The sequence below is a fragment of the Hypanus sabinus genome, chromosome 18, assembly GCF_030144855.1.
Source record: "Hypanus sabinus isolate sHypSab1 chromosome 18, sHypSab1.hap1, whole genome shotgun sequence".
NCBI classification, from domain to species: domain Eukaryota; kingdom Metazoa; phylum Chordata; class Chondrichthyes; order Myliobatiformes; family Dasyatidae; genus Hypanus; species Hypanus sabinus.
Genome location: NC_082723.1, coordinates 40,011,417 through 40,083,505, shown reverse-complemented (window position 1 = coordinate 40,083,505; position 72,089 = coordinate 40,011,417). Strand labels below are relative to the sequence as shown.

Below are 72,089 nucleotides of genomic sequence, written 5' to 3'. Positions count from 1 at the left end.
ATTCACAGAGCTTCTCTCGCTCTGGCAGCAAAGGAGCAGCACCTTTGTAATCCTGTGTCCGAGGCAACAGGTAGCCCATTATGCTTCAGATGTTTCAGTAATGCAATTTAATTCCAGAATAAAAACATCTTGTTGCCGTGTGACAGTTAACTTACATTTTCATCTGGTCTACAATGAGAGCTTTCCTTAAAGTAGAACGATCTGGCAATGTTAAACTGTCAACAGTAGTCTTGATTAAGGATGGGGAAAACTGAAGCAAAGCAAAATTGATCGGCGCATTCATTAACTGCCGAGAACAGCTAGTGTTCTGCACAATACAAAGAGCATTACTCTCAATCACCGGCACATTGTAACAGCACTCCGCTTGAAGAAAAGACCGAGCCCTCGCACTCCCTTCTTGCAGCTGCTTCCCAATTCCCAGGCGCTCACTCTGACTTCTTGTCAAGAAAGAAGAAATGAATTTGCTGAAAGAAGTCTAATGAAGGCTTCAGAAGGAAGCACAGCTAGCTCCCCGTTCATCTTAATAGTATTTCTGTTGAGCTGTCCAAAAGCTGGTCTCCTAATCAAGGCTTTATCTCCCCGTTGGATTTGTCGCTTACATTGACTTGTATATTATAACCAGTGAAGAGTTGTGATCACCTTCACTAGATTAAGTGGGGGGAGGGTGAAGGGGCAAGGGCTGCTACATGTGCCAGAGGGGAGGGCAGGGGTGCTTTGGGGTTCTTACGTTTTTTTCTGTCTTTCACTCTCTGGGGTTTTCTCCTGTTTCGAGGATGTCTGCAGAGTGTAAGAATTCCAGGTTGTATACTGTACACGTTCTCCGACATTAAATGGAACCACTGAAACTTTATTTTGTGCCCAGGTTCAGCTGCGCTGTTGAATTGCCGAGGGAGTGACACTCGCCCCAGCTGGCCTAGAGGTGAGGTGAAGCATGTCTTTGATTTTGCAAGTGGGGAAGGATTGATGTTTTATACCTTCTACCCATTTGTATTCAAGCTGCACTCAGCAAGGCAGATGATCCAAGTATGAACCTTGGCTGTGTTAAAGAGCACTGGGTTCAATTCCCAATTGAACAATGAAGTGGACTTGTGTTCCTTCTATTCATACGTGGGATGTGGAAGTTACTGGCAAGGTCAACACCTCATTCTTACTTTTATTTATTTATGATGTGCTTTATAGTAATTTTATGTCTTAGCGTTATTCCTGACACAAAACAACAAATTTCACACCATATACGAGAGGGAAGACAGCTCAGCCCTCATCGAGGGATCAGAAGTGGAGAGAGTGAGCAATTTCGAGTTCCTGGATGTCAATGTCTCTGAGGATTTATCCTGGGCCCAATGTATTGATGTAGTCACAAAGAAGGGACAGCAGCAGCTTTATTTCATTAGGAGTTTGAGGAGATTTGGTGTGTCAGCAAAGACACTCCCAAATTTCTACAGATGTACCGTGGAGAACATTCTAACTGGCTGCATCACCTTGTGGTATGGGGGGGAGAGGGGCACTACACAGGATACCGTGTATATAAGCTTGAGAAGGTTGTGAATTTAGTCAGCTCCATCATGGGCACTCACCTCCCTAGTATCCAGGACATTTGAGCGACGCCTCAAAATAGCAGCATCCATCATTAAGGGCTCCCATTACCCAGGACATGCCCTCTTCTCATCGCTACCATCAGAGGGGAGGTGCAGGAGCCTGAAGGCACTCACTCAAAGATTGTGGAAGAGCTTTTTACCCTCCATCATGAGATTTCTGAATGGATGTTGACCCCATGAATACTACCTCACTACATTTTTTTGCAATATTTATTTAGTTTGACTAATAATAATAATAATAGGCATCTGTTAGTCTCGTGAGACCGTGGATTTGTGCCTTGGAAGGTTTCCAGGGTGCAGGCCTGGGCAGGGTTGTACAGGAGACCGACAACATCACGCCACCAATGTTGTCCAAGGGAAGGGCACTAGGACCCAAGCAGCTTGGCACTGGTGTCGTCGCAGAGCAATGTATGGTTAAGTGCCTTGCTCAAGGTCACAACACACCGCCTCAGCTGAGGCTCGAACCAGTGACCTTCAGATCACTGGACCAATGCCTTATCCACCAGGCCACGCGCCAACATAATTTGACTTATATAAGTATATATATATACACACACACATACATATATATGATCAATGATAATAAACATATTAATATTTATACCGTATATAACAACAAAAACCATGAATTACGGTAAGAAGTATATATAAACTTACTGTAATTCAGTTTTTATTATTATGTGTTGCTTTATACCGCTGCCAGATAACAACAAGTGCTGGCGATATTAAACCTGATTCTGATGATAAATCTAAATCTAGTTCTGATACTTATCTTGTAATGGGGGTGCTGACTCTCTTCTTAATCTGTGTGTGGTAAAGGTACTCTTCAGTGCTGTCAGATAGAGGTTTCATGATTTTGACCCAGAGCTGATGAAGGACTGGTGTACGATTCTCTGCTCTTGACCATGACGGGAGAGGCTACGTGTCTGGCGTGCGCAGGTAAAGAGGCATCAACAGGCCGCTGTTGGCGGCACGCATTGCACTGGTGGTCGGGGATCGCGGTGTGGCGGATAAAGAACCAATGAAGCGGGCTGCTTTGCTCTGGGCGATGCTGATGGCATTGTGTGTATCCAAGTAGGTTGTGCTAAGGTTGTAACTAACACAACACTGTCTGCTTGATCAAAGAGCCTTGATGAATCGAGGCGAGTCTTTCACTGCACATGTAACCATGGTATTTATGTGGCTGGTCCACCTCAGTTTCTGGTCAATAGCAAAGACACAGGATTCAATAACAGTGACAGACTTACACCTCTTTCAGTTGGGCATTATTGTTATCTGACATTCGTGTGGCATCCACTGAGTATAATTGCCACTGACCAGTGCAGAGGTGAATGATTAACACAAGGGATTCTGCAGATGCTGGAAATCCAGAGCAACACACACAAAATGCTGGAGGAACTCAGCAGCTATTGAGGGAATAAACAGTCGATGTTTCAGGCCTGGACTCTTCGTCAGAACTGAATGATGTTCGGTTCATTCTTCATGGAGAAGGAACTGGCCCGTTGTTGAGCACTGCCATCAATAATGCGTGTGAAACTCTTCCAAGCATTTGATGCAGGGAGGCTCATAGACCAGGCAGCTGAAGACGGCTGGGCCCATAACAACGTTCTGCGGCAACGTCTTAGGGCTGAGGTCACCCAACAAACAGAGCTGTCCCCTTTGACTCGGGTACAGCGAGGTGCCCACCAGGTTCCCTCTGAATATTACCTGGCACACTGGATGCCACCCTCACCCCAACACTGCCAACCTCACACCCCTCCTTCCTTTACATTTGTCGACTGTGTTTCTGCCGGAAACTAAACTGGGCACCACTCTGCAGGTACTGATGAGTAAGTGCTGCTTCGACACTGTCCGTCACCTTGTTGAAGGATGAGACTACACTGATGCATTTGCCCTTTGTACCTGGGCTGTTCTACACACTATTAAGGTGCCACCAGTGATGTAGCTTTATTGGAACAGCTTGGCTAAATGGGCCGGGTACTTCAGCCTTACAACAGTAATGTTGTCAGTTCTCATTTCCTTGCTCGTAGACAGTACATTCAGCAGTTAGTTAATAGAATTGGCTGGAGGCCAGCTTCTGTGATGGTATGAATCTTGGGGGGGGGGGAAGGGTGGTAGAAGCCAAGGTGGATCATCCACTCAGCAGTCCTGGCTGAAGATGCTTTGAATGTTTCAGCCTTATCTGCTGTATTAAGGACGGATAAAGTCAAGGTCCTTGGCTGTTTAATAGTCCAGCACTGCCTACAATGGGATTTGGCAGGCTTCAGCTCTGACTGTTTAGTGAGGCAGCAGTCCTGCATTGCCACTTCTTCAGGCTGGACGTGCCTGGTGCCGGCCCACCAACGCCCTCTGGACTCCACGAGTCCATGGACTGACGGAGGTGTAAGAGTGAGGAAAATACAGAGCCGGGAATACTACAATCTCAGTTTTGGCCTGCGAAACCTCATAGATGCCCTACGTTCAGTGGACGTCTCTGTTCTAACGCACCACATCCAGTACGGTCGCCGAGCAACAGAGTTCCTAGTACTTCTGCCCAGTGTGCAGCCGGAACCTGCAAGGAATGAGCCTGAGATGTGTTCACGGTGCCTGCAGAGAAATTCCTGCCACTGTGTAAAAAGCCTTGTCTCCTTGGTGTGTCGGGGATTGGGAGGAAGAGCGATGGGGCCAGGAATACCAGAAGGGTGACTGCTGAGAATCATTGGTAGGCTTCTGATGATTGGCTGAGGAAGTGGTTGCTCAACTCAAAGCCTGCAATGATTGGCTGGGAACGGGCAGGTGAGGCAGAAGGTGGGACCATTGGCTGGAAGGTGGGCTATCTGAGATGGGGACGGTGATCGTTGGTGGGATGTGGGGATTAGGAGCTGCAAGCTGTGGTTGGGAATGTGGTTACTCAAGTAAGGTGGCCGGGGATTGGATTACTCACTTCTAAGTTGCAACCATTGCCTGAGATTGGGTTTTGCAGATTTGGAGCTGTTTTATTTATTACCAGGGACGTGGGTCAGTTGAACGTTGAAAGAAGGTCAGGTTGCGTTAGGACATTGGTGTTGGGGGGGGGGGGGGAGCCGGCATTTGGAGACAGGAGAGCAGTGGGTGGGAGGAGATCAGAGAAGGGTTGCAGATGCGGAGAGGTGCAGGGGTGGGAGAGGGGAGTGGAGTCCCAGAAGGAGGGTGGGGTAGATAGGTTGGTGTAAGGAAACCTGCCTCGGTGAGTCACCAACACCGTACTGAGAAATGCCCAGTAGCAAGCCTCAGAGGGATGTTATAGGTCTGTGATTCACGCGAGGGTGCTGCAGGTTAGAACTCACAGGCCTGCTGTGGTCTTTTGGATGTCCAGAGTTGTGGCCCAGACTCGTGACTCTCCAATTTCCTCTAATGTTTTACTTCTCGTGGTGTGAAACGTGTGGCTTTAGATGATCCAGTTTCTAGGTGAGGGCTGCCTATTATTCACTCCCTAAGGTCCCATCACAGTCAGGTATTCCCTTGCGTCGGATTACTTCGCTATCTCAGGACATCGTAAAGAACTTCAGTGACAAAGATGCATGATGCTTGAAGGAATAAAGGAAATGTTTAGATAATTTGCTTAAACAGTAAACACTATTGACCATATAATGTGTAATTTAGTTTGAAGCATGAATATTGATGGAAGATAGCAACAGGAATTCACCTGCTCTTCTCTGAGTGGGCTGTGAATAAGTGGTGTGGTGACTATGTCGGAACTGCCTTCTCTAACAGAGACTGAACACCCTGCATAGGTTGAGTGTGCTGAATAATCTGTGCTTCTGTTCTTACTGCTGGGTGCCTATGTTGCACTGGGTTTCATAATTCAAGATTTTACACAGTTTTAAATTTAGAACAGACCAGTTGTAATGAAATGTTATTGTTGCCTAATTAAATGCATTTTCTCCCAGCTAACAGCAATAACCTATTTATTTGTGAGAAGATCACAAGGTTTCTTCTCAAAACCACAGAAGTGGACTGAGTGCTGCTTCAGGAAGATAATTTGTTTTTTAATTGTGTCAGTTCAGGTCGAACTCTGGGTAATAATAAATATTCAACATATACCGCAGACTCGGGCCTTTCAAACTTGCCTTTAAATATTGATGATTCTGCTGTTTCGCTGGGGAAAAAAGTCTTGAAATAATCTTGAGGCCATCCTAAAAAGTGTTGCTCGAACACTGTACCTGGGGGTTCTCTGGGCAGCCTGAGACTGGAAATTCAGTAATTCAGTTCAAACAATCCTAGCGCAGTGTTTCCCAAAACAGTTCCAGAGCATAGACTGAAGTGTTCCTGAAGAATTGCTTTGACCAGAAGTATTTTTTAATTCTTATTCTTAATTCCATCTGCAGGTCCTGGATTTGGGCTTGGAAGGGCAGGGGAGTTGCCCTGTAGCCCAGGCCTCTCATTTCAGGATTCATGATGGGGAATTACTCCCCTCCATGGTCCAGGTCGAGGGAGCTCCCTCCATTGCAGAGTAAGCTGGGACTCAATGTCGAGAGGGAAGCAGGAATTGGATGCATTGGACCACCCACTACCAGAGGCAGTAGAGAAGGGAGGGATTCCAGAATTAAAATCTCACCATTCTCTGCTCTGTTGACCTTCTTCAGAGTGGGCGGCTACCTTCTAAAGGTCCTCGCTCTTGCAATCAATCACAGGCCTCTCAATTCACTAAAGCAGAGCAAACATTCAGTAATGCTAATTGGATAGCCCTTGCAAAGAGTCAGCATGGACAGTTTGGGCTGAATGGCCTCCTACGATCCTTTTTGTCAGTCTTCACAGCTCCACATTCCACGACTCTAACACACTACTGACAAGATGCTGCAGTGCTCTTTGCTCATCATCTGGTTACTAGAACACCATAAGACACTGGAGCAGGATTGAGCCATTCAACCCATCGAGTCTGCTCCACCATTCCTTCATGGCTGATTTACTATCCCTCTCAGTTGCCTTCTCCTGGCTTCTCCCCATAACCTTTGATGCCCTGACTAATCAAGAACCTATCAACCTCCATTTTAAATACACCCAATGACTTGGCCTCCACAGCTGCCTGTGACAATGAATTCCACAGATTCACCATCCCCGGCTAAAGAACTTTATCCTCTTTTCTGTTCTAAAGAGATGTCCTAATCTGAAGCTGCACTCCATGCTTCTAGACTCCCCAGTGAGAGGAAACATCCACTCTATCCAGGTCTTTCAATATTCCCTGGGTTTCAATGAGATCCCCACCATTCTTCTAAACTCCAGCAAGAACAGGCCCAGAGCCATCAAAAGCTCTGTTAACCCTTTCATTCCTGTGATCATTCTCGTGAACCTCCTCTATACCCCCTCCAATGCCAGCACGTCCTTCCTTCGATAAGAGGCCCAAAACTGCACATAATACTCCAAGTGCAGTGTGACCAACGTCTTACAAAACCTCAGCATTACATCCTTTCATTTGTATTCTCTTCCACTTGTAATGAATGCTGATTCAAGCAACAATTCAATTCAGACCCGCCCCCAAAGGCCAGACCTGGAGGGGACCATCTCTCGTCTGTGAAACACTCTGATGGATGACAACTCAATCACACAGAAAGAGGGGGAGGCAAAATGAGAGGGACAGAGGCGCAGCGAGCGAGGGGGAATGAAAGAGGCATCCTGAAAGAGAAAGAAAGAACAGAGACAGCATAAGATCCAGAGAGGGGGTAGAGAAGGGTAGAAGCAGGAAGCAAGAAAGAAAGTGAGGGAGGGAGTTCGAGGAAGAGAGACTTTCTGGCAGGTGGAGAGCAACCACAAAAGAGAAGAGGTTAGAGACAGCACGAAACTGTGAGGGAGACAGAGACAGGGCCACTACGGGAGATACAAGAGTCAGTCAGAAAGACAAAGTGAGGACATGAAATAAACAGACAGCCGGGAGAAATGTAGATGAGAGGAGAGAGTGAGGTGGTCTGAGAGAGAGGAATGGAGACAAACCTGAGGGGAGGGAGAGTAAATGGTCCAAAAAGTAACCAAGCAGTGTTCTCACATTCCTTCTTCCAGTTTACCCCTGGAGTCTCGCCTCACTTAACAGTTTTTGCCATCTGCGAAAGGAAGGAATGACTCCTGGCCAGGCCACAAATGGAGAACTCACCCCCAGAATCCCAGTGCCAGGCCGATCGTCGATATTCAGCTAAGCTCAGCGACACCAGTGACATCTATTTCCAATTGTGCTGAGTCAATACAACAGCCAAATCCAAGCAGTCAATCTCTGTCGAATCCAGCCTGCCAAACCCTGTCCGTCGAGTCCTCCCTGCCAAACTCTGTCTGTTAAATCCTGCCTGTCAAACACTCCCTGTCAAAGCCTGCCTTTTATACTCCGTCTATTAGAGCCCAGAGAACTCTACTCTAAAGTCACTGCAAGTCAAAGGCTGCAGCTCACCAGCACCTTCACCAGAGAATGGCGAATCTGTGGAATTCGTAGCCACAGGCAGCTGTGGAGGCCAAGTCTATATGTATATTTAAGGCAGAGGTTGACAGATTCTTGATTAGTCGGGGCACGAAGAGATACAGGGACAAGGCAGGAGATTGGGGCCGAGAGGGAAAATGAATCAGCCATGTTGAAATGGTGGAGCAGACTTGATGGGCCAAATGGCCTAATTCTGCTCCTATGTCTTATGGCCTTCTCAAGCATGACAGACACGCGTAACAAGTGTTGGCCACACCAGTGATACCCATTTTCTAAGGATGACTCAAGTGCTGTCACTCTAACACAGTATGATCAATACTCTCTGCCTGGCCATTGATTTATCAGATGCCACCTCCAAAGCTATCCCAGCCCTATAAGCATCTGTACCTTTCCTAAGTCATGGATTTGTTTCAGCTGGACTGGATCGACAGGGAGGATGTTCACGTAATTGGAACGGTATTGATTCAAAGCAATCGATTCATCCAAAACTGTGGCACCTATCTACATGTAACTCACTCACAGAAAACTGCTAATGTTGTTTTTATGTCCTGTCCAGTGACATAAAATTTTTCTTTTCAAAATATTGATTAACTGAGGGAGGGGTTAACGTACCAAAGATAAAGGTGCGGGGGTAACTATTTGAAAATGGCCTTTCACCACTGGAACGAAAGTTACAATCTGAGCCCAGAACTCATGGTGAACTTCAGACCCTGTAAATGTCCAATGTAGAACGTGTTGGGTAATCTCTAAACCAAGAAAGTTTAGCATTTGTGTCCTGTTTTTCATATACTTTTCATGACATCCCAAAACACTTGGGGAGACTGGTTACTCTTTCTCTGGACAGTGGCGCATTTTAAATGTTAAATGTTTAAGAACGCTGTAGAGTCGGTAGCAAACATCCTTGCGTCTGATCTCATACATTGATGAACAGCTGAAAACTTTATCCTCCGATGCCCTACGGCGAAGTCCTGGGGCCGAGATTGTGTGAGCAATGACTTTAGTCACTGGAGAGTTGTCTGTGGTCTCCTTTGGCATCAATTCTATGAAGATAAAAATCAAGATTAGCATCGTCACATGCACAGTACTGTGCAAAAATCTTAGGCGTCCTTTTTTTTTTATATGGTTTCCTATGGTGTGGCCTCCACTGAGCCCTGATCACAACATCATTGAGGCTGTCTGCGATTCTTGAAGACACAGAAATAAGCAGGACAGCCAGAGTCTGCCGAAGAACTGTGGCAATTTCTCTAAGACGCTTGGAACATCCTACCAGCTGATTTTCTTATCAAACTGCTTAACAGAGTACCTAAGAGAATTGATGAAGTTTTAAAGGCAAAGGATGATCACACCAAGTATTGATTTGATTTACTTTTTTGCTGTTTACTGCTCTTTTATAGTGAATGTTTTGATATTTAGAAACTTTCTATTTCTTTATTTTTGAAAGCATCTTCGCTTTACAGAATTTTTTTAAATGGGCCTAAGACTTTTGCACAGTTTTCATGTCAGAACACAGAGTGAAATGCGCCATTTACTTTCAATCTAAGCAGTTCGCAAGTGTCGTCATGCTTCAGGCGCCAACGTAGCAATGCCCGCAGCTTACTAACCCTGTGTCCTTGGAATGCGGGAGGAAACTGGAACACCCAGAATAAACCCACGCGATCAAGGGGAGAATGTACAAACTCCTTACAGACAGCAGTGGGGGGGGGATTGTACCCCGATCAGGGTTCGCTGGTGCCGTAAAGCGATCGCGCAAAGCTCTACGCCACCGTGTCGTCCTTGTTTGAAGTCGCACTGTTGATTGTTACCTTGACATCAAGGGCACAAAACCTATAGAGTTGGCTTTGTGTGTCCATGTTTGAATATAAGCCATACCATAGTCCAAGTGCTCCTGACTGAACTCCAACTGAACAGCAATAGTGAGTCGCTGTTTATGAGTAAGTGGTCCTCCATTAGCTGAAGGAGTGAAATCTGTAGCTAAATAGGAAATAAGTGGATTTAGTACAGCCTAAAGCAAAAGATTAACTGGTACATTTACCTGGAGTGGCATTATCTGATCTCATCAGTAACTTTTCACTTAACACATGCATCAATACAACATCACTAGCAACCCAGTAATAACAGTGCAGGCCCCAGCTATCAATTATTTACTGAAGAATAAATGGAATTAGCAGACAATGATATCAAGAAGTACACCTCAGAAATAATGGATCGCATTTGATGGGCTTTGTGAAAGCCATGCTGGGAGACAGAAGAGAAATAAATTCAATCTCTCTGCAGGACGCCTGCCTGAGTGACAGCAGGCTCGGTGGAGGAACTGTGCTTTGTGGGATGATGCACTCATTCCAGTTAAAGTTGACCGGTGCTAATCGACCATGAGTGTAAACACGCAACAAATCTACATTTTTTTTTGCTTCTAAAAGAATTTAACGTGCCGAATCTGAAAGGGGCTTGTCAGACTTTAAAAATTTCAGGGTAGGTGCTGACGTTTAATATTCCACGCTATCCTCCTCTCGATTCCTGCCCCCTTCCTGAACAATCAACATTTCTTCTACCCCCTTCCCCCATGTACTTTCCTATCATCTCTTTAAATGTTTTACCTCAGCTTGTCTTTGTGGTATCCAGTTCCATTTTGTCTCCTTCTGACTCCTTGTTAGATTTATTATCTTTCCTAGGTCTAGCCTCCCTTTTGTTGAATGCACCAGCTGCTTTAACATTGGCTGTACTAAATCCACTCATTTACACTCTCCACACGTAAGTCATCAAACCTCTCCTTGAGAAAGACGGTCCTCGGATTTCTGATTAATAAAGTAATCTTTTCCACGGGCCATATTTCTCGGTTCTGGCAACACCAGCAGCTGTTGTGTTTGATATTGAGGGAGAGACCCACCGACAGCAGAACACAGGCTATTCAACTCAAATTTATTGACAATGCTGCTTGGACAATACCTGAACTCCTCTGGTATGAGAGTGGCTAACGCAGCGATGTAGGAATAACCTCTACAGCAGATGCAAGAATCTGGAGCGAAGAACAAGCTGCTGGAGAAACTTAGTGGTTCAGGCGGCATCTGCAAAGGGGAGCTGGCAGTCGATATTACAGTCCAGATAAAGAGTCTCACCCAAAACATGAACTGCAAAATTCCCTCTGCTCATGCTGCCTAACCTGCTGAGTTCCTCCACAGCTTGTTTTTTTTTGGCTGTCAGTCCTGGCATCTTTCTGGTGAATTCTGTTTTTTGCACTTGCTCCAGCTTTTTGCTATCATTTTTCTATAAAATATGTTCAAAGGCAATCAGATTGCTCCAAGTTCGGTCCAACAAAAGTTCTGTTCAACTTTAACAGTTCAATCCTCTAGGAATACACACCAGTATTATCCACATTTTGTGGTGAATTCTGTGAAGTCCGAGTGTCACTACCAGAACAAGCAGAGCAAGTCACCTGTAAAGGAGTAATCCAGTAGACTACATTGCAATGGAAGACACGTTATCAGTTTCCACATGTCCCAGTTGGGGATGCAGTCCTGAAAGAGATGACTTCTCTTTGAACTATTGTCTTGGGAACTTCAGCGTCCAAGCCAATGAGAGACTCTCACTTTAACAGGGGCCTTCCACATCTTCCAGTCACTGAGATGAACACCAGTGTTTCCAGGAGACTGGCTGAAAAGGCAAAGATTTCTCAGCCAAATAACTGAAGACTTGCCCCCCACCCCGACATCTGAGGTTCAACGTCAGCAAGATGCTCAATTTCAGCAGGTCATTGGCCAAAGAAAGAGACTGGGGAATAGAAGAGAGAGAGAGAGCCCACAGGGCCAGAAATTTACTGTGAGACTTGGGGGTTGTTTCTGGGATCTGGAGGAGGAAAGGCCATGAAGGGGTGTAAACATAATACAACTTTTAAGTATATGACAGAAAAGCGACAAGAACAGGGCAAACGCTTGAGCAATGGACAACAGGACATAGTCAAGTCAAGACAAGTTTATTGTTAGTTAATTATACACATGTATATAACGTATATAACCATATAATGTATAGAAATGGGACAAACTTTCTCCGAACCAGGCTGTAAAGCACGGTAGTACACGTAACACACATATCGCACAATAACTTATGAAGGTAAGGATATAATCCGGGAATGAAGGGGTTAACATATGAGGAGCGTATGGCAACTTTAGGCCTGTACTCACTGGAATTTAGAAGAATGCAGCGGGGGGATCTCATTGAAACCCACCGAATGTTGAAAGGACTAGGTAGGGTGGATGTGGAGGGGATGTTTCCTATGGAATGCTCTGCCACAGACAGCAGTGGAGGTCAGGTCCACGAGTATACTTAAGGCGGAAGTTGATTGCTTCCAGCTCGGTCAGGACATCAAAGGATATGATGAGAAGCCAGTTGTATGGGGTTGAGTGAATTCAGGATCAGCTATGATGGGATGGCAGAGCAGACTTGATGGGCTGAATGGACCAATTCTATTCCTATCTCTTATGGTCTTCTGGTCCGATGTTCAACTGCTCCCATACTTGATGGAGATGTGACTTGTCTGGATGCTCTCAATGGTGCACCTGTAAAACGCGGTTAAGGTGGGGTGGTGGGGGGGGGGGAGCCTTGTTTGCCTCAATCTTCTTAGGAAGTGAAGGCACTGCTCTGCCTTCTTGTTCATGGAGGTGATATTGAGGGACCATGTGGGGTCATCCATGTTGTGAACTCACAGGAACTTGGTGCAGTTAACTCCTTCTCCACAGAGGTATTCGCAGAGGTTGAGCCAACAAAGTCTTGGACCAGTGTAAGTTTGTAAGGCTGTAAACCAACAAAGAACAAACTTGGAATGGTCGAGTCTAATGGTAATAACCTGAAACCCTTAGCACATTAGATTCCATTCACCTTTCAGCTGTGCACATTGTCCTGTTATCACTGATTTTTGCTGCTTGCCTTTGAGAACCCGGTGAGAAACTGCATTCTTGAACACGGAGGTGAAAGTAGACAGAATTGACATGGTAGATATATGTATTTGATATCGCAAGTCAGGTTCAATTAAGTTATCAAAGTTGCAGAAAAATTGGTTCCGCATGGAGGGAAATGATATGTGAATATTGCTTGCGATGAGGCCATTGGTCTTTCCAATGTTTACTACTCAGTGTCAGTAAGTGTAACAATAGAGAGAGCACTACACAGTAATGCAAAATAAACTAGAACAAGTTAGGAATAGAAGCCAGGGGGAGCAACTGGGCAATAGTGATGGCAAAATAGTAATTCTGGTCTGGATTCAGACTGTTAAAACTACCAAGTTATACAAAGAGAAGATTTGGATGGATTGTAGTGAAGACTGATTTTAAAAGGGTGGCACAGTAGTGTAGTGGTTAGCACAACGCTTTAAAGGACCAGAGACCCGGGTTCAATTCCCGTTGCTGTCTGTAAGGAATTTGTACATTCACCCTGTGACCATGTGGGTTTCCTCCGGTTTCCTCCCATTGCCCAAAGACCTACTGGTTGGTGGGTTAATTAGTCATTGTAAATTGTCACATAATTAGGCTAAGATTAAGTCCGGGTTTGCCAGGCTACAATGCATCTCAATAATTAACAAATTAATAATATTGTGGAAATAGGAAAGCAGAAACAAAATGGTAACTTCCTGTTAACCAACAAGAATGACTGAACGACCCACCATGGATGGGTAAATAAATAAATAGCAGATAGATAATAAAGAGGTCAACAACAAGAATTTAAAAAGTACCAGAAAGCAGTAGTGCAAGTGTGTATATAATTATGCCTCCCAAACTGGATGATCAAGTTAGAAATTTCAGGCTTAACTAACTTAAAGAAATCAAGTGGGTGCATGCCAGAGAAAAGCCACACAGCCTCAAAAGCCTATGTATTTGAAAGGTGGCTTAAGCAAGGGATCAGGTTAAAGAGCTGTGTAGATTGTTGAAGGGGGACTATATCAAATGCAGCTTAATGGCAAAAAGATGAGGTGCTAATATTTTCAGATGATTGTGAGTTCTACTCCACAATTTCCTAAAAGTTAATTATCATTATTTAACATAAAATAGAATAAAATATTTTACAAACACAGAAATTAAAGAAAAAATGTTAATTAGGGATAAGATCACCAAGGGATGTGCAAACCAAACTCACGCCTATTTTAAGGTGCTTGGAAGTAAGTACAGAGGAGATGTCAGGGCTAAGTTTTCTATGCAGAGAGTTGTGGGTGCGTGAAATGGGCTGCCGGCGATGGTGGTGGAGGCGGATACGACAGGGTCTTTTAAGAGACTCCTGGATAGGTACATGGAGCTTAGAGAAATAGAGGGCTATGGGTAACCCTAGGTAATTTCTAAGGTAAGGACATGTTCGGCACAGCTTTGTGGGCCGAAGGGCCTGTATCATGCTGTAGGTTTTCTATGTTTCTAAAGGATGGGGGGAATCTCACATAAAACTTATACACTGGTAGAGTTGCTTTTGACCGAGTGGCCTGCATCTATCTGTAATTACGTGGAGCTCAAGGCATCTAAGACGAGACATTGGACAGCACAGGGTACAGAACGGATGCTGGTGCTGTCTGTGCGGGTGTGAACTGATGCCTTCAGATCAGGCGTTCATCCGGGCATGATCAATATGTAGCCAAGGGCCAACACGTAGCTGCGAGGGAGGTGACAAAGCACGGGCCCATGGGGTTTCCAGGGACAAAGCAACGGGGCAGCGGAAACTGCAGTATGTGATTTCCCACATCCGGCTAAGAATGAAACCGCGCGAGGGCTTGGAGAGCAAAGGCCAGGGTAAATCAGTCCTGATCGGGGTGAAGGCTTGTGGGGCCAGATGGATCTACCACAGCTCTGACTCTTTTGTGTGTGGCGTTCCCACCCAGCCGGCTGCACAGTTGATTGTACATTATAAAACTACTCAAACGCAGAGAAAAGGTTTCAAAAAGCAAAACATAAGCAGGCACTGTCGATACAAATGCAAGCCACATTTCACAGACTTTAATTCTTATTGTGAACCTCCAGCACTGACTCTCCTCTCACAGATGGTGTGCTGGAGGTGGCTTTTCTCAGCAGCTTTCCTCTCTAGGTGCTCGGGGAGGGTGACATTAGAACATCCGCAGCAACTAATCCAGGACCTTGCAGCGTGTCCTTGGCTGCGAATCATTCGTTCTGCCGATAAATTTCAGGCTCACCAAAGACTCATGAGGTATTAACCATGAAGTTGATCGGGGCTGTTTTAGTCTGGACAAGGGACGGGACGCTCCAAGTCACAAGAGGTGCCCTCAGATGAATGCAAAGCGGAGGTTGTCGAGAATACCTCTCGGCGGAATCTCCCTTCCAACCTATTCCCCTTCCCCCCACTCTCTCTGCCTCCTCTGCCTAAAGATTTATTCCCCCTCTATCAGCCCTTTCATTCTCACTCTCTGGCTCCATTCTCCTTCCCTTAATCGGTCCCGTCCCCTTTGCCTGTGCCCATTCTCAAACTCTGTACATCTCTCCACTCCCACTCACCATCGTACTCTCGACCAACACTATTTTCTTTGTCTTGCTCTTCCCCCATCATTCTCCTACCTCCCCCTTCGCTCTTCTCTGTCTCTTTCCCATTCTCACCCTCTCTCCCAAATGCCCCTTTCCCCTTTGCCCTCCATCTCTTACTCTATCACTCCTTTCCTCATTCTCCCTCTCCCCCACCCCACCCCTCACAACAGATGGGCAGAATGGTTGTCCAGCACCACTGACCCCACTCAATGCTGACGTCGGATGCTGTCTGTGTGGAGTCTGTAGAGATCCCTCCAGATGCTCCTGTTCACGACTCAAGATTGCTCATTGTCACAAGTGTAAAGGAGAATGAAGTAATTGTCACTCTACATCCAATGCAGCACAAAAAATACAATAATTAAAAAAACATAATCGATCTAAATACATAAGATAGCTTACATGCATAGATTGGTTGTGTGTCCATAAAGTGACGCTAGGCACAAGAGTGTCTGAACATATGGTGACTGACAGGAAGTGATAAAGTAGCAGTGTTTGGGGTGTTGATCAGCCTTCCTGCTTGGGGAACAGTAACTGTTTTTGAAGCCTCCTCCCTGACGGGAGTGGGACACACAGTCCATGAGCAGGGTGGGTGGGATCCTTCACGATGTTAGCGGCCCTTTTCCGGCATCTTGCACAACTGTCCTTGACGCCGGGTCATGTGGTGCCAGTTGGGCAGTTTTGTCCACCATAGGGCAGCTTCCGTACCAAACAGTGATGCAGGTTATTGGGGCGCTCCCTACTGCAGATCGTCGGAACTCCATGAGTGGGAGGACTCCCTCCGGCCGCCTCAGAAAGCGCCGCTTTCCTGACGGTGTAGAATCTGTTCTGGGACCATGAGAGGTCGTGTGCGATGGAGGTGCCCCGAGTTTGAAACCACTGTATTGTCACTGTAAAGTGGGTGTGAGCACTGTGAGATCTCCTCAAGTCAATAACCATCTCCTTTGTCTTGGGTGGGGCGAGAGTGTTTCCTCCCTCCTCCCAAAAATGTGAGGGTCGTAGGTTAATTGACCGGAGTAAACTGTCCCAAAAGTAGTTGGGGTTGGGGGGGGGGGGAATACAAGGAGAGGGGTAAGTTATGGGAATGTGGGAGAATAAAATGGGAGTAATCTAAAGGGCCTGTTTCAGTATTCTACATCTGTCCTCACACTCCCTCCCTCACTCCTCCTCCTTAACCCCTCCCTTCATCTCTCCCTCCCTCCCCATCCTTGTCTGCTGCTCATTCTCACTCACCCTGTCCTTCCTCCTCCATCTCCCCTCACATTCACCCCTTCTCACAGTCATGTATACTCTCCCATTCTCTCGCCCTTTCCTGTTTCTCATTCCTCCTCTCCCCCCACATCCTTTTTTCCTTCCTTTTCTCTGCTCTTCCACCCTCTCTCTCCCCATCCATTTCTCTCCTCGTCCCCCTCACCTTCACCTTCCCTTTCCCCATCATTTCCCTCTTCCCCTTCCCTCTCTCTCTCTACTGCTTTCTTCCCGCCTCCTTTTTCCCCCTTGTCCCTTTCACCTCCCTCCTCTCTCTTGCCTCCCCCTCTATCCCCTCACTCTCTCACTCCTCCACTTTGCTCTCCCTCCCACTCCCCTCTGCCTCCCTCTCCCTCCCTCCCCCTCTCTCCTTCCTCCCTCCCCCTCTCTCTCCCTCCTCCTCCTCCCTCCCCTCTCTCCCTCCCCCTCCCTCTCTCCTTCTTCCCTCTCCCCTCTCTCTCACTCCCCTCCTCACCCTCTCTCCCCCCTCTCTCTCTTCCTCTCCCTCTCTCCTCTCTCTCACTCCCCCTCCCTCTCTCCCCCTCTCTCTCTTCCTCTCCCTCTCTCCTCTCTCTCACTCCCCTCCCTCTCTCCCCCTCTATCTCTTCCCCTCCCTCTCCTCTCTCTCACTCCCCCTCCTCCCTCCCCTCCCTCTCCCCCTCTTTCTTCCCCTCCCTCCCTCTCCCTCCTCCTCCCTCCCCCTCTATCTCCCTCCCCCTCCCTCTCTCCCCCTCTCTCTCTTCCTCTCCCTCTCTCTCACTCCCCCTCCCTCTCTCCCCCTCTCTCTTCCTCTCCCTCTCTCCTCTCTCTCACTCCCCCTCCCTCTCTTCCCCTCTCTCTCCTCTCTCTCACTCCCCCTCCTCCCTCCCCCTCCCTCCCTCTCCCTCCTCCTCCTCCCTCCCCCTCTCTCTCCCTCCTCCTCCTCCCTCCCCCTCCCTCTCTCCCCCTCTCTTTCTTCCCTCCCCCTCTCTCCTCCCTCCCCCCTCTCTCTCCCTCCTCCCTCTCTCTCCCTCCTCCCTCCCCCTCTCTCTCCCTCCTCCTCCTCCCTCCCCCTCCCTCTCTCCCCCTCTCTCTCTTCCTCTCCCTCTCTCCTCTCTCTCCCTCCCCTCCCTCTCTCCCCCTCTCTCTCCTCCCTCCTCCCTCCCCCTCTCTCTCCCTCCTCCTCCTCCCTCCCCCTCCCTCTCTCCCCCTCTCTCTCCTCCCTCCCTCCCCCTCTCTCTCCCTCCCCCCTCTCTCCCTCCCCTCCCTCCCTCCCCCTCTCTCTCTCCCTCTCCCCTCTCTCTCACTCCCCTCCTCGCCCCCTCCCTCCGGATTGATGTCACATCCTGTGCTAGCTCCCGGACCCAGACACGGGCTGGAAGCCGCTCTCCGCTCGGATCTGCCCGCGGACCCGCTCGCTCGCTGCCGGCGGGGCTGAGATGCGGCTGCGGCCAGGCGCCTGACCGGGGACCGAGCGGCAGCGGCAGAGGGCGGAGCGACGAGCCGGGAGCAGGCGGGACAGGTGCAGGGAGCCCGGGACGAGCGGACCGGAGCGAGAGCAGCATGGAAGCGCAGCCCGGGGGCAGGAGGGAGCGCGGCCGAGTCCGGCTCCTCACGCTGGGGGTCCTGCTCATCAGCATTCAGCTCACCCAGGTGAGGACCGTGTGCGAGGGAGGGGGCGCGGAGACCGAAGAAGCCGACCCTGGGATCAAGGGTCAGGGCTCCTGGTGTCGGGGAGGGGGTCAGCGGTCAGTTGAGGAGTCGTGGGTCAGTGGGTGGTTTCGGCAGGGCTGTTGTTGGTCCGGCTTTCGGAAGGAGGAGGCTGTCATTGAATGGAGGGTCAGTGGCCGGGTTTGAGGGTTGGGGTCAGGTTGAAGGTCAGAGGACTGAAAGTCTGAGGAGGGTAAGGTCGAGGAGGGGTTGAGTCTGGTTTGATCTGCGGCTTTGAAAGCCTTGGGGAGGGTTGCCGAGGACTGGGGCGGTGAGCAGGGTTAAAGATAAACCATAGTGGGCAGGGGTGGCTGGGCATCGGGCTACGGGGGGGGGGGGTCTCTGCCAGCCCAGGTGGTATAAGCTTCCTCCCAAGCCTTGACCCACCGAACCGCGGGGAGGGGGTGGGGAACCCGGTCCTTTGAAACACTTCCACTGTAAACTTTATCTGAGTTAGATCTTCTCAGACACTCCTCTGGGATCGGGGATGCTTGGTTCCGTGGGTTCTGAGGTGGTTGGTGGGACCAATGCACCGAGTCTCACACAGGAAGTACCTGGCGTGTTGTACCTATGCAATGAGTAGAGACTACACTAGCAGGTTGACTGTAAGTTGAGTTAAAGGGGGTAGGGGGAAGGAGGAGAGAAAGGGGGTGGAGATTCGACTTGCAGGTGTACTTAGAACTAGGGACCATTGAGTACAAAAGAGTAACATTTCCAGCGAAGAGAACCCGGTGTGTGGGGTGGGATTCGCTGCCACTCGGCGTGGCCCAGGTGAGCTGAGTGGACAGAGGGGAAGAAGGATTTCTTGGTGGGGTCGGGAGCAGGCTGACCCAACTCTGGCATGGACAAGCAAGCCACGCCGACGGTCTGGGGCGCCTGCCGGGTAATTGCGAGGAAGGAAGAGACGAGTGACAAGGAAATGGGGATAGGGGGGGGGGGGCAGTGACAGCCACACGGTGGGTTGTTGGGAAAGAAAGGAAGGAATTGTAAGAGGGTCATTAAGGAGAGTGATGGAGTGGGAGCGGACAAGGTCTAAAAGCCTGTGTGTCTGGAACGTGGACGTTCAATTCTTCCTGCCTGTTGTGCAATATGTATTTATAATCAAATTAGGTATTTATTGCTACCTGTCAGCATGATTGCTTTATATTTAAAAGATGCAAAAAAAAACCCTGGTTATTTAAAATACTGCAAAGACGCTCTGTTCTGTTGTAACCGCCGGTTTATATTGATGTGAAATTGAAATCGATAGGTAATTTGGTGTGAATAGAGATTTGAGGATTTTTATATTGGATTTTATTTGGTTTATTTGGTCAAAAGTAAACTGCAGCTTGTGTTTCACTGCTGATTCCCGTTATTCGTGGTTTATCCGATGTAAATTTGTTGAGCTTCTGTGATGTGAGATTGGATTGGGGTGCGCTACAGCCTGTTGCCAGCAGGCGGCGCTGTTTACCGTACTATGGAGACCGGAGAGGCGTCCTTAAAGTGACAGGTTCCCCATTGTTTCCTTAAGGTAACAGATGGCAGCGCATTCTCAAAGGGACAGGCTCCCGGTATCAATGAGTAGAAAGAAGCCCATGAATATATCCACATTAATTGTGCACGAAAGTATTCTTTCACATTCATTCCCACATTGTTCCACCAGAATTTGTTTTTACATCAGCAAAAATAGGTAGACTTCTGGAGGAAGTCGGTGGGCCGATTGGCATTAGAGGCGGCAGAGGGACGGTCGACTTTTAGGGTCAAGACTCGTCACCGCAAATGAGAGTATCGAGATATGATGGCCAGCATAAAGGGGGTGGGAGGAGAGGAGAGAGGCAGGGGCTGTTGGGCGGCAGGTGAAATGGGGATGATGGGCGGGTGGAGGGGGAGAGGAGTGGGGGGAGTAAGGTCGGAAGTGATGGGTGGAAACAGGCCGGGAAAGGGGTCAGGCGGGGGTAGGTCGAGCCTGGGGCTGGGTGGTGGAAGGTGGACAAGTGACATGTAAGGAGGATGATAAGTTGAGCTAGATAAAGCTGGAACAGGCTGGGGAGGAGGTCGAAGGCCCAGTGGGTGGAACCAGGTGGGGGAGGGGAGTGGGAATACGTGGGGTAAGTGATATCTGACCCCATGTCCGGATTGTAGATGATATGAGGCACTGTCCTTCAGTTTTAAGTGTGGCCTCACAATGGCTGTGGAGATGACAGAACTGCGCACTCGGAATGGCAATTGGGGGCAAGAGCGCGGGTGCCCCCCCCCCCCGAAAGGGTCACCTGGTCTGTAACTGGGAAATTGGTTTCTCCAAGTGTGGTGAAAATGTGCCTTTGGTACCATCCATGCAAACAAATTAATTACAACAGTGCATTGAGGAAATACAATAACAGAGTGTCACAGGTACATAGAGAGAGTGCAGCGCAGGTAGACAGTAATACTGGGCGGAGGAGGCCACATCAGGAATAGCAGGCGTGTAGGCGAGGCTGGAGGTGAATCCTTGCCCCTCCTAGGAAGGGCCGTGGCGGCGAGGAAGGGGTGTAAGGGCAAATGCTGCAGCTACGTTTGCAGGGCAAGGCGGTAGAGGTGCGAGTGGGGTGGGAGAATGAGTGAACCCGGGAGTTCCAGGGGGAGTGTAGGGGGAAAGAGGCGGAGGGGAAGGTGGGATTTCATCACAGAGCTGACCGCTGGGCGCCGGCTGAAGTCGGCCTCTGTCCTGTCTGCTGAGAAGGGGCGAGGAAGCTTTTCTGAGAAATGGAGGTGAGGGCGAGTGCCCCATCACCCACAGTGAGGAGGGAGCCACGTTTCCTGAAAAAGACCATTTCAAGCGTCCTGGGTGCAGGCCCCCAGTTTGTGAAGCGATACAGCAGCGATGGAGATACTGAGAGAAAGGGGCGGCATGAAACAGGGTGGGGGGGGAGATGTAGCGTAGGTGGTGAAGCTGCGGGAGTCGGTGGTTTGTGGTCAATATCAGTGGATTGTTTGTGTCCTCTCAGATGGAGACAGAGATCTAGCAAAGGGAGTGGGGTCAGAAACCCATCGAGTAAAGTTGAGAGTGGGGTTGAAGTTTGGACAAAATCGATAAATTCTTCGCGTGCGCGGGTGATGTCAACGATCTAGTTGCTGACGAAGTGGGGAATGAACTAGAGACCCTATCACTCCTTACTCTTCCGTCCCTCCTTTAACTCCACTCCTCGGGCCCTACCCCTCCTCCAGTAATCGGACATCTCAAGCTTTCTCTCCGGACAATCTGGAGCAAGCTTTCAGGTGTCCGCCTCTGCTCTGTGTGCAGTTATCCAACATTGACTCCATTAATCCAATTAACCTTGTGACTGCGCTCTTACACCACCGCTTGTCTGCACCGTCTCTTCCCAACATTTACAAATGTATGATCGATAACACGAGGAAATCGGCAGATGCTGGAAATCCAAAGCAACACACACAAAATGCCGGAGGAACTCAGCAGGTCCGGCAGCGTCCGTGGAAAGGAGTACATAGTCCACATTTCAGGCTGAGACCCTTCATCAGGACTGGAAAGGAAAGGGGGAAGATGCCTGAATAAAAAGGTGGGGGTGGGGGAAGGAAGACGAGCTAAAAGGTGATAGGTGAGGCCTGGGGGGGGCGTGGAAAAGGCTGAGGATTGAGGAATCTGGTAGGACAGGAGAGTGGGGGGAAAGGGAAGAAGGAGAGGACCCAGAGGGAGGTGCTCTTCCTTCCCCTCCCCTCACCTTTCCATTCTGCAGTCTTCCTCCCCTTCCCTTCCAGTCCGAAGAAGCGTCTCGGACTGAAACATCCCTCCCTCCTCCATAGGCACCACCCGACCTCAGTCCCCAGCATCCTGTGCGCGCTGCTCGGCATTTCAGGCATCTGCAGGAACGCCACCAATGTTCCAAAATTCTCCAACAAAATCTTTCTTTCCCTCAACTGAAGGATCTGATGGTTTCTGTCAATCAGCTGCTCTCTCTTCACCGTGGCGTCCAGGGGTTCCAGCATCTCCGTTCACTTAGCGCCCACGCTTTTCCATCAAGTTCCTTTATCATTGCATACCACAGCACCCAGAGATTCAGGAGTGCCGCTGGGATTGTTGTATCAGGACATCCTGAGACTGTGAAATGTTCTCAGTAAGCACTTTCCAACTCAGTTGGAGGCTTTGACTCCGAGAGCTTGTCCCTTGTGTTAACATTTTCTGCGCCTTGTAAAAGTGCTCGCGTTAAAGTGGCAGTTTGGGGCTGGTATATTAATCCGGTGATGTCAGCGGTGGTATTAAAGGAGCAACGGGGGTTCTAATGCAGCTGCGGAAGGCGTCGCAGGAGTGGGGAGAAGCAGGAGGATTTTCGCAAGTGGGGGGTTAGCTGGAGACGGTGTCCAATAGGAACACATCGGATAGGAGCAGGCCATTTCAACCTCTGCCGTCTGCTCTGCTAATCAATCTGACCACAGCCCATCTACTTGTCCATCCTATATTCCTTCAAAACCTAGAAATATCAGTTTAGGAACGCAATCTATAGCTGGGCCTTCATAACCCTCCACGCAGAGAATCCCCGAAAATCCACCAGCCTCTGCGTGAAGTAGTTTCTCCTCATCTCCACCTTAAACGGCCTGCCCCTTCCTTTGACATTGTGACTCCCCCGCGAGGGGAGACGTCCTCCCTGCGCCCATCCTATCAAGCTCCCGAAGAAATGTGTGCGCTTCAGTGAAGTTTTGCTGCAGTGTGGAGAACAGAGGTCTGTTCTGCAAAATCATACGGCAGTGCTCCAGTCCATCTCGGCCGCACTCTTGAATTTCCGGGTTCGTCCCTCCAGGAGCGGACTCGCTCAGGTCTGATAGTTCTAGGCCGGCATTTCATTCGTCCTCCTCGCTGCCCATGGATCGTGTTGGTGTTCTTTGACCATCTGAGGGCCACTGAGGTATAAACATTTCCCAGTGTCGCGCCGTTTAAAAATAGTTTATTATTGTTACTTTTGTTTGCGTGTCATCCAGACAGATCACCCCTGCAATGTATATTTGGTGAAATTACACTGCATTTCTGTGCTCTTGTGGCTCTACACTCCCCTCCATGCCCGTGTTGCTGCCCACCCAGTCGCCATTTGCCCTCTCAAAGCTCTGTCATTGTTCATCCTCAGTAATACTCGCCTTAATTCTGCCGAGGCATTGAATGTGAGAGCACAGCGTTATACTGGGGCCACGAAAACCGTAATGATGCTAGAGCCAGAGGGCTGTGCACGCTTCAGGGAAGGGGGACACTGCCCATCCTAGAGGCTAACGCCACATGACTTCTGTTTGTTCGGGAACAGTGTGTGGCACTGGGACTGCTCAGGGAAAAGACTTTAATGGGTGTGTAAACCATTAGGAGGGGCTTCAACAGGCTGAGATGGATGAAAGACCCAGTAAGAGTGGGAGTGCAGAGGATGTTTCCTCTATCAGGGGAGTCCAGGCCCACAGGGTACAGCCTCCGGGTACAGTTTAGAACAGAGTTGAGGAGGAGTTCCTTTAGCCAGAGGGTGGTGAATCAGAGTCGTGAGGGGTATTTAAAGCGGTGGTTGATAGGTTCTTGATTTGTCAGGGTGTCAAAGGTTGCAGGGGAAGGCAGGAGAATGGGGTGCAGAGGGATAATAAATCAGCCATGACAGAATGGTGGAGCAGAGTAGATGGGCCAAATGGCCTAATTCTGCTCCTGTGCCTTATAGAGGGAGCTAGTTTCCGGAGCAGAAAGATTAATAATAGAACGTTCGACAGGACAGGGTTTTTTTTGCAATACAGATTGGAATATGCCCAGCACACCCCCCCCCCCCCCCGGACGGGTTTAACCTGAGCCCAGTCGCTGGACAATTTACATTGGCCAATTAGCCTACCACGTGTACATCTCTGGACTGTGGGAGGAAACTGGAGCACTTGGAGGAAACCTACACGGTCATGGGGAGGACATACAAACTCCTCACGGACAGCAGCGGGAATCGAACCGGTGTCGCCTGTACTGTAAAGCGTTGTGCAGACCGCTTCGCCACCATGCCACCCCCGGCAGGCTCCCCACAACGTCCAGTGCCAACCATGGTACCAATTCTCCTCAGCCTGTACATGACAGATCTCCCTCAGCTCCCTGGCGCTACGCGGGCTTGTCTAAATGCCTCTCACTGATTTAAGATCAGTGATAACCTTTTCTCCTGAAGCCTGTCGTTCCTTTGAGCATTGGCGGATAGAAGCAGAAACCCATGCACTGTTGACGAGCAGGGCAACACAGAGGGAGTCAGGGTGTGAAACTGGGCTGCCCGGTTCCATTCAGGTGACAATGGGCACCAAGGGCAGGACGGCTTTACATTTCCAAGCTACTTTGGATCCGATTCTTGGAAAACGGCAATCAGACTCTAGATTTAAATTTTACAGTTAGTAGTCACTTTGTTAGGTATCTCTGCTTGTTCATGCAAATGCTTCATCGGCCAATCATGTGGCAGCATAAAGCATGCAGACATGGTCCAGAGGGTCAGTTACTCTCCAGAGCAAGTATCAGAACAGGGAAGAAATGGGATTTTGACCGTGGAATGATGGTTGGTGCCAGACAGGGTAGTTTGAGAAAGTGCTGATCTCCTGACATTTTCATGCACAGCAGTCTGGAGTTTACAGGGAATGGGGCGAAACACACACACACACACACACACACACACACACACACACACACACACACACACACACAGACAGACATACATACACACACAGACACACAGAGAGAGAGAGACACACACACACAGAGACACACACACACACAGACACACACACACACACACACACACAGATACACACACACACACACACACACACACACAGACACACACACAGACACACACACACACACACACACACACAGATACACACACACACACAGAGACACACACACACGGGGACACACACACACACACACAGACACAGACACACACACAGAGACATACACACACACAGAGACACACACAGAGACATACACACACACAGAGACACACACACACACACTCACACACACACGGACACACACACACACAGACACAGACACACACACAGAGACATACACACACACAGAGACACACACACACACACACACACACACTCACACACACACGGACACACACACACAGACACAGACACAGACACACACACAGACACACACAGATACACACACAGAGACACACACACACACACACACACAGACACACACAGATACACACACACAGAGACACACACACACACACACAGACACACACACACACACACACACAAACACACACACACAGACACAGACAGAGACACACACAGACACACACACACACACACACACACAAACACACACACACAGACACACACACACACAGACACACACAGATACACACACACAGACACACACACACACACACACACACAGACACACACAGAGACACACACACACACACACACACACACACACACACACACACACACACTCACACACACACACACACACACACACACACACACACACACACACACACACACACACACACACACACACACACACACACACACACACACACATACCCCATCCAGTGAATGGCAGGTCAGGTCAGGAAGGCGACGGTAACTCAGATTGCCACCCGTTGCCACGGTGATGTGCAGAAGAGCATCACGTTAAACGTGGAAGTGGATGGGCTACAGGGGCAGGAGACTGCGAGGTTGCACACTGTCCACTTCATGGGGTACAGCAAGTGTCTTAACAAAGCGGCCGCTTTGTGTGAATGAATATTCCAGTTCGAGTTCCTTGTTCGGGCCACTAGAACCTCAGACTTTACTGCGAGTACAGAAAATTAAACAATTTGCATTCATGGATTTCCTTCACTAGGCAATTCACGGGGAAAAATTCAGCCACCGCTCGGTACTAAGCCGCATTAGGTATACGACGGGACCGAAAGCTAAGGAATTCTTTTCGTGGAATTAAAAGTGAGAAGTTCGAAGGTTTAGGGAAAATTTGCAGATTTTGAGCTCTCGACAGTGCTGCAGGGGTTAAAATCGCGGAAACGTCAAAAGGTAGATCGGGAGTGGGGAGGGGGGTTATGGTGATTGGGAGTGGGGTGCGAGACAGGGCACGAAGCTAAAGTGGGTCAGTGATGATGGAAGAGGGGTCGGGATGAGTGAGGCTGCAGCGCCACTGCTGGGAGGGTAAAGAGCAAGGCGGATTGTAACCCCATGCTGCGGTGGGCATTCCCGGGATTTAGAGACCATTTACCTGTGAGGAATCCCAGACGTAAGCCGCTCCATATCCGAGCCCTGCCGCTCCTCGCCAGTACTGGGCGCTGGTTGGGGAGGTTCGGGGCTGCAGTATCTGGTTGAGAGATGGCTGTAATCTGCACTAGCAGGCAGACTGGGCGCTGTAGCCATGGCAACTGCGAGCACTGTGAATTCTGCATACATTAAGACACAGAAGTAATAAATCATTCCAGCTTTTGAATCTTATTTTCAATGCGGAATTCTTTTTTTCCCATTTTCTTTTCAGTAGACACTGAGTCTCACAGGGAGTTCCACACCACACACACTGACCCTCACTGGGGGACAGATACCCCACACACACTGACCCTCACTGGGGGACGGGTCCCACACACACTGACCCTCACTGGGGAACGGGTCCCACACACACTGACCCTCACTGAGGGACAGATACCCCACACACACACTGACCCTCACTGGGGGACAGATACCCCACACACACTGACCCTCACAGGGAGTTCCACACCACACACACACTGACCCTCACTGGGGGATGGGTCCCACACACACTGACCCTCACTGGGGGATGGGTCCCACACACACTGACCCTCCCTGGGGGATGGGTCCCACACACACTGACCCTCACTGGGGGATGGGTCCCACACACACTGACCCTCACTGGGGGATGGGACCCACACAGTGACCCTCACTGGGGGACGGGTCCCACACAGTGACCCTTACTGGGGGACGGGTCCCATACGCACTGACACTCATTGTAATTGGCTCAGTGGATTTTAAATTAACCGCTTCCCTCCCGGAATCTGTGCTACCAGTGCCCAGGCCACTGAAGTTTACTGTACAGATTCCCCGGGTACTGACTTTCCCGGGTCGGAACGGTTCTCCGTTCCCTGGCACTGCCCACTCCTGGTTTCACAGGGTGAATGAGGGAGAACATTTGAGAGAGAGATGGGAGCTTAGAGCGGGCACTTTTGGTATTAGGGAGGGTCGGTGGGCAGGTCCGTTCGGTGTGTACCGGGGGAGGGGGGCGGGTCCGTCCTCCTGTACCGGGGGCGGGACGAGCCTTGCGTATCCGCGTCTGATGCCCCACTCTCCCAGTCACTCTCCAGTGAGCAGCGAGCGCGGCAGCTCCCGCCGCCGGAGCCTCGTGTCTCCCTCTCCCCCGCCCCAGCCTTCGCTCGCCGCCCCTGCCACCATGCTCCCGTTTGGAGCGCGGCTTCTCACTGCCCCGCTGATGCCAAAACCCGCCGCTGCCCCGCCTGCCCCACGTTACTCGGTATGAGAGAACTGCAGTCTTCCCGCAATGACGGTACCTCTGCTAAAGATCGGGATCGTCCTGAGTACGATGGCCATGATCAGCAACTGGATGTCCCAGACTCTCCCGTCCCTGGTCGGCCTCAACGCCACCAGGCTGACGGCGGCCAGCGCTGGGACACTGGACCGCAGCACTGGGGTGAGTGCCGGGGGGAGAGGCTAGAAGGAAGGACCGCGAATGGGAGAGAGGAGGGAGAAGGACGGGATGGGAGAGGCTGAGTAGGAGAGGGGGAAGAAGGCGAATCGCAGGGGCAGAAAGAGGATGTGAGGGTAAGCGGGTGGAGAGAGTGGACGGTGAAATGAGTTGGGAACGGGATAGGAGAGTGAGGAGGAAGCGGGGCGGGAAGAGAAGTGAGAGGAAGGCCCGAACGGCGAGGGGAGAGAGAGAGAAGGGCCGAGGGGCTGGAGAGTGAACCTATTGGAGAGATGGGCAAGGAGAAGTGGCGGGGAGGGAGATGGTAAAGGAGGCGGATTGAACGCCTGATTAATAAACTGACTGACGCCGTTTGCAGGTCGCCGGCTCCTGTAAAAGTTGTAATATCCTTCCGAGATTTCGGTATGAATTTGGTGACCCGCCCCAATCGGGCGGAGAGCGGTTGCTGTGCGGTTGTTTTAGCTGGTGAGGGTCGGTATATGCTGGCAGATTCCGCGGGCAGCCGGTAAAACCCGGCTTCGGGCGACCCTTCAGATGCAGCGAACCCACGCCGGTTAAACTGGGCATCAGTGTGAGGTGCGGTCGGGGTGCGGGAAACGCCGTGATGCAGTTTGCGATGGGGGCAAGAGAGCGAGCGTTGCAGCTGGGGGGGGGGGCGGTTCACCCGGCCGGCCCCTTCCGGGCCAGTGTGCGATTCCCCCAGTAGCCCTTCACCCACCCCCCGAGATCTCTTTAGGAGTCTGACTGCAGACAGTGTCCTCTGGATGGGTCGTTTTGACGAAGCGCGTTGCTCTGTCCCAGACCAGCGCCCAGTTTGGTCCCCGAGCGTCATGTCGTGTTCTGCGTGGAATGGGCCGAGTTTAATCGCTGGAGCCCGTTCCTTCACTCAGTGAGATTACCCCGATCTGTGAGCTCCAGACAACCCTTCATTCCCTCTGTCCTTTAGTAACTGACTTGGAGTCAAGTTCTCCGAGTCCAAACTTCCGCACTCGGAAAGTTTTCTGAAGTTCGCTGCTTTGGGTCTGGCGCGTTTGAACCGCTTCGAGTTTCGGCCAGAAGGAATGGTCCTTGACAGCTGGACATTTTGGAGGAGATGCTGCAGTTTTGTTCCTTAATATATTGGCGTGTCTGTAATTTAATGCTTCCACCTACCTTGGCCAGAATGCTTTGAGGTCATCGCGCAAGAGTGCAAATACCGCAACATCAAAGTCATTAACAAATTAAGTACCAGGTCGCGGCGGCGGGCTGATGATCATATCACCGCCTGCCGGAATATGTGATCTAATAGATTCGTTGAACTTATGAAGCCATTCGGTGCGATGTCTGCCCCAGCCCCTAAAGTCTCACCCTCCCAAGTACTTCCTAACCCGAACGCAAGAGGTTCTGCAGGTTATGTCAATGCAGAGTTACACACGCGCTGCGGGAACTCAGCGGGCCAGGCAGCATCTGCGGAGAGGAATGACCAGTTTCCAGCCGGGGCCCTTCATCGGGGCTGGAAAGGAGGGGGAATAAGGAGCGGGGTGGGTCGGGGGAGGGAGTACAAGCTGGAAGGTGATGGGTGAAGCCCGGTGAGTGGGGATGCAGTGAGAAGCTGGAGGTGATAGGGAAAAGTCAAAGGGCTGAATAAGTGGTTTAATAGGAGAGGAGAGTGGACATTGGGAGAAAGGGAAGGACGGGGCACGGTTGGGGGGTGTGTGTGGAGAAGGGGCAGGGGGGAGCCAGGTGGGAAATGGAAGAAGAGGGACAGGGTAGGGGAGAATTAAATGTCATTCTTTCAGTGGTGATGCTGATCTCTGTCCCAAATACCCTTAGAGGCAGTGAGCTTCACAACCCCGGCACCCTCGGAGTGGAAAAACAATTACTGATCTCCCCTCTGACGTTTCTACATGTATCAGATCGGATTTTTTTTTTTGCCTTTCTGACAAGGAAAATGCTTCCTTCCTGTTTTCCCTCATAACTTTACAGTTACATCACCTCAGTTCCCAAATCTGTACCTGTCCTGCCTGGTTAGCATTATGTCCTGCCAACAGGTCCCGGCTCGAAACTTTGGCTGTACTTTTTTCCATAGATGCTGCCGGGCCTGCTGAGTTCCTCCAGCACCTGCCCGTTGCTCAGATTTCCAGCATCTACAGATTCTCTCTTCTGCCACCCAACTAAGTTGTCAACTGCATCAGCAATTTGCTGATGGTTCTGTGAGCTTTGGCTTTTGCTAACTTTTTATGACTATTGGAAATTTCACTCATTGCCTTCTGGACCCTTACACTCATTATTCTTCAGTTTATTAATTTAGTCAACCCTTCAGAAAATTCAGTTTGAGTTCATCAGCCATTTCCAACTTTATTCCAGCTTCCATTGATCAGTTAAAAAGATTTGTGAGGCATCCAGCCAATTTTTCTGTAATTATAAACCATAAATTTCCAGACGGTTGATCCATAAATCTTTGGTTTTCATACACTCAACTAGATAATCAAGCGATGTGCAATTTTCAATTATGCTTCCCAGATGGAGGGAACTAGGAAGATGATAGTAGGGGTTTCCACAATATTCTTACCTGATTCCTTTAATTCCTTGGATGGAAACCATCTGGTCCTGGGAATCTGTAACTCTTCTCTTTGTATTATCTTCTTGGTGTGATCCTGTTCAAATGCTTTTCCTCAGCCCAAAGTACTTATCCAACATATGCACCAATTCTTCACTTTGCTCTACTGTATAATCATAAATTTCAAAGTGATCACTCTGTTCCTGACCACAGAGTTTCAATAAAACTGCTCATTTATTGTTGTATCCCTTGCTGTACATTTTGAGATGCCCTGATATTTGCAGATTTTTCTAAGTCAGAGATTCCCAACCATCTTTATGTTGTGAACCAATTCCATTAAGTAAGGGGTTCATGGTTGGGAACTCCTGCTTCCCCTGCTTTAATTGTTACACCTTTAGACTAGCTTTTGAATTTCTTTTATATCTTGACTCCTACCTCTCTAGTTGCTGGGGTGGGGGCTGTTTGAAAAAGTAGTATTTTTTTACCTCTCTTTAAACTGGATCTACAACAAATTTTTAACACACTCCATCAACTGTCCATCATTGAAGAGGTTGCTGATTTTACTAGGGACAAGCCAGCCTTCCCTAAATCTAGAAGTGTAGCAGCTGCTTCATCCTTTCAAATGTAACATTGAATTTGATTATTCTCTGATCTCTGTATTTAAATGTTAATGCATTACTGCTGCTGACAGTGAGATCGAGCTAATTATCAAATCTACTCCAGGTTTCCCTTGCCAATTCTGGGTGGTGTTGCAGAAAAACTACCCTGAGTCTTACTGGTCTACATTCCACTTTATTTTGGAAATTAAAATTCTACATTAAAACCACTCTGCCTTTCCTATATGCTTATTTAATCTCTGCATTTACTCATCCTAATACTTCATTGCTCTAACCAAGGGATGTATGAACAACTCCCGAATCAGTCTTAAATCCTTTTAGTTTTCTTCATTCAACCCATTAAGTCTCCACTGCCTGCTTGCCTCATGTTATTTCCTCTCATTATTGAAGTTATTTAATCTTTAATCACTAAAATTATTTCTCCCAACTCAACCATTTTCTGATTCTTTTCTGTAAACTCCGTAACAGTATAATTTACGCTTTATATTCATTTGGTTCTCGGAGGCAAACACATTAACCTCAGCCCCTATTGTTTTGTTTACTCTCCCATTTCTCATTTCCATCTCCTGGTTTTATTACACTTGTGTTAGGTTTCATTTTCCCTGTACTGGCTGAGGCAAAGTTTCTGATTTATGCTCCCTTCCTTCTCAGTTTATTTTTTGCTGAATTGAGTATGTCCCCACCACAATTTTCTGGACTGAGGTCCCCCCAGTTATCCAATGATCCCCTCAATATAATCCTTGGTTTTGCCTGTGAAGCTAGAGTGGACGTGGAGAGGATGCTTCCCATAAGTGGGGAAGTCCAGGATCGGGGGGCACCGCATCAGAATGCAAGGACATCCCTTTAGGACAGAGATAAGGAGGAATTTCTTTCGCCAGAGGGCGATGAATTTTTGTGGTTCACTGCCACGGATGGCTGTGGAGGCAGAGTCATGGGGTGTATTTAAAGCGGAGATTGAGGGTGTCTAAGGTTACGGGGAGAAGGCAGGAGAATGGAGATGTGTTACTGCCCATTACACTGCTGGTGTTTAGGGCAGCAAAGAATGTCCCCCATCTACTGTGGTATTCATGGCTTCCTTAACCTTGTTAGTGGCTTCTTTGTGGTTTTCACCACCGTCAGTCTTGCAAGGCCCGGGAGGAGACTCAGGAATACCATCACACTCCAATGTAGAAGGATTCTTCGTTGCAGTTTCCCTAACAGTTTTGTTTTACCAACCAAGGTCGTTAGCCCTGAGCTGAACCCCTAAACGTGGAGGAACGGTGGACCACTCTTAGTCTGGCCTTTGCCCTTTGACCTGTTTGGCACGGGTGACCCTACCAAGAGCAAACCAGCCAATATACTGCAGCTCTCCAGGTCATTGATGCATGCGAGCCACCAAACCACAACAAGGGTGTGGGCCTTTCGGACAGGAGAGGGACAGCAAGTCAGCCATGATGAAATGGTACAGTAGACTCAATGGGCTGAATGGTCTTATTCTGCTCCTGTGTCTCATAGTCTAATGACATCAGTGCCGATGAAAGTGAAATGGGGGCAATGACACGTGAGTGGGAATGGGAGGAGCAACATGTATTTGAACTGGTGCACATTTGAATGTGATACAATTATGACTTTCATACATCAATCCAGTTGGGTGCCCAAGTGTACTCACTGGTTTGGTTAGATTGACGACAGTTTAAATTGCTGGCGTAAAGATTGAGAGATGGATGAATGAGAGAACAGGCAAGATCAATCATTTTGATTTATTTGCCGGGCCACATTCATTTAAATAAATTCCTCCGAGTACGCGTGCTACAGCTGGAATATGTTTTGTCTGATAAGAACTGATTTTCCTGTTCCTGTTGGTTGCCGTTCAGTGAGAGCTGGAGGTACAGATTGGCTTAGCAGTTAGACAGAGAGGGGAATGTGCAGCCACTATCATCTTCCTTTCTTAAAGAATCAAACAGTTTACTGATAACTTAAGTTGCAGATCTCCTGATATAATCTCATTTTGGAGGCAGGTAATCTGTTTCTTTTATCTCAGCATGGCCATCGATGTGCCCACCTGAAAGGCACACTACACTCAGAACTGGACCCTTACTTACAGACACACACTGTTTCATTTACAATCACACAGATCTAATTATACTACAAATGGTATAAAACTGTAGGTTCTCATGTAATTATTTAAGACTGTAAGCTGCCGTAAGATAACTGGCTCAGTAAGACATTGCAGAATGAGCCCCAGGTAGAGTTGCACAGAGTGCTGTGCTTGATCTGAGCAGGTGGAACCGGTACCGCGCTCTGACAAGGCCTTTCCAATACCATCAGCATCAAGTGAGAGGGTTTCTAACACAAGAGGTGCCTACACTGATCCCAAAGCCACCAATAATCATCATGCACCAACTCTGTGGGCTGTGTGTCCAGATGGCAGGTTTCCACCACGCATCAGTACTGTCCCTCCGACAGTGTGACACTCCCTCAGTACTGTCCCTCCTACACTGTGACACTCCCTCAGTACTGTCCCTCTGACGGTGTGGCACTCCCTCAGTACTGTCCCTCTGACGGTGTGACACTCCCTCAGTACCGTCCCTCTGACAGTGCAACACTCCCTCAGTACTGTCCCTCCGATGGTGCGACACTCCCTCAGTACTGTCCCTCTGACAGTGTGACACTCCCTCTGTATGGTCCCTCTGACAGTGTGACACTCCCACAGTACTGTCCCTCCGATGGTGCGACACTCCCTCAGTACTGTCCCTCTGACAGTGTGACACTCCCTCTGTATGGTCCCTCTGACAGTGTGACACTCCCTCAGTACTGTCCCTCCGACAGTGTGACACTCCCTCAGTACCGTCCCTCTGACAGTGCAACACTCCCTCAGTACTGTCCCTCCGATGGTGCGACACTCCCTCAGTACTGTCCCTCTGACAGTGTGACACTCCCTCTGTATGGTCCCTCTGACAGTGTGACACTCCCACAGTACCGTTCCTCTGACAGTGTGACACTCCCTCAGTACTGTCCCTCCGACAGTGTGACACTCACTCAGTACTGTCCCTCCGATGGTGCGACACTCCCTCAGTACTGTCCCACTGACAGTGTGACACTCCCTCAGTACTGTCCCTCTGACAGTGTGACACTCCCTCAGTACTGCCCTTCTGACGGTGTGACACTCCCTCAGTACTGTCCCTCCGACAGTGTGACACTCACTCAGTACTGTCCCTCCGATGGTGCGACACTCCCTCAGTACTGTCCCACTGACAGTGTGACACTCCTTCAGTACCGTCCCCCTGACAGTGTGACCCCCTTTCAGTACAGTCCCTCTGACAGTGCGACATTCCCTCAGTACCGTCCCTCTGACAGTGTGACACTCCCTCAGTACTGTCCCTCTGACAGCGTGACACTCCCTCAGTACCGTCCCTCTGACAGTGTGACACTCCCTCAGTACTGTCCCTCCGACAGTGTGACTCTCCCTCAGTACTGTCCCTCCGACTGTGCGACACTCCCTCAGTACTGTCCCTCCGACGGTGTGACACTCCCTCAGTACTGTCCCTCCGACGGTGCGACACTCCCTCAGTACTGTCCCTCCGACGGTGCGACACTCCCTCAGTACTGTCCCTCCGACAGTGTGACACTCCCTCAGTACTGTCCCTGCGATGGTGCGACACTCCCTCAGTACTGTCCCTCTGACGGCGCGACACTCCCTCAGTACTGTCCCTCTGACAGCGTGACACTCCCTTAGTACTGTCCCTCTGACCGCGTGACACTTCCTCAGTACCGTCCCTCTGACAGCGTGACACTCCCTCAGTACTGTCCCTCCGACAGTGTGACTCTCCCTCAGTACTGTCACTCTGACAGTGCGACTCTCCCTCAGTACTGTCCCTCCGACAGTGTGACTCTCCCTCAGTACTGTCCCTCCGACGGTGCGACACTCCCTCAGTACTGTCCCTCCGATGGTGCGACACTCCCTCAGTACCATCCCTCTGACGTTGTGACACTTCCTCAGTACCGTCCCTCTGACAGTGTGACACTCCCTCAGTACTGTCCCTCTGACGGTGTGACACTCCCTCAGTACCGTCCCTCTGATGGTGTGACACTCCCTCAGTACTGTCCCTCTGACGGTGTGACACTCCCTCAGTACTGTCCCTCTGACAGTGTGACACTCCATCAGTACTGTCCCTCTGACAGTGTGACACTCCCTCAGTACTGTCCCTCTGACCGTGTGACACTCCCTCAGTACCGTCCCTCTGACAGCGTGACACTCCCTCAGTACCGTCCCTCTGACAGTGTGACACTCCCTCAGTACTGTCCCTCCGACAGTGTGACTCTCCCTCAGTACTGTCACTCAGACAGTGCGACTCTCCCTCAGTACTGTCCCTCCGACAGTGTGACTCTCCCTCAGTACTGTCCCTCCGACGGTGCGACACTCCCTCAGTACTGTCCCTCCGATGGTGCGACACTCCCTCAGTACCATCCCTCTGACGTTGTGACACTTCCTCAGTACCGTCCCTCTGACAGTGTGACACTCCCTCAGTACTGTCCCTCTGACGGTGTGACACTCCCTCAGTACCGTCCCTCTGATGGTGTGACACTCCCTCAGTACTGTCCCTCTGACGGTGTGACACTCCCTCAGAACTGTCCCTCTGACAGTGTGACACTCCATCAGTACTGTCCCTCTGACAGTGTGACACTCCCTCAGTACTGTCCCTCTGACCGTGTGACACTCCCTCAGTACCGTCCCTCTCACAGTGTGACACTCTCTCAGTACCATCCCTCTGACAGTGTGACACTCCCTCAGTACAGTCCCTTTGACAGTGTGACACTCTCTCAGTACTGTCCCTCTGACAGTGTGACACTCCCTCAGTACTGCACAGGGACTGCCCACCTAATTTAGGATCAAGAAAATGTGAACCAAATGCATTCTCATTTCAGCAGCAGCAGCTGGCCTTGTTTCCATTCATCTCATCTTGTGTTTGTTTTGTTTTGATTTGATGAAATGTGGAAATGCTGCTTCTTAATGCGTGTCATATCATTTCTCTGTTTTCTCTCTCCATCCTAGGTATTACCAGATAATGCTGAGGATGGCTGGCGAGTGTTCAGCTCTGCACCGGATAGTGAAGGCAGGTGTATCTGCACGGTGGTGGCTCCCCAGCAGACTCTGTGTTCACGTGATGCCCGCACCAAGCAACTGAGGCAGCTTCTGGAGAAGGTACAGCAAATAATGGGGTGCTGGGGATCAGACTGGAGCTGGGGGAAGGGAGAGGACAGTGTTGAAATACGAGCCTGGGGCAGCAGATCCCAAAACAGAGAGACACTCAATATGATAGACAATTTGCATCATCAGAGTCTAAAATGGCAGCATTCGAGAACATTCGTCATTGCCTTCATTAGGTGCCATGTCGTATGACATCATCATTATCTGCCATGTTGTATTGTCATGGGCAATCATGGTCTTATCCATGACCTTGATTGTTCTTCGCAAATTTTTCTGCAGACGTAGACCTTCTGGACAGTGTCTTCACAGGATGGGTGACCCCTGTCATTATCAATACTCTATGGAGATTGTCGGCCTGGCATCAGTGGCACCTAACCAGGACTTGTGATTTGCAATTGACCCTGATCGAGGTTGTAGAATTATAGAAGCCAAAAGTAAAAAGAGGCTGTTCAGCCCATCCGCCCAGAGCTGAATTTTATGTTTCTAATTCATCATACTCTTCTATCCTTACCCATCTAACTTCCTGTCAAAATTGTCCCACTGCCCTTTAGAACAATGCATTCTGGATCAAGATATGTAGCTGCACCAAAATCGTCCTCATTGTCTCTCCTGGTTTTCTTCTGAATCCTCTTGGCTTGATCCTACATTCAGTTGGTTTTCAATTGATCAGCCTCACAGATTCAGTTATTCTCCATAGTTCCAGATATTTAATATCTTAACCAGTCTCCCAATTGTACCCCGGCAGCGTAGTTTTTTTTTAAAGGAGGGAATGAATTCCTTGAAGATTATGAAAGGGTTCATAGGGGCAAAGTTGTTTCCAATCATGGAGAGCTCAAGTTGGGAGCGTCGCACAAATAACAGCAAATAAGTGCTGTTGGGAATTTGCAAATAATCTTCTTTAAAGTTAGAAAGCACAACTTATTGGGGTGTGCAGTAGATCAGACAAACAGGTGGGTGTGTTTCAGAGGAAGTCCACATACACACATGAGGGAATTGTGTTTGGATACATTTATAGGCTGGTGGTGTAGTGACATTAGCTCTGGACTTTGAGGCCGATGGTCTTGAGTTGGAATCTGACCAGGTCCTAACTGGGACAGCAGCAGTATTTGCTTGGAAGAAAGGCCTGACAATCTATCTTGCTACACTATCCACTGGGTCACCATGTGTCAGTGACGACTCGACCACAGTCAACCAACAACACACTTATAGGATCAAATAGACTAAGCTGCAGATTCACTGGAGAGTGACTATTTACCAACCATTATTCTATTTTGTAAAAATTCTTCACATGGGACCAGATTGATGTAATTAGCAGTCTTGTGCCAAGCATAAGCACTGACCAGCTGGGTAGGATGACCTTTCTGCGCTGTACATTCTTTCTAATATGCTGTTTTTAAAAAAAAATTACATCTTATATTGTCACTTAACCTTTGTAGCCTGCGTATTCCTGTTAAGTGATTGTGACTGTTCAGATCTCATTTTTAAAAGTGAAGTAGGAATTTTTGAATACATTTGTTTAATTTGCCCGACTAGCCTGAATATACCTCATGTGATGTTCAAATAGAATTGTGTTCTCAGTCACCATACTGCGGATTGCGTCTCTACTGATGTCCCTCCAACTCTCCCAAACCGTCATATCATAATCCCTCGCGTGGTGCCTGCTGCTCATTTCTAATTGAACCTACCAAAGTTAATCCAGCTCCATCACACTGTCACCCAGTGTAGCTTATCACTGACTGTGTCTTGACTCATGTTAACGTCAATCCCTCGCACGTCACTTGCTAAACATTTTCATCAGCACCTAGTGTCATTACCTCTTCTGGTATAATGGAGCTGGCGAGGAAGGAATGACTGCAATCACCAGGATGTTACTCTGTTGTAACTAATATACAGCAACAGACTGTCAACCACACTCTGTGATCATCTCATTCACTTAGTTGTAGACACTGGAGCAGAATTAGGCCATTTGGTCCATCGAGACTGCTCCACCACTCCATCAGGGCTGATTTTTATCCCTCTCAACCCCATTCTACTGCCTCCTCTCCATAACCTTTGAAGCCCTGACTAATCAAGAACCTATCAACCTCCACTTTAAATATACTTAACGGCTTTGCCTCCACAGCCCTCTGTGGCAATGAATTCTACAGATTTACCACCCTCTGGCTGAAGAAAATTTTCCTCAACTCGGTTCTAAAGGGACTCCCTTCTATTCTGACTCTGGCCTCTGGTCCTAGACTTCCCCAAGGTAGGGAACATACACTCCATGTGCAATCTATCTAGGCCTTTCAATATTTGATAGCTTGCAATGAGATCCCCCCCTCATTCTTCTAAACTCCAGCGTGTACAGGCTCAGCGCCATCAAATGCTCCTCCTATCTTAACCTCCTCATTCCCGGCATCATTCTTGTGAGCCTCCTCTGAGTCTTCTCCAACGCCAGCACATCCTTCGTCCTTTCTTAGATCAGAGGCCCAGAACTGTTCATAATACTCATAGTTTTGCAATGTTACATCACAGTGAAGGTGTAAATTCTCATCCTCAAGTGAAACACTTTTCAGACTCTTTAAAAGTGATCTCTGTGTCTGTGTGTATACACACACACACACACACACACACACACACACACACACACACACACACACACACACACACACACACACACACACACACACACACACACACACACACACACACACACACACACACACACACTACCTGACTGTCACAGTGTGCTGTGATTATTGGCTGTGCCTTGCCTGCGAGTGATGTGGGAGCCACTACTGAAATTGCTACCTAGCTCCACGTCAGATAACGGAAGTCTCCCTCACTCCTCTTTCTCTGGTCCAGGTGCAGAACATGACTCAATCCATTGAGGTCTTGGATCGACGAACCCAGCGAGACCTCCAGTACGTGGAGAAAATGGAAACACAAATGAGAGGCCTGGAGACAAAATTCCGACAAGTGGAGGAGAATCACAAGGCACATCTCTCCCGACAGTTTCAGGTATACCAAGCACATCAATAGAGTCTGTATAGGGGAGCTAGCCTATGGGTTGACGGGTATTGGCTATTGAAAGTTTTGCTACCTCGTGATATCAGACTGACCTTTTATTTTGAGGGATCACCAGAATTCCCATTAGGAATTCCACAAGTCAGCTTCTGGAATTTCTGCACTCAGAAGAACACAAGGATGGAAAAAGCTGTGTGGACCATTGAGCTTGCTCATCTGGTAACTCGGTACCAACCCCCCATCCTTTCACAATGTAAATCAAACAGACCTGATTCCATATAATCCCCTACTTGAAGCTGTTGAACTGATTCATTTTCGAAGGTACCAGAATTGTATTTCTCATAGTTTGCAGTCACTTCCCAGTCATTCGAGAGCTTCTATTAAGTCTTATTTGAGTTTGTAACCTTGACTTCAGTAAAGCGTAATAGTCCATAAAGTCTTCCTACACAGAAGGTCATACCAAACAATCTTCCAGTCCCAGTTCTGTAATGAAGCCAACCAGAAAAGGCCACTTTAATTGTCATTCTTTGCCTCCTGCTAGTCAGCCAAACTTCTGTGCATGCTAGTATCTTTCCTGAAATACCACAGGCTCTTACCTTGTTTAGCAGTCTTGTGAAAATCCACCTTCCAAAAATCTGAGTAAACAACATCCACTGACTCTCCTTTGTCTATCCTGCCCGTTACTTCCTCAAAGAATTCCAACAGGTTTATCAGGCAGGACGTCCCCCTAAGTAAACCATGTTGACTTAGGCCTATTTTATCGAATGCACCAAATTCCCTGAAAACTCATCTTTAATAATAGACCCTAACATCTTGCCAGCATTGAAGACAGCCTAACTGGCCTGTATTTTCATTTTGCTTCCCTCCCTTCTTAAGGGGTGGAGTGACATTTTCGATTTTCCAGTCCTCTAGGACCATGCCAGACTCTAGATGCCGTACACTCACATGCTTTTAGGGAAAGCCATCAGCCTCTGTGTGACAATGTTCCTGCCTCTCAATCAAAAGCCTTCATAACTTTAAAGACTCTTCTCATTTTTATTCATTTTCCTGATCTAGAAGAGCTAATTGGGATATCTCAACATGTCCTATCAGCTACATAACCGTCAGAATTCTGTCATATGAACAAGTCCCGCAAGTCGAGAGAGGACAAAGAAAAGCTGGCCAGACTTGCTGTACCAGTCAACTTGACCATTCCATCCTCTGTGATGGTATTGGATCTGCTGACAGCGAAGTTCTAAACTCAAACCAAGTCCTTAAGACCTATCCAATATAAAGTACCATGAGTACTCTCACTAAACGGAGATCGTACTGCAACTACCCAATCTTCAAAGGCAAGCTTACTTCCCTGTTTATTCTTCTCGGTGAGTTTAGCTGCCAATATCTACTATTTGAGCAGTGGAAACTACTTTGAGCAGTCTACAAATGAGTTTAAAACAGTTCATTTATTTTAGTGATACACATTTTAATCTAAATAATATTCTTAAAACACATTTAAAATTCACAGAGGATTTCTATCTTAAACGTTATCAAATTACGAACCATTTCTAAAACATAAAGCATTCCAAAAACATGAAGTATTTCTAAAACACAAAGAACAAAGGATTTCCAAACCACAGGTACAATCCCTATAAACTAAAAAGACATACATTACCAATGTTGCAGATGGACAAATCATCCACCACAAAAACCAAAACAAAAGGAATGGATTCTTTTAGACCCCCTGTTTCTTGATATTCCTTACCCATTTGTAATAAGATCGAACTTCTCATTACATTTATAACATTTCTCTTCCACTTGAGTGACATCACACACATATTATATTTCCTCAGATATTCTCTTAATACAGACAGTCTAAAAGTACCTTATAGACATAGATCTTAATTAATACTGTGAAGCTAACTTCCTTGAGTACATAAAATTCCCAACTATATACACATCAGTTATTGATATGCTAAATTATATTATCCATCTGGTCTGCAAGCTTTCTTGAACTAAGCAACATGGTCAGCTTGCCTGTTTTGGAAGAACCAAAATTAAACAACCCATTCTCATTAGCTCTACTCTTGAACAGCAATAAAGCAAATGCTTCGAGGTACTTCTTACTTCTCACAGACAGAGCATCTTCAAAGCTGCTTTATAGCCTGTACTTCGTTTTAACTTCAAACTGATTACTGTTTGCCATTTACATTTTGATAACTGAACACTGACTCCCATTTATGACCAGAAACTAAACAGAACAGTATTAATTGGAAGTTTGATCTTACATGTGGCAGCTGCTGTGTTTAGAAAGCAAACTTTGCAAAAAAAAACAAGGGACCCATTGGCAAAGAAGTGAATATCCATCACACCCACTTTTGATCGTCTGCAAAATTCATCGCTCCTGTCTGCTTTGTTCACTTGCTAACATGCACCAAAGTTTTTGCATTCATCACCTTTGTGTCATTCACTGCCATTGACTCTGCATCCAGCAGAACATCCATTTTTAGAGCTCCCATACTTGTTACAAATACCTTTAATTTTGTACTTCCTGCTACCTTGAAGAGTCCTCCAATTCAACCACAATCCAAGAAGTCTTGCGTTTTAGCCTCTTGTCCACCCATTGTCTGGTCACTATATTGTTACTGGCCAAGTCTCCAGCTGCCTTTTTCTTTGTTATACTCTCTCTCTCTCTCCCCCTCCTCTATACTGCTCCTTAAAGCCAACCTTTTAGGCATGCTTTGACTACTTGTCCTTACGTAGGTTGGTGTTAACTACAGTTTAATTATTGCTTCTGTGAACTGCATTGTGTGGTTTAACTATGATGAAAGTGCTACAATAATATCAGTTGACGTTGGTGTATGGAGGTGGGTGAGGAGCGGGTGGTAGATGGATAGAAAGATAAGTGGGTGGTACGTCAGTAGCAGGGAGCCATCTGAACCATCTGTTTGTGTCTAAATCAGGCAAACCATGACCCATCACCTTGCACTGGCTCCTCCCATCTTAACAACAAAAGCTACCTTGGAAGAATAACAGAGCCACTAAATTGAACAAAAAAAAGACAAAGTGGAGATCATTGATAAATTAATCATACCTAAAGAGGATAAAAGCACTGTTCTGGACAGATTGTGTCCATTCATATTAAGCAAAATTGGAGAAGTATTGAAAAAGAGCCATTGCATTTCATATATTACAAAGGGAATAAGTGTCAAAGGACTGGCAGGCAGCCTGATATTTAAAGGAAGGAAATGGAAGAAGCCAAGAGAACTGAAGGCTAATTTGCATAATGTTAGCGGTAGGAAAGGTATTGGAATCTTGACAGGCCGTTTTTTTTTCTTTGTTCATGCCATTTGCTAGAACAGTGGACTTCACTTTTCAGAAACTGAAGGGCACTCGTGAGTGAGATGATCATCCGGTTGTTTTACACAGTTAGCATTCCTGCTGCTAGGTCTTAGGTTATCCCTTTGCCGCATGCATAAATAGAGGCCATACTTTGCTGATAATACCAAAATTGATGATTGTAAGAAAGGTCTTGGCTACAGGGAGACACCAATGGACCAGTGTGAAGGGCACATAAAGGCAGATAGAGCTGATTCAGAAAAAGCCTGAGATGTCTACGGGAAGGACGAGTGAGTTAAAGGACTAGGTTGGGTATCATTAACCTATAACCTGTTCTTGACTAACATGGACACAATGGGGCAAATGGCCACCTTCTAGGCTCTCCAGAGCTGCGATTCCATGAAACAATTTGACTTTAAATCTTCCATAGTGGGATTTTAACTTGTGCCTCCAAATCAATTGCTCAGAAATTACCCTGAAAGCAAGACCAGTAATAACTGTATGCAACTCTGAATAAATGTGTAGAGAAAGGCATGAATATAAGAAAGTTGCTAATTAATCAAATACAAATTTATTGAGCGCGGTGAGATTGTTACTTACAGATGAGTAGGTGAAGTGGATAATGGATTAATGGATGCATTTAAGAGCAAGTTGGATCAGTGCCTGGGAAGAAGGAACAGAAAGCACCGACGTAGGGTGGGAGTAAGCTTGTGGACCATAAACACTGCCAGGTGTATTAAGTCAAATGACAGGTCTCTGTGCTGTAACATGTAATATAGTACTTGCTGGAGCTTCACACTGTTTCTTCTTTGCTGAGAGTTTGCACCCTGCTATGGTGAGGATGGAGGCTCCACTTTGTACTCCTCTCCTCTCATGATGCAACTGATAAAGACTTAGGAAACCACATTGACCTTGCATTTTTCCTTCTTATGTCTTGCATCTGCCCCACCAACTGTTTCCACCATTTCCCCATATTCCACCTTGTCCTTCTGTTCTTTCACACTTTCCCACCCCTCCCGTCCTCTCTCTCCTACTCACCCACTCGTTTCCCCTCCGCCCATCTTCTCACTCCTACTCCTCTGCTGCCCTGGTCTTCCCTCCAACTCCCATTCCTGAAACTCCCTAATCACAATCGCTACAGCCAGCCTCCCCCTATAATACTCTGCCTGAATCTCCTAAACAGACCGTGTCCCGAGCACCTGAAGTTCCCCCTCTTGTGCACCTAACACATCACATCGATATCCCTTACAATCCAACACTGCCCCCCCACACACACACCTGACACCAATATCCACCTGCCGTGACATCCTTGTATCTTTATCCCACACGCTCCACCAACCCCATCCCATTTGCCACAGTATCCCATGACTCCTTGTTAATGCCTCGTGCCATCCCAATCCCTATTGAACCTCCATGTTTCTCCTGGTCCACTTCTCTTCACCTCAGGGAAATTCTCCTGCGCCCTTACACACCTCTCCCTGCCTCCTGACCCCAACCTTCTGCTGTTGTTGCCCTGATTCTTATCCCCAAGCACTCCTACCTTCCACTACCTTATATCCCCATCCCTTTCCTTCGCTCAGCCTCATCCCTTCTCCTTGACCCACTCAATACCACGCTCTTCACTTCGCTAAATTTTACAAAATGAGACTGTAGAATCTAGTTTGGCATAAATCCCCAGCGCTAATGGGATCCTTTAGCCATGAGTTTCCAAGCATGTGGCACTCGCTTTTTCTCAGGTGAACCTATGGGACATGCTTTATCTTTACCCCAAGCACCAAACCCAACAATGCCCTCCCCACCCAATAATATAATGCCTTTGGGACCTTGCACCCCCCCCCCCCAACAAGAAAAACTGTACTTCTTACTTCCCTACAGCAGAAGGATTGTGGAGATTGTCAAGGTATTTGCTTCATAACCTTTTGGACCAAAGAAAGTTTCTGAAGTTCTGATTTTGGAAGGTGCTCCTCTTTATGGTATTGTATTTCAGTCAGGAGGAGGGAGAGAGGGAGAGGGAGAGGGAGAGGGAGAGGGAGAGAGAGAGAGAGAGAGAGAGAGAGAGAGAGATCCCTCCAAACTCCAGAGACTTTCAGACCCAACCTGCTTGAGTTCTCCTCATATTACAAACCCACCAACCCAGGAATCAGTATGGAACTCCCTCTATCCCATCTATGCTTACACCTTCTTTCAATAAAGGCCAACCCATTTTTCTCATTGGCCACTGCACTTGTGTGTTATCAATGATTCACATCAACAGAGAAGCAGGTCATCTGAAAACTTTATAATTTCCAACCATTTTCAAGATATTTACCATTTCTAATGTGTCTGAACTTACCACGTTACATTGCCAGTGACATACGACTTTAAGACAAAGGAGCAGATTTAGATCATTCAAACCTGGCTGATTTCAGCCCCATTCTTCTGTCTTTTCCCTGTAACCCTTAACACCACCCATCACCCCCACCCAAATCAATTAATCAAGAAGCTGTCAACCTCTGCCTTGAATACTCCTCCACAGCCTGATGTGCCAACGAATTCACAAATTCATCATTCTCTGATTCAGGAAATTCTTCTACTATTCTGATGGGAACATCCACTCTGCTCAGTCCTTTCATCATCTGCCACTCTTCAGGCTTTACGATATCTATTTTCTTCTGTCTATATTTGCTTGGAATCTTTCTGTGCCCTTGCCAAAATTCACACTGCCAGCTAGCCCAGTAGCATCACTGAGTTTGGATATATCACACTTGGTCCTCTTGGCCAAATCATTGATATTGAGAATGTCCAGGTGACAGAGGCACTTCTGTGGGCAAGATTCACAGTTTGAAGATGACCAGTTTAGTGCTGCTTTTTATTTTCAATTCTTTAACCAATCCCCAGTTTATGCCAGTGTGTTACTCCAAGTAACGTGTTCAAATTTTTTTTTTAAATCTATTGTGTGGCATCTTATTAAGGCTTTCTTAAAGTACAAATATACCACCCCAACTGGTTCACCCTAATCCACCCTCTTGGTTATAAATTTTTTTAAAAAGAGTACTGATGACTTCATGAATTCATTGCTCTGGAAATCCTATTGTTATTTTTCAAATCCTCTATTACCAGTTTCTTAAAAATAGATTTCAGCTATTTCCCAACAATTGTTGTAAGGCAAACTGATCCGTAAACTCTCCCTCCTTCCTTAAACAGTGGGCTTCTCGAGGATGCGATGCTGTGGTGGTGGGTCAGGTTTTGAAAAGGGTATCTTGTGTCTGTGGGAGAGCAGCAGATCCTCAGTGGTATCGCTCTTATTTTTGTTTGTTTGCAGGGCTAAGTTAAGAAAGTTTTTTTGAAAAGCGTCATTGATTGAACGAAGATACAAGTCCAAATCTTTGTAATCGTGGTCTTGGGCTCCTGACCTTGCACTATTATATAGTTTTAAAAAAATGAAAAAAAAATCACACACAGTGACAGTTTTAAGGCTTTCTTTACTACGTACAAAGCTGACTTGTTAATCTTTGCTGTGAGTCCTCCTGCATGTTAAACCATTTAATCAGTGTTAGTTTTAAATAAAATATTTTAAAAATGTATATATACAAATCAAAAAAAATTGTTGATGCATCTCTGAATGTCCTTTTGTTACGTGATTGAAAGCATGTTAACCCAATCGCATTCTAAAAAATAATAAAAAAAAATAAAGGCTCTTTTTTTCCGAACTATTGTGGTGTGCTGTTCACTCTATGCTCCTTCAGCCACACGACAAGGGGGAGTCAGTAACCCTGGGACCTCTGCCCTGGGGAGTGTCAGTGTAGGGAGTCAGATACAAACACACACACACACACACACGCAAAGACTTGAATGCATAATCCCCATGAAGGTGAAAGATCCCACACACTTTGAGGAATAGCAGGGAGAGTTCTCCCCCACTGCCCTGGCCAATTTTTATCGTCCTAATTAGAATCTATTAAAGAAAGCTGATTCCCACGTTTCGGATTGTGGGAGCTTCCTGTGCACAAGTTGGCTGCAATTTTTCCTGCCTCACCACTGACAACAACACTGCAGTGGCTGTAATTGGCTCCATTCGGGAAGTCCAGAGGTTGCTAAAGGAAGGAAAGAAATGGAAGTCCTTTCTTTCAGCAGTAAGATTGGACAGGGTGCAGGGAGCTGTTGGGATTTTTATTTTGCCACAATTACAACTGAATAGAGATTATTTTACCCGTTGCAGGCCCTAAAATCGAAAATGGATGAACTCTTGCCTTTGATCCCCGTGCTGGAACAGTATAGAGCTGACGCCAAGTTGGTGTTGCAGTTTAAGGCGGAAGCATCGAACCTCACGGCTGTACTGGCCGCGCTGCAGGAGGAGATCGGAGCGTACGACTATGAAGAGCTCCTGGGCAGAGTCTCCAGTCTTGAGGACAGGCTTCGGGCCTGCATGCAAAAATTAGGTAGGCCCCGAATCACGCGACAACGTGTTATGCGGGATCAGCTCCCCCCCACCCTCCCCCATCCCCGCCTCTTGGGGTCTGCAGGGTAGGGGTTAAAATGCGGATTGGAGGCAGTGGAAGGGGTCTCGGTAGGTTCTCCCTACTGCCCCTGCAGGGAAGAGGAAGGGCAGCCTATAGTGCTGCAATAACTCCTCTTCTCGCCACCTTCCCCTCATCGACACTCCCTGCACTCAGCTGATCTCCCACTTCCCTGCAGGGATGAGGACTTCTCCCTGCCATCTGGTTCCCGTTCTCACCACCACCAGATCCTCCCCTTCCATACACAAGGTAGTGGTAGTCAGTAGGCTGTCTAAACACAGGGTGTCCCGACCAGACATTGAACCTCAGCCATTTTTGACCGCAGCAAACTGCTCACTGCAGCGAGCAGGTTTTGTTTCCTCGGGAGGAGTCGGATGTTCCTTGACCCATCACATCAGGCTAATTCCGGAATTGAATTCTGGGATCTTCCTTCTGCCTGACGCACTCGGCGGGCCGGGTATTCACACACCCAGCACCTGCCAGATGGGAGAGGTGGTGAAGGTTTGCTGCAGTCGGTCACTTCACCGACACAGCAGCCATGCGGAGGGATGTCGCAGTGAGACAGCCACACCGGAAAAGCCAACATCGCCGGCCGAAGGAGGAGGCTTCCCTGTGAGATCCAATCATGGATCGCTGCAGATCTTCCACAGGTCCCAATAGTGCCAAGGACAGAGCAGTTGGGGATGCAGGGTAGTCTGAGGATGTTCCATCGAAAAATAAGCAGCTCAGTTGAAAACCAAATCATATCTCATCATAGGCAAGTGAATTACATCAGAATGTTTATGGGGACAATCTCAGCAAACCCCTCTCTCTAGGGGAACAATCCCAGCACATTTCTCACACTATGGGAACAATCCCAGCACATTTCTCTCCCTATGGGAACAATCCCAGCACATTTCTCTCCCTATGGGAACAATCCCAGCACATTTCTCTCCCTATGGGAACAATCCCAGCACATTCCTCACACTATAGGAACAATCCCAGCACATTCCTCTCCCTATGGGAACAATCCCAGCACATTCCTCTCTCTCTATGGGAACAATCCCAGCACATTCCTCTCCCTATGGGAACAATCCCAGCACATTTCTCTCCCTATGGGAACAATCCCAGCACATTCCTCTCTCTCTATGGGAACAATCCCAGCACTCTCCTCTCTCTCTATGGGAACAATCCCAGCACATTCCTCTCCCTATGGGAACAATCCTAGCACTTTCCTCTCTCTCTGTGGGAACAATCCCAGCACATTCCTCACACTATGGGAACAATCCCAGCACAGTCCTCTCCCTATGGGAACAATCCCAGCACATTCCTCACACTATGGGAACAATCCCAGCACAGTCCTCTCCCTATGGGAACAATCCCAGCACATTCCTCACACTATGGGAACAATCCCAGCACAGTCCTCTCCCTATGGGAACAACCCCAGCATATTCCTCACTCGAGGGGTCAACACCAGCATAGCCCTCACTCTACAGGGACATAAGAACATCAGAAATAGGAGCAGGAGTCGGCCACCTGGCCCATCAAGCCTGCTCCGCCATTCAATAAGATCATGACTGATCTGGCCATCTCCACCTACCTGCCTTTTCCCCATAACCCTTAGTTCCCCTACTATGCAAACATTTATCTAATCTTGTCTTAAATATATTTACTGAGGTAGCCTCCACTGCTTCATTGGGCAGAGAATTCCACAGATTTACCACTCTCTGGGAAAAGCAGCTCCTCCTTATCTCCATCCTAAATCTACTCCCCTGAATTTTGAGCCTATGTCCCCTAGATCTAGTCTCCCCCACCAGTGGAAACAACTTTCCTGCCTCTGTCTTATCTATCCCTCTCGTAATTTTATATATTTAGATAAGATCTCCTCTCATTCTTCTGAATTCCAGCGAGTACAATCCCAGACGACTCAATCTCTCCTCATAGGTTAACCCCTTCATACCTAGAATCAACCTGGTGAACCTCCTCTGCACCACCTCCAAAGCCAGTCTATCCTTCCTCAAGTGAGAATACCAGAGTTGCACGCAGTACTCCAGGTGTGGCCTCACCAGTACTCTGTACAGACAAACCCATCACGTCCCTCACACTATGGGGACAACCCCAGCATATACTTCACACCATGGGAGCAATCCTTCATGTAGGCCCCACGTGGGAAAGAGGCAGAAGCAGATCGAGGAGGCGCGGTATTAAATGGAAAGCGTACATCCATCCAGGATTAGTTCCTCTCAGCCTGGTCACCCTCTCTCCATCACTTCCAGCCTGTGGCAAGCTGACAGGAATCAGTAACCCGCTCACTGTCAAGACTTCAGGATCGCGGTTTGGTGCCTGGATGACTGACCCTGCCTCACCGGAGGGAGACACCAAGGTAAGCCCAACCAGTCATGGAGTCAACTCAAAAATTATCGCCTTACCTCAGTGCTGGGGGTAGAGGGAGGGACTGTGAAAGCAAAGAGACGACTTGTGAGCACTTCTGTCTTTGATACGCCTTAGAGGCCTGGATTTCAGTAAACATGACACAAAGTTTGGAAAAGCAGTCAGGAATGGGAAAGATTGTGATGAATTTCATCAAGATGTAGGCAGGCAGCAGATACAGTTCAGGACTTTTTTTTTGGGGGGGGGGAGAATAATTAGAGGCAAAAAGAGTTACCAAAGAAAACTCTACACTAAGCCTCACAAAGCATTACCAGGAGTTTGCAGATGGGTCACAAAAGATGTGGAGAGGTTTTGGACGATATTACAAATGTTAGGGCTTTAAGCAGCTGAAGGCACTCAGCTATAATGGAACAGTGATAATCAGAGGATTGGGAAGGAGGAGATTTTGAGAGCAGGGGAACATGATGGATGTAGGAAACGAGGAAATAAAAGAGAGACCCCGAAGAGAGTGACCACTGGGAAAGGTTCAAATAGCTTGGTAAGCTTGTAGGGTACGGGACTATATGCAGGAGACTCTGGGCATTCAATAGGGGTTACATTTGTCAAGTTTACCTTTCACTGTCTATTTTTTAAATGTGTGCTCAAGGTATGCTCAGAGATTTCTCTTGAGCTGGGCCAGCAGATAAAGTCACAACTTTTGCTTTCTTGATTGATTTGGTGCTTGTTGGGCTGGATTTGTACAAATTAAAATAATCAGCCAAGAGGCTCCCATTCATCCAAGCTGAATGTCATGGTGAGTTAGGGATGTGAAAGATACCAGAAGCAAGACTTTAGCCTGCTGATGTACTGAGGGAGCACACCATTGCCATCTTAAAGGCATAAGCATTTCCGATTCACAGAGTTCGGGGTGAGAAACACGAAGACAAAATTTCCACCAACGTAATTGCAAACCAATATATTTCTGGCAGTACACATTACAATCTCACAAAAAAAACATGTGCATTTGTTACAGGTTTATATAAAATTTACAGCACAGATGGAGGTCATTCAGTCCATTATTACTGTTCTGCCTAGCCCAACCACAACTTTCAGCACCCTGGACAGCAACTCCATAAAATAGCTCATCAAGTACACATCCGAATACTCAGCAGTTGTGATGAGGGTTTGTACCTATCCTATCCTTCCGGGCAGTGAGTTCCATGTGACTGCCAAATCACTTTAGATGTCTGCCTCCTGATTCTTGACCACGGTGCCTGGAAAAATGGGTATTGCCCATTCGTCTCCGGGCTCCTCATGATTTTCTATAAATCCAGCAAGTTTCCCTCATCCTCCTTTATTCCAGATGAATTGGCCCTAGTTTATCCAGACTGTTCTCACAGTCATCTTTTTCTAGCTGTGCCATATGTCCTCTGCAGTATGATCACATCTTTCCCATAATGTATGTACTGTAATACTCCAGCTGTGGTCTCACTAGTTCACGGGTTTTAACGTAACCTTTACACTATTTCCCTGCTGCCTCCTATAACCATCTAATTAATCTATCCTGCCACTGTTAAGAATCTATGCACAAGCAAGAGAAAATCTACAGATGCTGGAAATCTGAGCAACACACAAAAAATGCTGGAGGAATTCAGCAGGCCAGGCAGCATCCATGGAAAAAAGTACAGTAGGCATTTTGGGTCGAAACCCTTCGGCAGGACTGAAATGTTGACTGATTACTCTTTTCCATCATGCTGCCTGGCCTGCTGAGTTCCTCCAGCATTTTGTGTGTGTTTTGTTAAGAATCCATTCCAAGGCCTTCTACTTCCTCCACCTGCATTTTACCTACACGCACTTCTCTGGGTAAAGTTCTGTTTGCTTTTTCTCTGCCAGACTGACTAGACCATCTTTGCGTTAGTCCAAAGCTCTCCTCCTTCCTGTCAATCCCACAGCCAACTACTGCACCATTGCAAACAGTCTTATTATCCCCCAGTAGAAACTATTTTGTTAACTTTGTGCTGTTATCCCCTCTGTGTAAAGATCATAGTCAATATTTATCCCTTAAATAATATCTTAACTTGACCTCATATTATTGCAAGCACAAGAGATTCAGCAGATGCTGGAAATCCAGAGTAGCACACACCAGGTGCTGAAGGAAGGGCAGCGTCTTATTGGCTTCTATAAATGCTGCCTGATCAGCTGGGTTTCTTCAGCATTTTGTGTGTGTGTTGCTCGTATCTCACTGTGTTTTCTCATCACAGTGGTGACAATACCACAGAGCGTTCAGGAAACACCTGAGTTATGGAAAACGTCTTATCAATATGCAAGCCCTTACAACTGTGGAGATCAAAATAGGCACGCTTGCCAAGAAGCTGGATCGCATCCACTTTCAATGTTCCAAACATAAATGCTTCATTTAACCCTAGCATCCAATTGGGCAGCTCACAATGAAAAATGTTCAAGTGTTGGAAATTTATCCTTAAAAATTATTAGCTTGTTCTTTTCCCCTTATGTGGACAATGTTTTAATACAGCACACATTTGAACTCGGGAGTCTGAAGTCACACACTCAGTGTTTCAGGAACAATTTCTTCCCCTCAGACATCAGATCTCTGGATGGGCCATCAACCTATAATTACAAACTTACTATTTTTGCGCTACCTATACACACACAGACACATTGTGTATGTGTCTGTGTGTGTACATATATAATATATAGATAGAGAGTATGTTTCTTCTGTAATTTATAGTATATGTTATGTATTTCATCCTACTGCTGCCACAAGTCAGTGAACATATGTCAGAGATCATTCTGGATGTCATGTCTTTCACGGGAAGTGTGGCAGTGCCTTTGGCGGCCATAGTACTTTACCATGGAGAAGAGGGAACGTGGGCAGGAGGCGGAAAGAGGGTCGGAACACGTGAAGTCACGTAATCCCAGCCCCTTGTTCACCCGCACTGATCAAGCACAATGCCGCGAGTTGCCCGCGTTACTGTGGGGCACGTGTGCTGTGATTGTTATTGCAACCCAGCAACGAAGATCACAATGTGCCGAGCGGGAAGAAAAAACGCAGAAAGCAAAGCTTTGATGCCCCAGGTACCTGAAACTTTGCAAGAATTGCACTTGCTTCTCTAAGAGTCAAAAGTCCAGACTGTCAGTTGTGCTCCACGTGTTTCCAATTTCATGCCCGGACGACGCTGGGAATTATGACAACACCGCTAAGTGTGGATCCTGCCTGGAAACCCTCTGAATCCTTCCTTTTGGACAGAACTTGCAAACACGTTAAAACGGGCACGAAGTGATCAGTGCATGATAACCTGGTGCTATGCACGCAGATCTTAAAGGCACTTTATCTAACTGAAGTCTTCCTGATACAGTAAAGGATTTCTGTAAATGTACCTCAACATTCGATTCTCCACAGTACCCAACTTAGCCAACCACTTAATCATTCTCAGGATTGCTAAATACCATCATTGTATTCCATATGCTGAGCTCTTCCGTTGTTCAGAAGTAATTAATTTTAACATCAGTTTCTCTTGTCGGGCTCTCTCCAAAGCTTTCACTGTATCTCAGTCCCTCTGTGCCGCAGCTGTTAATGAACCGAGTTATATATCAATTAAAAACAACGATGAATCTGCTCCTCAGGAACCAGGCATGCACGCTTCCTCCCCACAGCCCCGTCAGAGGAAACAGCTTCTCTTTGTCTACCCTACCTTCCCCGAATGGCGGGACTGTCGTCTGTTGAAAGATTGGAGCGACTGTGCTTGTATACACTGGGATTTAGAAGGATGAGAGGGGATCTGATTGAAACATATAAGATTATTAAGGGATTGGACTCACTGGAGGCAGGAAGCATGTTCCTGCTGATGGGTGAGTCCAGAACTAGAGGCCACAGTTTAAGAATAAGGGGTAGGCCATTTAGAACTGAGATGCGGAAAAACCTTTTCACCCAGAGAGTGGTGGATATGTGGACTGCTCTGCCCCAGAAGGCAGTGGAGGCCAAGTCTCTGGATGCATTCAAGAGAGAGTTAGATAGAGCTCTTATAGATAGCAGGGTCAAGGGATATGGGAAGAGGGCAGGAACGGGGTATTGATTGTGTATGATCAGCCATGATCACAGTGAATGGTGGTGCTGGCTAGAAGGACCGAATGGCCTACTCCTGCACCTATTGTCTATTAACCGGGTCAACGGGTTAATCTTCACTTGAGCCTCGTCCACGAAACCTGACCTCATAATTGGCCGCACCCTCCCCTTTGCCCAATTTACCTGCAGTGCCCTTTACTGAACACTGGGTCTCTCTTTAACAAATTGATCGAGAATAAACTCTCACAACAATGGTTGTTGACAGACAATGAAACAAGTCAAGTGCCGGGATATTTAAAAGATTAGTCTCAAATGGAAGTTAATCCTACCACTATGTTAAAAAAAATTACACCCATGGTAAAGATTCAGAAGAGAGCTGCTGGGATGGAACGAATTGATTATGAAAAGCTCTCATTACGAAATTCATGCTCTCATGAATTATTTCAGTTTCTTTATCATTCTGTCTGTTCTCCCAACACAGCCGGATTCGAACCCGGGAGCACTCCGCTCAAAGCCCGGTGTGGATATCGCTCCCGCCGACATGCTTCCTGAAGCAGGAGCGATACCTCTGGTCTTTTCAAGACTGTAAATGGGGCAAACTGTTTTCACCTTGTCCAGAGGATGCAGCCCGAAGGGGAGAGGTGGGGAGGGAGCTGAACGCATGGATCCAGAGCTGCAGTATTCCAGTGAGTGAGGGACGTGCTCTTGAGGAGTTGTTAGGGGTGGTTTGTATTGTTTCATTCAGTGTAATTAGATTTGTATCAGGGTAGCGTAGTAGTTAGGGTCAGCACAATGCTTTATAGTACAGGTGACCCCGGGTTCAATTCCGGCCGCTGCCTGTAAGGAATATGTGACCTCGGGGCTTTCCTCCGGGTGTTCCAGTTCAAAACTGTACTGGCTTGGTCATAAAACTAGGATTAAATTGAGGGATTTCTGGGCAGCAGCACTCGAAGGGATTTACGGCCTATTCCGCGCCGTAAACCTCAATAATTAATTAATAAATAAATACCCTGCAAAGGGGAGGGAAGGGAGCAATTGGACATGCAATATGAAAGGCTTCAGTGCTCCACAGCGTCCCCCGTTGCACCCCTCCCTCGGGTTTCTTACGTTGTCTGTTGTGGGTTTAGCTTTATTATCATAACAACAACTGGGATCCCAACGAGCAGTCCTCTGCACCAGCCTTCCTCATTTGCCACCGACTGCGGCAAGTACGTCGCACAATGATTGGCGAGTTTCGCTGCCAACACATTGCCAGCTCTAGGTGCCACGGGAAAGTGCAAAGGAAGCCAGTGTCTTCATCACTCGAGTCCGTTTGCCTGAAGCAGCGATGAGCTCCCACTCTGGTTCTGGTCACGTTCCTCTAACTCCTGACGCTTGTTGTACCCCTGGGTGAGCCGCACGGAGACAGCAGTTTCTGATGTAAAAGGTCTTTATTCAGGTTAGATAAATCTTCATGAACTCCAAGTGCCTTGTGGTTTTATGCTGTTCCTCGTCACGTGTGCTTACATTCTTTCGGTGAGGAATTGCCTGCTGAAGTTAACATTGACAATTTTAAATTTGTGAGCAAGGCACAGAAAATACTGGAATTACATCAAGCCAGGCAGCATCAATGGAGAGGAATGAACAGTCCACGTTTCAGGCTGAGACCTTTCATCAGGGTGGGTCCTGACCTGAAATGTCGTCTATTTATTCCCTTCCATAGATACTGCCTGACTTGATGAGTTCCTTCAGAGTTTTGTGTGTGTTCCTCACGATTTCCGGGCATCTGCAGATCTCTTGAGCTTATGAACTAAGCTCTGGCCTCACCCACATTAATTCAACCAAACCTTTCCTCATTTCAACAGGTGTTGTCAGGCCATTCTTTGAGCTTTCTGAGCACTAAGGTCCATCGAACCAGAGAGCCCAACCTGACTGTCTCTTTCTTTTCTCCCTCCAGGTTTATTATATGGACGGTTACCATAACAACCGCTTTGTACGTGTTTATAAGTCCTTGCAGGACTTCACAAGTTCGGACAATTTCACGGTGCACCGGCTGCCTCACCCTTGGTCCGGCACAGGCCAGGTGGTCTACAACCAGACCCTCTACTTCAACAAGTACCAGAGCCACACGATCATCAAGTTCCACATCCCCACCGAGCGCTTGCTCGCCCAACGGAGCCTGGACAATGCGGGCTACAACAACATGTATCCTTATTCCTGGGGAGGCCACTCCGACATCGACCTGATGGTGGACGAGGGGGGGCTGTGGGCCGTCTACGCCACCAATCAGAACGCGGGGAACATCGTCATCAGCAAGCTGGACCTGGTGACCCTGAAGGTGTTGCGCAGCTGGAACACGGGGTACCCGAAGCGCAGCGCCGGAGAAGCCTTCATGATCTGCGGCACCCTCTACATGACTAACTCACACCTGGGTGGGGCCAAGGTCTACTACTCGTACAACACCAACACTTCCACCTACGAGTACACTGACATCCAGTTCCACAACCAGTACTCCCACATCTCCATGCTGGATTACAATCCCAAGGACCGAGCCCTTTATACCTGGAACAATGGCCACCAGGTCTTGTACAACGTCACACTGTTTCACATCATCAAATCTGATGAATTCTAAACCCACATTCATTTCCACAGTGGTACAGTCAGTCTAGAGATATATAGATCTGTAGATATGTACAGGTATATATATATTCTGCAGAAATAACACTTAGCAAAACTGAGTCTTAGCTTTGCCCTAGGCAATTCTCTCCATGTGTGGTATTTTCTTGTGAAGCATCGGCTTTCTCTGATTTCAGACACAACAGAACTGAAATCAGAGTGAACTAGAATGGCCATTTCTCCACCGATCCTTTTATCCACCCCATGCCGTCCCTGACTTTTCTCTTCCTTTCTCAGTCCCCTCCCCATTTCTCCTCCTCCTCCTCTGCCATTCTCTCCTCTGACAAGCCCCAAGCTGTCTCCTCATCCACTTCGTCCAGCCCTCCCCTGCTTCCCTTCCTCCACCCCACCCATCCACTTACTCTCCCAACCTCACCTCCACCCTCATTTCGATTCTATCTCTGACCCCCACCCTCCATCATCCCACCTAACCCCTCCCCTCACCCCCACCCCGTTCATATCTCGCCTCAGACTCTGACAGCAGCTGGGCCTATACTGTTCCCGCCAAGCCTGGGATCTGGAGTGAGTGGATCCCGGGTGACCATGGCAACGATCCCAGCCGACCTGTCCGAAGCATCCTCGCCACCTGCCCAATCTTGCAGATGTTAAAGGGTGGGCTGGCAGGGCGATTAATTCCCGTGCGAGGGCTCTCCTCACCTCAGCCCAAGCACCTGGGAAAGACGGTGATCAAGACCGGTTGCAATTACTAACGCACTGACCAAAGGAGCAGGAAGAATCATTTTGGAAGGAACTATTGGACTCGCTGGATTTGCCCCTCATTGTTACCTGCTGCAACCATACTGAGCTGCCTCATTGCCATCACTGGGAGGAGTTTGCTTTTTATTGTGAAGAGGTGTAATTGTTGAAACCTGGTTTCTGCATTAAGTGCGTCACATGGTGATTCTGTGTCACAGCTTGTCAGTGACACATTGTTATAGCCCATTTAACAAATGTGTGTCAATATAACGATGTGAGGTGCATCATATTTAGAAGTCTTTAACAGGAGTACTTTTTTTTTCCCCATCATAGCACCTGGTATTTTAAGAATTGGTTCTGAAATCAGCCCAGGGCTGTTTAAAGAAGTTAAATGTCTCATATTCAACCCATCAGTAAGATTCTGATGTCCAAACCATACTGTCATATTAATGAACTCTACAATTATCAGCGTGCTCATGCATCTGTGTCCTTGGGTGCTTGTGTGTGTGTGTGTTGGGGAAGCAGCTGCATATCTTAATGCCATCGTGTGTGTGTGTATGCCACAAATCTTCACATGATTGTGCGTGTGTGTATGTATGTGGATGGATCTTCACTTGATTGATGCGTGCGTGCGTGTGGACAGTGTTTGTATATATGTGTCCATCTGTTGTCAGAGTGTGTGCACATATGAGTTTAAATTTTATCTCCACGACTATTAACAAATGCAGAGGTCGGCTTGTGCTGCTACAGACTGTTGTTAAAAGGAATGGTATGACTGTTAAATCTCAACCTCTGTACTTCCCTCTTTATATTTTATCATTAAAAGGAGTCCAATAATGAGCTGTGAATCCTTCAGTCCTTGTCTTCTGCAAAAACTTTTAACAGAAGTGTTTTTTAAGCTGCTGGAATATGAGTCTGGAAACTGAATCCCTCAGAATCATCAAACCTGACAGCGTAGAAAGCCAGTCATCTCATTGCGCCTGAGCTAGCACTTTAAAAGAGCTTTTGAATTAGTCCTACCGCCGTGATCTTCCTTCATTATTAATCCAAATCCTTTTTCAGAATTTATTTGCAGGCAGTTCATTCAAACCATTATACCTCTCTGGGTAAAAGAAATGATCATCTTCCTTCTGGTAATTACCATTCACATACACTCTGTGAACTGCAATTTCCAACTTGGCAGTGAGAACAGTTCTCCATCTGTACTCCATCAAAATCCTTCATAAATTTACCAGTTCATCCTTTGATCATTGTGAATCAAGGGAAATGAATCCTAGCTTCTCAAGGTGGTATATTACTGTAACTGCCCTGGAGAGTGCGTGATGGGACAGTGTACAGTGGGGCAGCACAATGCTCACCATTCAATTCTCGCTGCTGCCTGTACATTCGCCCTGTGACCACGTGGGTTTCCTCCAGGTGCTCTGGTTTCCTCCCACATTCCAAAGACGTTCCGGTGGAGAGGTTAATTGGTCATTGTACTGGTCCCGTGATCAGGCTAGGGTTAAATTTGGGGTTGCTGGGCAGTGCATTTTGAAAGGTCAGAAGGGACTATTCTGCACTGTATCTCAATAAATCTGCTCTGTGCCAGCATCTGAAACAACAACAGAGGGGGAGCGTGCTATCTGTGGGGTGCTCTGAGTGTCCTAGAGTGTTTGATTGGATAGCATACTGGGAGCTTCCTTCTGTGTCCAACCTAGCAATGTTTGATGGAGCAGAGGAAGAGATTTAATCCATTATTACAATTGACATCTGTATGTTTTGCACGATGACTTGCAACCTGTACTTTGGAATTCAAGGAAGGGGTCATCTCCGTCTTTTGTAAAGGATGCATCTTGTTTCACATTATCAAAGCTCAACGTTCGATTATTTCTTGTTGATTATGCTGCCTCACCATGACAGACCAAAATAACACCCTGCTTCAACCTTCCTTCCAGTTATTTCTGTATATTGCTGAGAGGCAAAAATCCACAAGAACTGTCCTTGGGAAATTGACTTTTATTGGCCGCACTGTGGAAGCTGATATGTGATTATTGTCATGTAAAGTAAATCCAGCAACTAGCAGTGACGTTCAGGGAGTAAACCATCCCAGAGTATGTCACTAGCAGTTGAAGTTCTCTGGAATATTGAACTTAATCTTTCTCAGAGAGCAAGAGAGAGGGTAGAAAGGGGAAGGACTAGAGAGGGTTGTGCAGAAGCTGGAATGGTCAATAAGCCGGAACTGAAGGAGCTCCAAAGGAAGGTCTGAGAGGGACATGGCCAGACAGTGCTTCAAGTGTAAGGATAGGCATTTTAAACTCAGGGTGTTGCTGGGCTGCGTACCAGAGTAAGTCAACTGGCCTGGAGCTGTATGTGAGTGGTGCAAGCTGGTACAAGGGGGGTCAGCATATTTTGCAAGCGAACCTTTCCAAAGGGAACACAGGAGAGGCCACTGGAGCAGGTTCCGGTGATAACAAAGGCACGGGTGAGGAATTTGCTCCAGTGGCAGAGCAATGTTACAGATACCTGGCATCTGGCTTGATGTGGTGACTGGCCTTTAATGGTCCTACAGAGGAGGCAAAGTAATTGCTAGTGGTTGGACTGATTTCAAAATGTTCAATATTACTGTACGCTTAAAATATTTATATGCCCTCTGCCCGCACTTTCTTTGCACAACCTCTAGCCTTCTTTCTACAGAAATAATTCTTTCTGTACATTTTGGTGGAGGAAGGTTGGCTGAAGCTATTTATTTATTGAGAGATTCAGTGCAAAACAGGCTCTTCCGGCCCAATGATCCACACAACCCAGCGACCCACCAATTTACCAGTAATTGCAGGACAATTTACAATGACCAGTTCACCTGTGGTAGGAATCCCAAGCACCTGGAGAAAACCCAAGCGGCTCACAAGGAGAATGTACAAACTCCTGACACACAGAGGCGGAGTTGAACTCTGAACTCCGGAACACCTTGAGCTATAATAGCGTCGCGCTAACCGCAGCGCTACCATGGCGACCATTTCTAGAGCTTGGTACAATTCCAACCCCTGCACTATGTTACCCTTGGTTCCCTGGTCTCCTTGGCACTGCACTGACGCAGTCACCCATCCCCAGGCATTCGGCCTACCTTCCCGTGTCAATAGGAAGGTTGTATTACATCCTGCTGATTGTTGATTAGACCTTAACGTGCCCATGAACAGAGGAACCTAGTTACAACACAATCCTGTGCGATCCAGAAGCACCAGGCAAAAAGATTCCTGAAAGAAGATTGAACAGTTGTGGAGGAACATTTGCACAATGCTGTATATTATATCTTTCCAGTTACCAAATAACACTTAATACTACTGAGCTAATTACTTACTATTTCAGTTTCCTAACCCACTTCCTATTTTAACCAATACACAGTACTGTGCAAAAGTCTTAGGCACCTTAGCAATGCCTATAAAAAATATTCACTCCTCTTGGAAGATTTCATGTCTTACTGTTTTACAACATTGAATCACAATAGATTTAATTTGACTTTTTTTGACACTGATCAATAGAAAAGGCTCTTTCATATCAAAATGAAAACAGATCTCTACAAAGTGATCTAAAATAATTTTAAATATAAAGCACAAAGTAATTGATTGTGTAAGCATTCACCCCCTGCAAGTCAGTATTTAGTAGATGCACCTTTGGCAGCAGTTACAGTCTGTGTGGATAGGTCTCTATCAGCTTTGTGCATCTGGACACTGCAATTTTTCCCCCATTCCTCTTTACAAAACTGCTCAAACTCTGTCAGATTGCATAGGCGAGTGAACAGCCCTTTTCAAGTCCAGCCACAAATTCTCAACTGGACTCTGACTTGGCCACACCAGGACATTAACTGTATTGTTTTTAAGCCATTCCAGTGTAGCTTTGGCTTTATGCTTGAAGTCATTGTCTTGCTGGAAAACAAACCTTCTCCCATCGCAGTTCTCTTGCAGACCGCATCAGGTTTCCCTCCAGGATTCCCCTGTGTCTTGCTGCATTCATTTTACCCTCTGCCTTCACAAGCCCTCCAGAGCCTGCTGCAATGGAGCATCCCCACAGCACGATGCAGCCACCACCATACTTAACAGTCGGGAGGATGTGTTTTTGATAATGTGTGGTGTTTGGTTTACGCCAAACATAGTGTTTAGTCTGATGGCCAAAAGGCTCAATTTTGTTTTAATCAGACCATTGAACCTTCTTCCAGCTCATTTCAGAGTCTCCCACGTGCCTTCCAGCAAACTCTAGCTGAGATTTCATGAAAGATTTATCCCCCCCCCCCCCAATGGTGGCTTTCTCATTGTCACTCTCCCATAAAGCTGTGACTGGTGAAGCACCCGGGCAACAGCTGTTGTGTGCACAGTCTCTCCAATCTCAGCCACTGAAGCTTGTAACTCCTCCAGAGTTGTCATAGGTCTCGTGGTGATCTCCCTCACTCATCCCCTTCTTGCTCAGTCACTCAGCTTTTGAGGATGGCCTGCTCTAGGCAGATTTACAACTGTGCCATATTCTTTCCAGTTCTTGATGAATGACTTAACTGCACTCCGAGGGATATTCAGTGACTTGGAGATTTTCTTGTATCCACTGCTGACTTGTGCTTTTCTATAACCTTTTCATGGAGTTGCTTGGAGTGTCCTTCTGTCTTCACGGTGTAGCTCTTGCCAGGATACTGACTCACCAGCAGTTGGACCTCCCAGATACAGGTGCATTTTTACTACAATCAATTGGAACATCTTGACTGCACACAAGATGTTCCAATTAACTAATGAAACATCTCTATTTAACTAATGATGTGACTTCTAAAACCAAATAGCTACACCAGTGATAATTTGGTGTGTCATATTAAAGGGGGTGAATACTTATGTAATCAATTAATTTGTGTTTTACATTTGTAATTAATTTAGATCACTTTGTAGGGATCTGTTTTCACTTTGACACGAGTCTTTTTCTGTTGATCAGTGTCAAAAATAGCCAAATTAAATCTACTGTGATTCAATATTGTAAAACATGAAATCTTCCAAGTGGGCAAGGAGAGCTGAATACTTTTTATAGGCACTGTATGTGTGTGTGTGTGTGTGTGTGTATGTATGTGTAAATATACAAGTACGTGTATATATGTATATGTGTATGTGTGTGTTTGTGTATATATATAAATAAAAGTATTAAGGTGTATATATATCCTGAGACTTTTGCACAGCAGAGACTCTTAGATAGGTACATAGATAAAAGAAAAGTGGACGCCTATGAGGGAGGAAAGGGTTAGATTGATCTGGGAGAAGGTTAAAAGGTTGGCACAACATTTTGGGCCAAAGAGCCTGTACTGTTCTATGTTCAAGAATAATAAATGCACTTAGATCAATGCTAAAAGGGCAGAAAAAATCTGAACTGGATGAAGAGCAGGGGAGTGCAGCAAATGAGTGATTTCAGAGAGATGTCAAGGGTACAATGAGCTGAATGCCCTTTCTGCCACATTGTAATTCTTTCTTTCAATGTTACAGCCCTGGCGAACGTAAACGTATAAGGATTTTGGTCTGCTTAGCTTTGATACCATTCAACAAACTCTTAACTGGTCTATTTCTTCATCCATCTCCCTCAGCTCCATTTCCTTTTATGCTTCTGGCAGGCAAAACCCATCAATCTCAGGTTCAGAATTATTACCTTGTCACGCGCCAGTGGAGTGGCTCAGACACTGACCTTCAGTCCTACAGATGTGATATTACAAAGCCCACAGTCACACGCCATTGGACTCAGCTGCTTCACAATTGGATGGCAAAAGTCTCGAGGGGACCTCGAGGCGGAGGTGGAAAAGTGAGATAATTCCCTCCACAATTAAGATGAAGATATCGGCGAAGAGCTCACCCTTGTGTTCTCTGCAAAGGTTGTGAGCTCCACCTTGAATGAGGATGGAATAACCATGAAGCTTTCCTCTCTTGTTGGTTGTCTGCCAGCGTTCTCATCGTCAGACAGCAAGCCTTTGTCCTGATCCTCTAGCTATGGTCATCCTTGTACATGAGTCGGGTCTCACTGTGTTCAAACATCAGTGCGGCGAATCTACAAGTCTCCCATTGTTATATTCTTTCTATTAAAGAACGACAGAGCTGCAAGTGATCAAGGGTCAACCTTTCTCGCACTTACTGTACATTTACACGCTGTGGTGCGTCGGCATGTCACACAACCGAGAACAACAACATTCAACAATTATAAAGAATAAAAAAATAAATAAAAATAAAGTTAGAGGCTAAAGTAAAGTTTAAAAGGCTATAGAATAAAATGTGCATCAATATGTAAATACCAGCACATATTTACATTGTAACTGCTTTATAAAAATGGTTTAGAGCGTTTTCAGTGCAGTGACTGGGTAATAGATAGAAAGTAGGAGGAGGCTAACTAGAATGGTTGATCAGATGAACTGCCTGGGGGTAAGAAACTTTTAAGATGGCATAAAGCTTCTGTTTTAATAGCCCTATTGGGCTTTCCAGAAGGGAGCTTTTTGAAAAAACATTTTGCAGGGTCACCAGTGTCTGCAATCTCCTCATTTCTTTGTCTTAAACACATCCAAGTCAAAGATCGTAGACTGCAGCCAATGACCTTTTCTGCTGACCTGACTATAACGTCAGCCTCCTCGACCACCTTTACCAAGCTTCATGCCTTTTCCATCTATTTATTCTCAGAATGTGAGCATTGCTGGCAAGGTGGGCCTTTATTACCCATTCTCTTTAACCCTCAGAGAGCAGCTCTGCAGTGGCACGTTGCTGGCTTGATGGAACTTCGCTTGTTAAGGAACTTCAGAAAGAAGTTAACGATCAACCGTAGTGGTGCTTCACGAGAGCTAGATGTAGAAAGACAGTAGCTTTCCTTCATTAAAGGATCTTATCAGATCAATGATTGTCAGTCAAGCCAATTTTAAATGCTGCTGTTCTATGGATCCTTAATTGTAACCATCTACCCTCCTAAACACCAAGAGCTGATTGTGGATTACAGGAGGGAATCTACCCAATCAACATCTGCATTTGAGAGGGTGAGTAGTTTCAAGTTCTTCGGTATACACATCACCGGTGATCTCACCTGGACTGTACACACTGGCTTTGTGGCAAAAAAAAAGCACAACAACATCTCTATCCCCTCAAGCGACTGAAGAAGTTTGGTATGGGCCCCCAGATCCTCAAGACCTTCTACAGGGCACCACTGAGAGCATCCTGACTGGCTGTATCACCACCTGTACGGGAACTGCACCAACCTTGATCGCTGGGCACTGCAGAGAGTGGTACGGACTGACCAACGCATCTGTGGACGTGAACTTCCCTCCACTGAGGACATTTACATCAGCAGGTCCAGAAAGAAGGCCTGGAAGAACATCGGGGGTCCAGTCACCCCGACCATAAACTGTTTCAGCTGCTTCCATCTGGCAAACGGTATCGCAGCATTAGAGCCAGGACCAACAGGCTCCGGGACAGCTTCCTTCTACAGGCTATTAGACCAACAGGCTCCGGGACAGCTTCCTTCTACAGGTCATTAGACCAACAGGCTCCGGGACAGCTTCCTTCTACAGGTCATTAGACCAACAGGCTCCGGGACAGCTTCTTTCTACAAACCATTAGACTTTTAAATTCACTTCTCTGTACACTGCGACAGAGTCATAATGCAAAGATTTTTACTCCCTCACATTGTGGGATGGAAGCAAGATTGAAATAAATTCTAAATACTGAAATTCTAAATAGTTCACTATACCTCTTCTTAAAAATGTCAGTATTCTTTACTTATTCTGAAGCATATTCTTTGAATGTGTTTCTAGTTAAACTGTATCTATCATTGTCAGTCCACCCTAGCGTTACATTTGCAGCCTCCCTCCATCCATATGAATTGGTTCATAGCAATCACTCATCATGTGGCTTCCATACCTTGAATTAGTTATCTTGGGTCTCTGGAACCACATGGCCTTTTTCAGGATAATGGGACATTTTGATCTGTTTTTCACATCTATATGAACAACTGCTATTGAACTATCTTCTTGAATGGCTTCAGAAGGTTCTCCATCAATGCTGTTGGCACGGAGTTCCAAGATTTAGACCCAAATACCATCTACAAGTTTGCTGACGATACAACCATTGTTGGTAGAATCTCAGGTGGTGACGAGGGGGCGTACAGGAGTGAGATATGCCAACTAGTGAAGTGGTGCCACAGCAACAACCTGGCACTCAACATCAGTGAGACAAAAGAGCTGATTGTGGACTTCAGGATGGGTAAGATGAAGGAACACCTACCAATCCTCATAGAGGGATCAGAAGTGGAGAGAGTGAACAGCTTCAAGTTGCTCAGTGTCAAGATCTCTGAGGATCTAACCTGATCCCAAAGTACTGATGCAGTCATAAAGAAGGCAAGACAGCAGTTATGCTTTATTAGGAGTTTGAAGAGATTTGGCATGTCAACAAATACACTCAGAAACTTCTATAATTGTACCATGGAGAGCATTCTGACAGGCTGCATCACTGTCTGGTACGGAGGGGCTACTGCACAGGACCGAAAGAAGCTGCAGGAGGTTGTAAATCTAGTCAGCTCCATCTTTGACCTAGCCTACAAAGTAACCAGGACATCTTTAGGGAGCGGTGTCTCAGAAAGGCAGCGTCCATTATTATGTTACCATCAGGTAGGAGGTACAGATGCCTGAAGGCACACACTCAGCGATTCAGGAACAGCTTCTTCCCCTCTGCCATCCGATTCCTAAATGGACTTTGAAGCTTTGGACACTACCTCACTTTTTTTAATATACAGTATTTCTGGGGGGGTTTTTTTGCACTTTTTTAAAAAATCTATTCAATATAAGTAATTGATTTACTTGTTTGTTTATTATTATGATTTATTTTATTTTTTCCTCTCTCTCTGCTAGATTATGTTTTGCACTGAACTAACTGCTGCTAAGTTAACAAATTTCACGTCCCATGCCGGTGATAATGAACCTGATTTTGATTCTGATCCCGTGATATGCTTCCAACTTAGGGTGGTGTGCAACTTGGAGTTGCCCTTGCCCGCTTGAGGGTGTGGACTTGGGAGGTGCTGGTTGGGAGGTGTTGGTAGAATGCACTGCAGTTACTGATGCTGGAGAGTGAGCGTGTTTAGCTGGTTGGTGGAATGAAAATCAAACAGGCTGCTTTCCTCTTGGATGGTGTTGACTTTCTTGAGAGGCAGAGCTGCACTCGTGCTGTTTGGATAAGGGGAGAGGTTCGCAGTGTCAGGAGGTGACTCGCTTGCCACAGAATACCCAGCCAATGATCTGCGCCCATTCACGTGGCTGAGTTCCTGGTCTGTGGTGATCCCAGGAGGCTGTGGGCCACAGAAGTGGAAAATTAACTGTAGGCCAGGAATAGGTAATTAGAAAGTCTCCTGCTGGAGATGGTAATTGCTAGCACTTGTGTGGTGTGAATGTTACTTGTTCAGCTCGAGAACAATTGGCTGTTTAATTACTGCAGTGAAATCACAGCGTTCCACAAGGAAGGAATTCCCAGTCAGTCTTACCGCATGAGATCATGTTTCTCCGCTCCCCCATTAGCAATGGCTCTCCGTGAGCCCATTTGGCTGACGAGTAATGCTCACACAAAAACATGTTTTTCACACACCTGTGTGTCTTGTTATTCCCCATCGGCCTGCTTCACAGCACGTGGCTGTCATGGAAACGCTGAGGCCTCCCCAACCCTTCCTGACACACTTCACCCTGGTTTATTTACATATCCCAAGCTTTTCCTTCTCCATCCAATCTTTATAGCACTGCCTTGCCGGCAGCCTGGGCTCAGCGGGTTGTGAGTTCGAGACCCGCTCCAGAGACCATTTTCCTTACTTATTCGCTTGCATGGGGGTATGAATGTGCAGTGACTTTGAGTTATTTAACATGAACCTGAAGGCAGAGTGCAAAGTTTAGGGCAGGAATCTTAGCAGTGTGGCAGAACAGAGAGACCTTGGGGTCCAAATCCACCGATCCCTCAAAGCTACAGCACAAGTTGTTAGAGTGGTTAAGAAGGCATATGGTGTGTTGGCCTTCATTAGACAGGGAATTAAGCTGAAGAGCCACATTGTAATGTTGCAGCTCTATAAAACCACATTTGGAATATTGTGTTCAGTTCTTCTTCTTCTTAATCCCATCACCCCTTCTGGACCACAGGCTGCCGAAAGCAGCTCACCAGAGTGCTACGACCTGGGCCAAGGGTTGATTGGCCCAATTTTCACCACACAACTTCATAGTCTTCTTGCCGAAGGTCCTCCCTCTCCCAGGGATGAGGTCTTCGGAGCTTCTGTCTGGGATGGGGTTTGCTAGCCCCATGGCAGAGCTCCTCCAGAGTTGTGTTCAGTTCTGGTCGCCTCATTATAGAAAGGATGTGGAAGCTCCAGAGGGGTGCGGTGAAGATTTACAAGGACGCTGCCTGCACTCGAGAGCACAGCTTATGAGGAAAGGTTGAGGGAGCTCGGGCTTTTCTCATTCAAACAAAGAGGGGTGGTAGGCAGGCGGATGTGAGACAAATGGAGGGCTATGTATGAAGGAGGCGATAAGATTCATCCTGTAGGAGTAGGAGTAGGTTGAAAGTGTGGGCTGAAGGGCCTGTAGAGTGCTGTAACACCATTGTTAGTGAGATTAATACAAGGCAATTTGGGAATAACCTTGCATGTGTGAATGTTATTGTCCATCTCTATTTGCTCTTGAGAAGCTTAGATGCTGGGAGGAAAGACGTGGAAGTTGCAAAGACCTAAAGATGATGGGAGCTGATAGAAGGGGAGGGTGCAGCATGGGCTAAAGTGAAGGGGCGGTGAAAAGGTTGGGAAGGGAAGCCAGGGCAAGGAGGGTGGATGACAGGCACAGGCAGATGGAAATAGTGAGGGAGAGGATGGTTGTGGAGCAGAGAAATCATGAGGAGGGAAAAAGGGACAGAGTGGAAGCAATACCAAACATTTGAGTAATTGATGGACATCAGAGCTGAGGGTCAGCTTGGGAGCTGAGAGATGGAGATACGTTCAGCAGGAAATGTCCAGCTGATTTCCACAGCTACCCTCTGTATTTAATGTTTCCATAATACATGAGTAACCTTGCATATATAGGTTGATTAAACATTCTTGTTCATTTAAATAATTAATTACCGGTTATAAGCAAAATATGTTAATTGCATATGTCATCACACTACCACGTGACACTTTGCACCCCGCTTAAAGTAAATTCGAATTACACTCCTGTTTTCAGACTCCCAGGAGTATCTTCGAATTACTTTAGTTTTTAAGTCTCAAAATATAACATTGGGTTTTTTGTTTTAACAAAACCAAGACAGCTACCTACCTGTTAAAGCACAGCAAGATGCTCGAAATACAATAAAATGCAGCAAGAGCATCAGCAAGTGAAAAAGAGGGCAGTCCAGCACGTAGAGAGACAGTCAAATTTAAAACAAAAGTAGCCAACGCACGATCTCCAGACAGGAAGACACAATCAAGACTTTTTAAAGCAGTAAACAGACGAATTCACAGGTTCATAAAGAATGGGTACTGGGTTATAATAATTATTCTCAAAAATCAGAAGTGGCTGGCTACATCAGAAAGATTGATGAGTTTGATTACACAATGGGTAATTGGCTAATGTATACTGAACTACTGGAACTATTTTGAAGCAAATGAGATGGTCGATGAGAAGTGAGTACCAAGTGCATTGGGTTTAAAGGCATACAGCTTGTTTCAAAGTTTGACTGCTCTAACCAAGCCTTCAGAAATGAGCTTTGCTACTATTGTAAAAGTGATGCAGAAACACTTAAAACTAAAGCCATTGTTGATTGCAGAATGCTTTAGGTTTCATAAACGGAATCAAACTGAGGGGGAGTCCACTTCAGCATACGTGGAAAGATTGCCTGAGCATTGTCAGTTCAGTGACAGGCTTAATGATGCACTGAGAGATAATTTAATTCATGGAATCTTACAAAAAAAGTTTTGAAAACAGCTCCTCAGTGAAGTACAGCTTACATTCAAACAAACAGTGGAAATCACTGTTTCCATGGAGACCGCAGAAAGAGATGCAACTGTGTTGCAGTCAGGAATCAAAGTGAGTATGAACAAAACGGCATCATCTACGGAAACCACCCTGGCTGAGCAGATTGTGTTACCGCTGTGGCTAGGACTCGCGTACACCAAGCAAATGGTTTGAAGGCACAACTTGCAGAAAATGTGACAAACTAGGACGTATACAAAGGGGATGCCAGGCAGGCAAAAATAAGTGTACTGCTCAGGGAAGAGAAAAGGCTAAAAAGTCAAGTTGCAGTTTCAAAAAGAGCAGATCTGTCCGCTGTCAATTAGAAATCTGATCATGCTGAGAGTGACACAGGATTGTGTGGCCTTGAGATTTACAGTATGAATATTAACGGCGAATTAAGTAAAATGGAATTGGGCACTACTTCAGTTGTTTCAGTCATTCCACAAAATGAGTTTGAATGGTATTTCAAAGGTACTGAACAAGCCTGCAGATATCCAGTAGAGAACTTATACTGGAGAAGAGCTAGCTCCTCTGGAATGACATTTGTAGATGTGAAACACAGCAATGAACAAGCTGCATTGGGCTTGTATGTGATAAAAACAGAAGGACCAGCATTATGGGGCATGATTTGCTGGAGATCCATCCACCATTTGCAAGCCACATCCCCTGCAATGAAGCCAACTGAAAGTGAATTAAGGAATGTACCGGATGATGCCACAACTGTGTCCATGTCAAACACCATGAACCGTTGCCTAACAGAGGACACATAACTGTTGTTGCTGGTTGGAAAGCATATTGGACCAAGGAAGGACCATGTATCTCAGAGGAAGCGTGAATGCAGCAATCTGAGGACAACAGTTTTTGTAGGCAACGTACCTGAGAAAGTTTCTGATATGTTAATCAGGCAGTTGCGTGTGAAATGTGGCTTGGTTTTAAGCTGGGTGCGAATTGAAGGAGCTTCAGGGAAGGTGAAATGTTCATCTTTTGTGAGTATAAACAACCAGAATCCATTCTGTGTATGCTAAGGTTATTGCATGAACTTCAAGTGGGAGACAAAGAGCTGCTTAAAAGTGTAGATGCAAACACCAAAGCCCAGATGGGTGAATGGAAGGCCAAAGAGAAAGGAGCCAAAGGAGATACAAAACCAGAGGATTTGTCATATGATGTTGTGGATGTGGAAGCCAGAAGGAGAGATCAAATCGTAAAGGGAGCAATAGGATTAACAGGAGAATATTCCCGTGAACTAAATGGATCTTCCCAAGATCAAGGTGCACAAACTAAAAGAGAAAATGGAAGAAAGAGGTGGGGAGGAAGGAACATGAGAAAGAAAAAGAGATTGAAGTAGATCCAGAGAGAGAAAAAGAGATGTCCAGAGTTATGTTCCCTCTAAACTCTGTGTGTGTGTGTGTGTGTGTGTGTGTGTGTGTGTGTGTGTATGCGTGCACACGTTTTCCAACCAGCGCACAAAGGAAACTAATGTGCGCACAAAAGGTTAATTACCTTAAATAATGTGGTAATTAATAATTATACTTATTGAAAATAATCTTTTAGCTAAATGTTTCTGTTAACTAGTTAGTTGTTTTTCAAATACCACATTTTATGTCACTAATTTATGTCACCTCACCTTTCCCTGTTCCGGTTTGTACAGCTGCATCACGCGGCAGCCATCTTTAGCGGACAGTGTTCATACCATAAAGTTTACAAAGCTCTGTTTCAAATCCTGTAGATAGCTTACTAAGTTTTTATTGAAAAAAATATTGATTCACTATGTTGAATTCAAAAGAAGCGAGGGGCGTGAAGCACAAAGGAACTGCAAATTTGTTTAAAGTTGAATGGCTTAACAAAATAGTAGAAACTGCTACACTGGAAGCTCATGAGGCCATGAACGTTCAGCTACGAGAAATATTTATGTATGATTCGGAAACCGGAGTTATCTATTTGTATTGTCGTGATGCGAAAGTTGCTGGAGAATTTGCTAGTGGAAAGAAGTGGGATGATATTTAGAAACTTGACTTTATGAAGCATCATTTGGCCAGTAAATCGCATTTGGACGGTGTACAAAAGCTCAGGCAACAGAACCTGAGTCAGCTTTTGATTTCTCCACAATTGCAGATTGTGATTTCACATTTGGCGATGAACAAGTTAGTATCTTATATCTAAAATATCATGATTTTCTAGCGGAAAATACTGTAAGAGTTAAACAGTTTAATGATTTCAAATTTTCCGTGCAAGAAAAAATTAAATCCAAACTGATTTCAAACTTTGCTCAAATGGTGGCATTTGTACTTCAAAATGAAGAGTTTTGCGACCTCGCACAGTTGATGGACATTGGGGGAATCTTTCTTGCGTCTAGTGCAGACTGTGAGCAAGGTTTTAGCCTAATGAATCAACTCAAAAACAAGCTGAGAAACCGTTAGGTGAATGTCATTTGGATATGTTAATGAGAATCAAAAGCTATCAATTGGATGGAAGTTCTATTAGTCTAGATAGAGCTTACAAAGAATGGGTGAATGCCAAAGACAGGAGAGAGAAAAACTAACTGAGTGACTTAAATATGTACGTTATTTTGTTGTTATTCTGTGCAGTTTTATGTCAAATATTTTGTAAACCTACATAAACTGTGCCATGTCTGCATTCAGTGCGCACATACTTTTGTCACAGGAAAAAAAATTGCACAACGTAAGATTTTTGTGCACACTGACTACTAAAAATTAGAGGGAACATTCACCCTTGTCAGAAAAAAATGTAATCCCTCGAGAGTAACATAGCCTCCACAGTGATGAAATCTTTCAGCCTGAATGGGGCAATTGAAAATTTGCTATGCTGTGAATGTCTGTATGTAGTAGTCGCATGATGTAATGTACTGTTTATATAGTTGAGATGCATTGCCTATTGAGTTAGAGTTTATAGCTAAGCAGGGAGGAACATTGTGTCTTTAATATTCCAGTAATATTTGAGTAACCGTGTGCATATTTATTGCTTGATTAAGCATTCTTGTTTGTTTAAATAATTAAATACAGGTTATATGTAAAATATATTAATTGCATACAA

General features: G+C 46.8%; 1 protein-coding gene and 1 long non-coding RNA gene across 3 annotated transcripts; one reads left to right on the top strand and one right to left on the bottom strand.

The window, feature by feature from the left end:
- Positions 1-11,974: 11,974 nt before the first annotated feature.
- LOC132407548 (uncharacterized) lies at positions 11,975-28,087 on the bottom strand. The gene is made up of 4 exons (XR_009516503.1): positions 27,968-28,087; positions 26,659-26,833; positions 15,915-16,402; positions 11,975-12,798 (listed from the first exon to the last, which is right to left on the bottom strand). It is a non-coding gene; the product is annotated as an uncharacterized LOC132407548 (long non-coding RNA).
- olfm1b (olfactomedin 1b) lies at positions 18,031-57,907 on the top strand. Of its 2 annotated transcripts, none has more exons than XM_059994248.1 (6): positions 18,031-18,392; positions 36,311-36,460; positions 39,311-39,466; positions 46,986-47,205; positions 49,539-49,645; positions 55,653-57,907. In XM_059994248.1, exons 1-6 carry the CDS (start codon positions 18,303-18,305, stop codon positions 56,325-56,327), a joined length of 1,398 nt encoding a protein of 465 aa, XP_059850231.1. In that variant the 5' UTR covers positions 18,031-18,302; the 3' UTR covers positions 56,328-57,907. The 2 variants fall into 2 exon arrangements, with proteins under 2 accessions (XP_059850231.1, XP_059850229.1); XM_059994246.1 differs by lacking the exon at positions 18,031-18,392 and adding an exon at positions 27,763-28,107.
- The last annotated feature ends 14,182 nt before the right edge of the window (positions 57,908-72,089 follow it).

What these genes read in the sequence shown, in the direction of transcription:
- olfm1b (XM_059994246.1), top strand. Translation starts at nt 27,958, where the DNA reads ATGACGGTACCTCTGCTAAAGATCGGGATCGTCCTGAGTACGATGGCC. An exon ending in GGCCTGCATGCAAAAATTAG is followed by an intron (nt 47,206 to 49,538) that starts GTAGGCCCCGAA and finishes CATCACTTCCAG; the next exon opens with CCTGTGGCAAGCTGACAGGA. An exon ending in CACCGGAGGGAGACACCAAG is followed by an intron (nt 49,646 to 55,652) that starts GTAAGCCCAACC and finishes TTCTCCCTCCAG; the next exon opens with GTTTATTATATGGACGGTTA.